Source organism: Cnephaeus nilssonii (genome assembly GCF_951640355.1).
Source record: "Cnephaeus nilssonii genome assembly, chromosome: 2".
NCBI lineage: Eukaryota > Metazoa > Chordata > Mammalia > Chiroptera > Vespertilionidae > Cnephaeus > Cnephaeus nilssonii.
In genome coordinates, this window is record NC_137073.1 from 35,755,383 (window position 1) to 35,816,354 (window position 60,972).

Genomic DNA, 60,972 nt, shown 5'->3' on the forward strand with positions numbered 1-60,972 from the left:
CTCTGTAAAGGAGCCTGGTCCCTGGCCTCCAGGGCATCCTGCCAATCTTACATGGTCTACTTCTAGGTTTCTTTTATGTAAGAAAAAAATATATTCCATTATATTTCATTCAAGCCATTATTGTTTGGGTTTCTGTATCAAATAGCTGAACTGAATCCTAACCAATGAAAAGAAGAGATGAGAATCCTTTTTGTTAGCAGGGGTGGGGCAAGGACTAATAGATATGTACACATGTAATACCTTAATAAAAAATGAAAAAAATAAATAAAATAGAAAAAAAAAAAAAGTAGGGATTCCCCTGTGTTGGCAAAAGTGAGAAACAGACATGCAAGGGATGGTGGTAGAATCAATATTAATTCCGGGATAAATAGCATGGTAAATGAAGAAATGGAAAAATCAAGGATATCCCTGCAGTGACAGCTGTGGGGGGTAGGGTCACAGAGGATGCTGGGAGGTTATTATGTTGAACTACATAGGGAAAGGTGTCATGGCTAGACAGGTGAGGTTCCTGTGTTGACTAGGGTTGTATGCATGCATATAAACATAACCAATGGACGCAAAACTCTGCGGGGGTGAGGGCATATATGGGAGTGGGGTGGGGGGGCAATGGTAAGATATGTACACATATAATACCTTAATAAAAAAAATTGGAAAAAAAACAAAACAAAACAAAAATGCTCAGCAAGTAAAAAAAATAAAAATAAAAATCAAGTGAATAAAAAATCTGATGAACAGAATAAACTGGTGAATATAATAGAATCAGGGGCACAGAAAGGGAGTGGACTGAAAATTCTCAAGGGGAAAGGGGTGGGGGTGCGGGAAGAGACTGGGCAAAAATCGTACACCTATGGATGAGGACGGGGGGGGGGGGGTAAGGGTAGAGGGTGGGGTGGGAACCGGGTGGAGGGGAGCTATGGGGGGGAAAAAAGGAACAATTTTAATAATCTGAACAAGATTTATAATAAAAAAGATTGGTAGATTTTTTTAATAGTATTATATCAATCAATGTTCATTTCCTAGTTTTTTTAAAATATATTTTATTGATTTTTTACAGAGAAGAAGGGAGAGGGATAGAGAGTTAGAAACATCGATGAGAGAGAAACATTGATCAGCTGCCTCCTACACACCCCCTACTGGGGATGTGCCCGCAACCAAGGTACATGCCCTTGACCAGAATCAAACCTGGAATCCTTCAGTCAGCAGGCTGATGCTCTATCCACTGAGCCAAACCGGTTAGGGCCATTTCCTAGTTTTGATCATTGTATCATGATGATGTAAGATGTTAATACTCAGAGAAGCTGGGTGAAGGATATACGCCTCACTATTCAAATTCCTTCCACTGTCTTTGAACCCCAGGGTCCCTATGGATGTCCGGCCCTCCTGCCCTCCTTCCCACTTTCCCCCCAAGAGTCCTCCAGCCTACAGAGAAGGAACTAGGGGAGATGTGACCTTTCCCCTTCAATCTCAATCCCTGAAAATCATGAAGCCCCAGAAAAGGGGGTGGTCTGGGTGGAGTAAAAAGGCTTCAGAAGCAGCCGCTGAGATGGGGGACAGTAAGGGAAGGGTCAGAAAGATGGGGCTGGAGGCTAAGGGACCACTGTGGTGGCCTGTGGTTTCAGGATGGGCTGGAGAGACTCAGTGGGTGCTAACTTCCTCTCACCATGGTGGAGGCTGGGCATCTCACACCCTCAGGCCCTGGCCTGGCTGAAAAGGGCTCCATCCTGCTGTCAGAAGCGCCATCTGAGTATGGTAGTGAGGTGAGGTTTGAGGTCCCAGGTGGAGAGGAGGAAAGTTCCCTGAAAACTGCAGAAACCATTACCTGCCTTTCCTCTCCCTCAGAGTTGGGTATCGTTCACTTGCCTTCCCCCTTCAGAATGCTGGAGCAATACCCAGGCACCTGTCACCCAGACCTATTTTCAGGTCCAAGATGGCTGGAAGGTCTGACAGACAGGATCCTTGACTGAGACCTGAGAGAGACAGAGAGAAAGGGAGGGAGGAATGGCAGTAGGGAAGAAAGGGAGAGTGGGAAGCAGGTAAAAAGCTGTCCCAGAAAACTCCTGTAGGTACCTGCCCCACCCCTTTTCTTTTCTTGGACTCTAGTTCATTTTCTGGAAGTCAGAGAAAAGGTGAGTGGCTCTAAGGCACACCAACCCCAGAGCAAGTCAGAATTCTCATCCAAAGTCCAGGGCCTCCACTAGTCAGCTAGTAAAAGTAAGCAAATACTTAACCTCTCTGAATGTCAGTTTCAATTTCCTGATGGTTCGATTGTAAGGATAATAGGGTGTGCCTCCTTGGAATGTTGTAATCAGGAATTATATTGTATGATTTTTTTTAGCAAAGTGTTCAGGCCAGTGCCTGGCAAACAAATCCCCAGTAAACGCAAACATGACAGTAACACTGCGTCTGAGCTACGCACCAACCCACTCTGGTGTTTCTGATGTTGTGGACATTGACCTGAGGCTCCAGCTGTCCACAGGACTGTTGGCCATGCGGCCAACCTTGCAGTCAGCTTGCACTGTCCCCAGTCAAGGTGGGAGTATCCCAGGCAAGCTCTTCCCACCTCTACACTCCTCTTGTGTGTGATGCTTGGTCTCCCTGGAATGAAAGCCAGATTCATCCAAGGAACCTCTGCTTTGCTGTTTGCTTTAGCCTCTGGCACCATTATAGCTATGGACAGATATCAACCTGAGAAAGTTCTACCAATTCAGGGAACACTCCTACTTCCCTTGCATGTCTGTCTCTCGCTTTTGCCAACACAGGGAATCCCTACTTCTATTAGTCCTTGCCCCACCTCTGTTCATTGGTTAGGATTCAGTTCAGCTACTTGATACAGAAACCCAGACAATAATGGCTTTAATGAAATTTTTTTTTTCTTACATAAAAGAAACCAGAAGTAGGCCATGTAAGATTGGCAGGATGCCCTGGAGGCCAGGGACCAGGCTCCTTTACAGAGAATTTTGTTACCTACCCATCACGTAGCTTCAACTTAATTCCTGTGAGGACCTCAAACCTCACCTCACTACCATACTCAGATGTAGGTAACAATGTCTGTAATCCATCTAGAGCACTGGATATGAAACCCACTCTACCCTACCCCCAGCTAGAAAGGAGGCAAGAATAAGCAGAAGGATGTCCAATGAACTGCATTGGGAAATACTGTAAACTAGCTAAATAGTTAACAGAATTGTGAAAGTAAAATTAGACTATCCAGAGATTTGTGTGGAATGCTCAAAACAAGCAAAAGAGCAAAAAGGTACAAACAAGATGGATGGATGGATCCAAGGAAGAATCATGTGAAATTACATAACTTGGGTTAAGTATGAATTTTATGCCAATCTTCAGAAGGGGTCACCAGAAGACGTAGGGAGAGGGGAGGAAAGTCCCCTGGCTGGCTCAGGCTCCCAACTCTGCAGGTCAACAGCCCCGTTTAATAGGGGTTGGGGCAGTGGCCTCAGACAATGGCTGCCCCCAGTATCTACTCTCTCTTCTTCCTTAGTATTAGGACAGCAAAATTTTAGAGGAGTACACAGTCATCCAGAACAAAAACTACACCTCTGAACCGCCTGCATAGCCAATTACAACCTTAGGACTAGGTTCTGTCCGGGGAGATATAACTGAGGGGTTGTGTGTATGGTTTCCAAATATGTCTTCAAAGGGAGGAGCAAGGCCCTTCTTCAGCCCTTCCTTCTTCCTGCTGGCTGAAATGCAGATGTTACGGCTGATGCTCTAGCAACTACATTACACCATTAAGTTGAAGCTACGTGATGGGTAGGTAACAAAATTCTCTGTAAAGGAGCCTGGTCCCTGGCCTCCAGGGCATCCTGCCAATCTTACATGGTCTACTTCTAGGTTTCTTTTATGTAAGAAAAAAATATATTCCATTATATTTCATTCAAGCCATTATTGTTTGGGTTTCTGTATCAAATAGCTGAACTGAATCCTAACCAATGAAAAGAAGAGATGAGAATCCTTTTTGTTAGCAGGGGTGGGGCAAGGACTAATAGATATGTACACATGTAATACCTTAATAAAAAATGAAAAAAATAAATAAAATAGAAAAAAAAAAAAAGTAGGGATTCCCCTGTGTTGGCAAAAGTGAGAAACAGACATGCAAGGGATGGTGGTAGAATCAATATTAATTCCGGGATAAATAGCATGGTAAATGAAGAAATGGAAAAATCAAGGATATCCCTGCAGTGACAGCTGTGGGGGGTAGGGTCACAGAGGATGCTGGGAGGTTATTATGTTGAACTACATAGGGAAAGGTGTCATGGCTAGACAGGTGAGGTTCCTGTGTTGACTAGGGTTGTATGCATGCATATAAACATAACCAATGGACGCAAAACTCTGCGGGGGTGAGGGCATATATGGGAGTGGGGTGGGGGGGCAATGGTAAGATATGTACACATATAATACCTTAATAAAAAAAATTGGAAAAAAAAAACAAAACAAAACAAAAATGCTCAGCAAGTAAAAAAAATAAAAATAAAAATCAAGTGAATAAAAAATCTGATGAACAGAATAAACTGGTGAATATAATAGAATCAGGGGCACAGAAAGGGAGTGGACTGAAAATTCTCGAGGGGAAAGGGGTGGGGGTGCGGGAAGAGACTGGGCAAAAATCGTACACCTATGGATGAGGACGGGGGGGGGGGGGGGGGTAAGGGTAGAGGGTGGGGTGGGAACCGGGTGGAGGGGAGCTATGGGGGGGAAAAAAGGAACAATTTTAATAATCTGAACAAGATTTATAATAAAAAAGATTGGTAGATTTTTTTAATAGTATTATATCAATCAATGTTCATTTCCTAGTTTTTTTAAAATATATTTTATTGATTTTTTACAGAGAAGAAGGGAGAGGGATAGAGAGTTAGAAACATCGATGAGAGAGAAACATTGATCAGCTGCCTCCTACACACCCCCTACTGGGGATGTGCCCGCAACCAAGGTACATGCCCTTGACCAGAATCAAACCTGGAATCCTTCAGTCAGCAGGCTGATGCTCTATCCACTGAGCCAAACCGGTTAGGGCCATTTCCTAGTTTTGATCATTGTATCATGATGATGTAAGATGTTAATACTCAGAGAAGCTGGGTGAAGGATATACGCCTCACTATTCAAATTCCTTCCACTGTCTTTGAACCCCAGGGTCCCTATGGATGTCCGGCCCTCCTGCCCTCCTTCCCACTTTCCCCCCAAGAGTCCTCCAGCCTACAGAGAAGGAACTAGGGGAGATGTGACCTTTCCCCTTCAATCTCAATCCCTGAAAATCATGAAGCCCCAGAAAAGGGGGTGGTCTGGGTGGAGTAAAAAGGCTTCAGAAGCAGCCGCTGAGATGGGGGACAGTAAGGGAAGGGTCAGAAAGATGGGGCTGGAGGCTAAGGGACCACTGTGGTGGCCTGTGGTTTCAGGATGGGCTGGAGAGACTCAGTGGGTGCTAACTTCCTCTCACCATGGTGGAGGCTGGGCATCTCACACCCTCAGGCCCTGGCCTGGCTGAAAAGGGCTCCATCCTGCTGTCAGAAGCGCCATCTGAGTATGGTAGTGAGGTGAGGTTTGAGGTCCCAGGTGGAGAGGAGGAAAGTTCCCTGAAAACTGCAGAAACCATTACCTGCCTTTCCTCTCCCTCAGAGTTGGGTATCGTTCACTTGCCTTCCCCCTTCAGAATGCTGGAGCAATACCCAGGCACCTGTCACCCAGACCTATTTTCAGGTCCAAGATGGCTGGAAGGTCTGACAGACAGGATCCTTGACTGAGACCTGAGAGAGACAGAGAGAAAGGGAGGGAGGAATGGCAGTAGGGAAGAAAGGGAGAGTGGGAAGCAGGTAAAAAGCTGTCCCAGAAAACTCCTGTAGGTACCTGCCCCACCCCTTTTCTTTTCTTGGACTCTAGTTCATTTTCTGGAAGTCAGAGAAAAGGTGAGTGGCTCTAAGGCACACCAACCCCAGAGCAAGTCAGAATTCTCATCCAAAGTCCAGGGCCTCCACTAGTCAGCTAGTAAAAGTAAGCAAATACTTAACCTCTCTGAATGTCAGTTTCAATTTCCTGATGGTTCGATTGTAAGGATAATAGGGTGTGCCTCCTTGGAATGTTGTAATCAGGAATTATATTGTATGATTTTTTTTAGCAAAGTGTTCAGGCCAGTGCCTGGCAAACAAATCCCCAGTAAACGCAAACATGACAGTAACACTGCGTCTGAGCTACGCACCAACCCACTCTGGTGTTTCTGATGTTGTGGACATTGACCTGAGGCTCCAGCTGTCCACAGGACTGTTGGCCATGCGGCCAACCTTGCAGTCAGCTTGCACTGTCCCCAGTCAAGGTGGGAGTATCCCAGGCAAGCTCTTCCCACCTCTACACTCCTCTTGTGTGTGATGCTTGGTCTCCCTGGAATGAAAGCCAGATTCATCCAAGGAACCTCTGCTTTGCTGTTTGCTTTAGCCTCTGGCACCATTATAGCTATGGACAGATATCAACCTGAGAAAGTTCTACCAATTCAGGGAACACTCCTACTTCCCTTGCATGTCTGTCTCTCGCTTTTGCCAACACAGGGAATCCCTACTTCTATTAGTCCTTGCCCCACCTCTGTTCATTGGTTAGGATTCAGTTCAGCTACTTGATACAGAAACCCAGACAATAATGGCTTTAATGAAATTTTTTTTTTCTTACATAAAAGAAACCAGAAGTAGGCCATGTAAGATTGGCAGGATGCCCTGGAGGCCAGGGACCAGGCTCCTTTACAGAGAATTTTGTTACCTACCCATCACGTAGCTTCAACTTAATTCCTGTGAGGACCTCAAACCTCACCTCACTACCATACTCAGATGTAGGTAACAATGTCTGTAATCCATCTAGAGCACTGGATATGAAACCCACTCTACCCTACCCCCAGCTAGAAAGGAGGCAAGAATAAGCAGAAGGATGTCCAATGAACTGCATTGGGAAATACTGTAAACTAGCTAAATAGTTAACAGAATTGTGAAAGTAAAATTAGACTATCCAGAGATTTGTGTGGAATGCTCAAAACAAGCAAAAGAGCAAAAAGGTACAAACAAGATGGATGGATGGATCCAAGGAAGAATCATGTGAAATTACATAACTTGGGTTAAGTATGAATTTTATGCCAATCTTCAGAAGGGGTCACCAGAAGACGTAGGGAGAGGGGAGGAAAGTCCCCTGGCTGGCTCAGGCTCCCAACTCTGCAGGTCAACAGCCCCGTTTAATAGGGGTTGGGGCAGTGGCCTCAGACAATGGCTGCCCCCAGTATCTACTCTCTCTTCTTCCTTAGTATTAGGACAGCAAAATTTTAGAGGAGTACACAGTCATCCAGAACAAAAACTACACCTCTGAACCGCCTGCATAGCCAATTACAACCTTAGGACTAGGTTCTGTCCGGGGAGATATAACTGAGGGGTTGTGTGTATGGTTTCCAAATATGTCTTCAAAGGGAGGAGCAAGGCCCTTCTTCAGCCCTTCCTTCTTCCTGCTGGCTGAAATGCAGATGTTACGGCTGATGCTCTAGCAACTACATTACACCATTAAGTTGAAGCTACGTGATGGGTAGGTAACAAAATTCTCTGTAAAGGAGCCTGGTCCCTGGCCTCCAGGGCATCCTGCCAATCTTACATGGTCTACTTCTAGGTTTCTTTTATGTAAGAAAAAAATATATTCCATTATATTTCATTCAAGCCATTATTGTTTGGGTTTCTGTATCAAATAGCTGAACTGAATCCTAACCAATGAAAAGAAGAGATGAGAATCCTTTTTGTTAGCAGGGGTGGGGCAAGGACTAATAGATATGTACACATGTAATACCTTAATAAAAAATGAAAAAAATAAATAAAATAGAAAAAAAAAAAGTAGGGATTCCCCTGTGTTGGCAAAAGTGAGAAACAGACATGCAAGGGATGGTGGTAGAATCAATATTAATTCCGGGATAAATAGCATGGTAAATGAAGAAATGGAAAAATCAAGGATATCCCTGCAGTGACAGCTGTGGGGGGTAGGGTCACAGAGGATGCTGGGAGGTTATTATGTTGAACTACATAGGGAAAGGTGTCATGGCTAGACAGGTGAGGTTCCTGTGTTGACTAGGGTTGGGGAGAGGCTCAAGGTAAAAAGAGGAATTATTCCTGGAAGTTCTATCCATTTTCAAGAACAAGCTCAAATCCTTGTCCATCTCTCTTCATGACCAGAGGTGTCCCTATTAGTTCTTGTACTCGCTGACTGTCCACAGCACTTCCTACTGACCCACACAGTCTGTCAGTCCTCAGGAGGTCAGTCTGGACTGATTGTAGGGATACCTAGTCCAGCATTTCTCCTCATGTGGTCCTCCCAGCACCCTCAGGGAACTGCCCTGATGAGTTGCTAAAAAATGCAGACTTAAGGACTCCACCCAACACCGAACGGATCAGTCCCTCTACATGGCCCCCATGATTCCGACATACACTCAAGTCCGATGCACCATTTTGCACATGGTGAAACTGAGGCCCAGACAAGTAGTGACTTCCCAGAGGTCTCACTGAGAACACTGGACGAGAGAATCCAGGAATCAGGACCTCCAGTCTAGGGCTTACTCTAGTGCCCTGACACCTGCATCCTTTATTCTGGCTCTCTGGGGTGGCCCCTGAAATTTAAAAACCCTCTGAGGGGAAGGATCACCAGTGAGATCCTGAGGCGAAGCTGAGAGCCCACCCCAGCCCTGGCCCTCAGCGCTCACCTGGCCCACCCAGCTCAGCCATCATCAAGGCAATCCTCATCTTCAACAACCACATAAAGCCACAGCTCTCCAAATTCTACCAGCCTTGCAGAGAAGACAGACAGCAGCAAATCATCAGGAAGACATTCCATTTGGTATCTAAGAGAGATGAAAAAGTTTGCAATTTCCTGGAAGGATAATTACTAATTGGAGGAGCTGACAACAAACTGATTTACAGACATTTATGCAATGTTATATTTTGTCTTCTGTGTGGATTTTTCAGACAGTGAACTTGGCGGTTGGAGATATAATTCAAGTATTTGTGGAAACACTGGACAAGTGTTTTGAAAATGTCTGTGAACTGAATTCCATTTTCCATGTAAGCAAGGCTCACAACATTCTTGCAGAGACAGTGATGGGAGAATGGTATTAGAGACTAACATGAATGAGATTGCTACATAAATTAATGCAAAAAATTAACTGGAGAAATCTGAGGCTGGCTTAAAGGGAGTTCCAGCGTATGCTGTAACAGCTGTAAAGAATATGAATCTTCCTTAGATCCCAAGAAATATTTGGTGACATCAGTATAAAAGTGCCAAACCTGTCCTCTTTTAAATAAAAAATTTGAAAGACCACTTCCAGGTAAAATCCAGGGGGAAAAATCGTTAAGTTTACCATGTAGTTGTTTATTAAAAACTAGAAGCCCGGCACACAAAATTAGTGCATGGATAGGATCTCTAGGCCTGGCCTGCGATCAGGGCTGATCCCCGGCTGCCAGCTGCCAGCAGCCGACCCCTCTGTGTGCGGGGGTGATTGGGGCCCTGCTTACTCACACCTACCTTGGTCTGGCGCCTCCACCCACCCCTGGTTCCGTGTTCCCCATCAGGCGATTGGAGCCTGCCAGCAGGGGGGCGGGGGCGGGGGCAGGGGGTTGTTGCGGGGAGAGGGACAAAGAGGTTGGCCAGCAGGCCCTGTGGGCTGGGGGCAGCTCCTGTGTTGAGCGTCTGCCCCCTGGTGGTTAGTGTGTGTCATAGCAACAGTCGTTTCACTGGTGGATTTGCATATTACACGTTTATATAGAGAGAGGAGGAGAGTCTTTTTTTTTTTTAACATTACCTTTTTAAAAATATATTTTATTGATTTTTTTTACAGAGAGGAAGGGAGAGGGATAGAGAGCCAGAAACATCGATGAGAGAGAAACATCGATCAGCTGCCTCCTGCACACCCCCCACTGGGGATGTGCCCGCAACCAAGGTACATGCCCTTGACCGGAATCAAACCTGGGACCCCCCAGTCCACAGGCGGACGCTCGATCCACTGAGCCAAACCGGTCAGGGCAAGGAGGAGAGTCTTAACTTTTGCTCTTGGATTTCAGTCAAGGTATTGTATAGAAGTTGTGTCAAATCAGTATAGTGGTTCAATGTTGCTTTTCTTACTCAGTGATTTTAGAGAAATTAAGTAGTTCCAGTGTGGGGTTTTTTCTTTCTTTTCTAAACTGCATTCCTATGCCCACCTAAGGCATGCCTTTATGTATTGGCTACAACAGAATTTCAAAGAAGTGTTTGAGACATTTCTTTAAATTATGTACAACTCAAAATGTTGGTGCTTTGTATGGATCACACGTGCAGCATTCCTTAATTCTGTTATTTGTCATGATTGTTATTTAAAGAACCAAGCATGTACTGCATGAAAACATTATGATCTTTTTCTCTTAGTTTAAATAAACTCCAAGGCAACTAGATTTCTAAAGAACCTTTCTGTTTTCCTGATATCTACTTTAGCAATAATTTTTATAACCCTCTAACTCAACAAAGTAAATAAAGGTATATTTTATCACTGTTTAAAAAATATATATATATACATTTAAAAAATTTTTTTAACTCTCTGAAATGGAAACACAATCTGCATGGTCTCCTCCATCCTCACAATCCCAGGACAAACTGCAGGCTGAGGAGACACGCGTGGCCCACGGGCACACCTCCCAGAGCTGCTTGCAGCTGTAGAGCCCTGGCCTCCTGCAACACCTACCTCACAGGCACAGGGCTGCGTGCCCTAGAACTCCATGCAGTCTTGCAGATTCATCTGACTGAACATTCAACTGACCCCTCTTTGACCCAGGGTCTGGGAAGTACCTGAGGGGCTCCAGGAGTAGGATACCCTCCTCAGATTCCAACCCACCCACACCCCCACAGCCCCCATCCCCCCTAGTGGGCCTGCCTGCCTGCCCTTCTTCCCATCTCCCCAGGCCTGGAGAGTGGATACTGAAATACATGGCTGCATCCTCTTCCTGCCCCAGATTCTCCAGCATCTTTGGAAACTCCACTTCCCCTTCCCTCTCCCACTGGCTGACCTTCTATAGTGCCCACCCCGCCCCCACCCCTGGAAGGAATAGTTCTGACTGGCTTCAGAAGGCTCCACAACCTGCCTTGCTCTTACCTCCCACGGATCCCTCACAGATATTGCCTCTCTGATGCCATCCCCCAGCAGGCAGGAACTGCCCTTGTCCTTGCTCTCCACTCCAGCCCCCGCAGACACATCGGGACACCTTTTCTGGCTAAATCCACTTACCAATGACCCACATAAACATAGGATCTGTCTCCCTGGGAGATTGCAGCCCACCGTGTGTGTCCTGTCCTTGATTCCAACGGCAGGTCCAGGCTGTGTTCAACACTGACCTCTCTGAAGCAGTCTCTGCTGGGCCAGCTCCTAGGACATGCGCTGTCCTTTCATCTTCTAAATTATCTAAGGTCCACTAGTTCATGATAACCCTGGGCTAGAAGCTGTCCCTCCTGCCTTCCCTATCTTCGTGGTATAGGCCTAGGGACTCCTGATTAGAGAAGTCAGGTGAGGCGCTCGTGTGGCACAGCCCTTTTTGGAGAGGGACAGGGAGGCAAGCCCCCATCACTGTCAGGACCTTTACAGATCAAAAATCTCCACAGCCTTGGGCCTGGAGCATGCCTCTGCTCGTTCATTAATAGTTGATTTTTATCGTTCTAATCATTCATAATTACCACGCTGGGAAACCTGTCTCAGATCCTTTTCTCCTGCAGCTACACCAACTGTCCATTTTTCTTATCCCCACCCACAGCCCTAATGACAGGGGACATGGTCTAACCTCTAGAGAGCCCTCAACCAGGATGCTGAAGGCCCAATACAGGGAACCTCGGTGTCCTTGCAAGGGATTTGGGGTGACTGAAGAAAGGAGTTCAGAAAGCCAGGCGCGGTGGGAAGAGATGATGAGAGGGGTTAATCTCCGCATCCCATCCCAGTCTCCGAGGCCCGAGCGGCTGCCTTCCGCGCCACCTGGCGGCCGCCGCCTTTAAGCGGAGAACAGACCTAGACTCCACGAGGGTCCCCGGCTGGCGGAAACCGGTTCCCTCGGGGCGCCCAAGCGGGCTGGGGGGCGCCCAGGCTGGAGAACCAGGACTGCGCAGCCCAGGGAAAGGCACGTCTCTGGATTCGGGCGGATCCCACGACACTCGCGAGACCCCGACCCAGTGCATTCGGCCCCTCACCGTGGCTGACGCGGGGCCCGGACGCTGCGGGGTTCCAGGCAGCTGAATGAGCATGCGCGCGCGCCCGCCTGCTCCACGCGGCGCCCCGCACCACCGCGCGCGCGCGCGCGCACGCACTCCAGGGCACTCGCCCGCGCCAGCCCGTTCTCAGGGCCACCGGCCGCTCGGGAGCCGGCCGCCCGGAGGGAACAGGGCAACCTCGCGCGACGCAGTCATGCGGGCGCCGCCTCACACATTTCCGCCCTCACCTCGAGCGTGAGACGCCGCCGAGGCCGCGCTTTCCCACGGGCGACCCCCTAGAGGGCGGGACGTGGTGGTCCGTGCGGCTCTGGCCTCTCACAGAACAGTCTGGGGGCGCCCGGGCCAGGCCGCTCCCACCTGCGCGCTGCGGCAGCCAATGAGAGCCTGGCCCAGTGATGTCATGCCCTTACCCGACCCTGGAGAAGAACGTCCGAGGTCACCCTCCGGGGAACCAGCGCAAACCCACCCAAGGGGTTCCCGAAGTTTCCACGGCGGCGGAGTGCGGCCTCGCACCGCACCCTTGTGCGTGCCACCACTTTGACCTTCCCTCGGCGTCCCCGAGTCACTTCCCCCCTCCTCTCCTTCATGGGGGTCCCCTTCATTTCCACTTGTCATCTGATGTCCACATTTTCATTTCCACAGTTGTGCCCAGGAATGTCCCGTGTCACCTTTTCTCCACCAGGGCCACCTGGTCCTCTGGGGGGGCCACCTGGTCCTCTGGGGGAGGCCACCTGGGCCTCTGGGGGGGCCACCTGGTCCTCTGGGGGAGGCCACCTGGTCCTCTGAGGGGGTCCTCAGCCACACTTTCACGTGCGGCCCCGCGGGCCCTCCCTGCTGTGTCGTGGCCAGGGATGCTGATTTATTCGGTCCCCAGCCCCGAACGAAGCTGTCACCCACCGTGTCCCAGAGTGTCCGTCTGTGAATGTCTGTCCCTGCGTTTGTCTGTGGCTGTCACCGCAGCAGACCGTCCGTCTGCGCGTGTCCGTCCCGCGGGCTTCCGTTCGTCTGTCCTTGGGGGTGTCGGCTCCACCACTGCCGGGGCTTTTGGTCGTGTCAGTCACCGCGTGTGTGTCCGTCTGTCGGCGGCTGTCCCCGGCGTCCGTCCGGGCCCCAGGGTCTCCGTGTCTCCGCTCCCAGGGAGGGAGGGAGGGGAGGTGGCAGCCCCGGGCGGTGGGGAGTGGCGGGGGCGGAGACAGTGGGCGGGGGCGCGGTGCGGGGCCGGAGGGGGTGTGTGCGGGGGGCCGGAGGCGGCGGCTGTCAGAGTCGGCTCAGCCTGCGCGGGGGAACGTCGGCCGCCTCCAGCTCCCGGCCCGGCTCGGCCGCCTCAGGTGAGTCTCCCGCCCCGCTCCGGACCCTCCCCCGGCCCGTGGCCCCTTCCGCGAGGGGGACGCGGTGCCTCCCCGGAGGGATCCAGGCCCCCGATCCGGACGCCCACGGGCCTGCCCAGAGACGCCCCCCCGCCCGCCCGCCGCCCCGCACTCAGCCTTAACTCTGAGCTCGCCGCCCAAGACTTACGGTTGCCGGTGCGGGAGCCGGCACCCCGAAGGGCTGGCCGCTGCCTCAGCTCCCGATTTCCTGGGGGGACCCCCCGAGCGCCCAGTACCCCGTTAGTCCTCAAGTCTGAGGCCACTGGAAGACGCCCCCTGCTTAGGGCGGAACCCAGGCCGTGCAGGTTCCCGGCGTCCGGCTGCCGTCCCCCACCCCCACCCCGCCAATCCCGCGACCCCAGCGCCCTTGCGAAGCGCCCCGCGAAGCCCCCTGCCTGGCCCAGGCATCCCCCTCCCACGGGGACTCCGGCTCTATTTTGGGGGAAGGGGAGGCTCAGCGGAAGCCCCGAGTTATAATTAGCCCCACTCGGGTTTCCTAGATAATCTCAGCCCCACCACCCCAGCTCAGGGCGGCGGGGGCTGGGTGAGGGGTGACCGCCGCGAGAAGGGGGAGTTCCGACCCGGGGAATTTTGATCCCTTGGCTGGAGATGCCGGAACCACAGCAGCTGCGGCCCCAAAATAGCGCCCCCGCCCCCTGCAGCCGGGGATCTCCGGAGCTTGGAGAACACAGGCGTCCCGGTTCGCCCTTCAGACCCCTCCGCAGTGCCCTACAGCCCTCAGACCCCCGCCCCAAGTTTTCCGCTCCTTTACTTGGGGCGGGGAGCGCCGTTATTTTATCGGTCTCTACTGCCCCCCGCCGGCGGCAGTGTGCACGGCATCATCAGACGAATGAGGGACGAGTCCTGGGGTCCAAGGCTGGCGAACCCGTTCGCGGAGGCTAGGCGACAGGGGTGCGCAACTGATGGGCACCCACGGGTACCAACACGCTGTGCCAGACAGTGGATGAGGCGGGCTGGGCGGGGCAGGGTGTGGAGAAGGCAGGATTTGGGGTGCCCCAGGACCTGCGGCTCCCACACCCTGAATGCTCAACCCACCCTCCAGGGCCCCAGCCCTGGCCAACGCAGGAGAAGCTGTGCCTTCACGCCACCGCACGCGCCCCCATTGGCACCTCCCATCATCGAGGGCTCCACCCCTGTCGGGTGGCCTGTACGTGGACTGCAGCCTCTGGTGCGGGTGCCCACAAGGCTCACACTGGGCCCAATCCAGCCCACCCAGCTGGGGGAAGGAGGTGAGGGCGGTGGGTCCTCTGTGGGCCAGGGAGGGTACGCTTGGCAGGTCTCATCTCAGTTCCTTCCATCTGTCTGTCTGGGTGTGAACGGGCCTGATCTCTGTCCCCTCCTGCTTCTCACTGTCTGCCTGTGTCCTTGTCTCTGCTTGTCTGTCTCCTTCCCTCCATTTCTCTCCTCCTCTTTGCCAACCTGCCCCACCTCCTCTGCAGCTTAGCGATAACCCCTGGGCAAGAGTGTTACCTAATCTCCTCCTGGCAGCCTCAGGCCTTCACCCTCTGCCTTTCTTTCTCCTAACAGCCGCCTGCCTGCCTTGGCAGCCATCTGCCTGCCTTGGCAGCCATGAGGCCCCCATGGTGTCCCCTGCATACTCTCTTCCCACCGTTCCCACTTCTCCTCCTCCTCCTCTTCCTCCTGGGAGGAGGGGCAGAGGCTGAGCACCCGGAGGACCCAGAGCTGCTGGTGATGGTGCGTGGGGGCCGGCTTCGGGGCACCCGCCTAATGGCCCCTGGGGGCCCTGTCTCTGCTTTTCTGGGCATCCCCTTCGCAGAGCCACCCGTGGGCCCCCGTCGCTTTCTGCCACCGGAGCCCAAGCAACCCTGGCCAGGGGTGCTAGATGCCACAGCCTTCCGAAGTGTCTGCTACCAATACGTGGACACCTTGTACCCTGGCTTTGTGGGCACCGAGATGTGGAACCCAAACCGTGAGCTGAGTGAGGACTGCCTCTACCTCAACGTGTGGACACCGTACCCTCGGCCTAAGACCCCCACTCCTGTCCTCGTCTGGATCTATGGGGGTGGCTTCTACAGCGGGGCCTCCTCGCTGGATGTGTATGATGGCCGCTTCCTGGCCCAGGCAGAGGGGACCGTGCTGGTATCCATGAACTACCGGGTGGGAGCCTTTGGCTTCCTGGCCCTACCGGGGAGCCGGGAGGCACCAGGCAATGTGGGTCTTCTGGATCAGAGGCTGGCCCTGCGATGGGTGCGGGAGAATGTGGCAGCCTTCGGGGGGGACCCACTGTCAGTGACTCTGTTTGGGGAAAGTGCAGGGGCCGCCTCTGTGGGCATGCACCTGCTGTCCCCTCCCAGCCGGGACCTGTTCCACAGGGCTGTGCTGCAAAGCGGCGCACCCAATGGGCCCTGGGCTACGGTGGGCATGGGAGAGGCCCGCCGCAGGGCCACACTACTGGCTGGACTCGTAGGCTGTCCCCCAGGTGGGGCTGGTAGCAATGACACAGAGTTGGTCGCCTGCCTGCGGACACGGCCAGCTCAGGACCTGGTGGACCACGAGTGGCATGTGCTGCCTCAGGAAAGTGTCTTCCGCTTCTCTTTTGTGCCTGTGGTAGATGGAGACTTCCTCAGTGATACCCCGGAGGCCCTCATCAACACTGGAGATTTCCACGGCCTGCAGGTGACTAGTGGCTGGAGTGGGTAGAGCTGGTTCCTCTATGCCTGTTCTCCCACCTACCCACCTACCCACCCTACCCCTGGGGACCCAGGCATGAGGGCCCCTCAAGACCCACTTCCAAAGGCTTCTCTTCCCTGAGGGTTCAATCCCAGGGTGGCCAGTGGGACAGAGAGGAAAGAAAATGTGGGTATATTTTCTCCTCTCCGTCCCCCAATCTCATACTCTCTTCCTCCGTGGTTCTGGGTCTGTAACTGTCCATCTCTCTGACTCTTTGTCCATCTGTTTCTGTCTGCCTGTCTGTCTGTGTCTGCCTCCACCCCCACCCCATTCCTTCATCCTGTTCCCCCAGGTGCTGGTGGGTGTGGTGAAGGATGAGGGCTCCTATTTTCTGGTTTACGGGGCCCCAGGCTTCAGCAAAGACAACGAGTCTCTCATCAGCCGGGCCCAGTTCCTGGCCGGGGTGCGGGTCGGGGTCCCCCAGGTGAGTGACCTGGCTGCCGAGGCTGTGGTCCTGCATTATACAGACTGGCTGCACCCTGAGGACCCAGCACGCCTGAGGGAGGCCATGAGTGATGTGGTGGGTGACCACAATGTCGTGTGCCCTGTGGTTCAACTGGCTGGGCGACTGGCCGCCCAGGGTGCTCGGGTCTATGCCTACATCTTTGAACATCGCGCATCTACGCTCTCCTGGCCCCCCTGGATGGGGGTGCCCCACGGCTACGAGATCGAGTTCATCTTTGGGCTCCCTCTGGAACCCTCGCTAAACTACACCATTGAGGAGAGAGCCTTTGCCCAGCGACTGATGAAATACTGGGCCAACTTCGCCCGCACAGGGTTAGCAGTGCCAAAGGGAGGGCGGCCTCCGGGAGCCAGGGAGGCTGGGGGGACAAAGAGAAACGGGGAGGAAGACAAGCAGAGACAGAGAGGAAGGGCCAGAAAGAAAGGGGAAAGTTCACAAAGGAAATGAGACAAAGGGCGAGAGAATGACAAAGGAGAAGGAGAAAGGAAGGAGAAAGTGGGGTGGCAGATCCTGAAGAATCAAGGCAAAGAGATGGACTAGGAGAGACAGAGTTACCATAGCAGTTAGGAGGGTGAACTGTAAAGCTGGATTTTATTATCTGGCATGCACACACTTTACCTGCCTGAAGAAGGGGACAATAAATCCAATGTCACATGGGTGTTATCAAAAGTAAATGTGATGTTTGTAGAGATAGGACTGGGCCTGGTTACATAGCAAGAGCTCAACAAATCATCAATTTTTTAAATGAGAGAAACAAAGACAACGATGGGGCAGGAAAACTGGGAAATGGAGAGGAGAGACAGAAAGAGGGCAGGAGGAAGGGGAAGACTCCAGATGATGAGGGATACTGTAGAAGAGAAAGAAGGGTTAGGGCAGCAGTGGGAGGGAAAAGGTGGGGCTCCCCTTGGGGCTAAGAGGGCATGGGGTCTGGAAGCACCTGCCTCCTCCTCCTCTCCATCTCCAACCCCCAACCTCAGGGTGGGGCAGGCTTGACTGAGGCTGAACCTTCCCTTTCTTACACAGGGACCCCAATGACCCCCGGGACCCTAAAGCCCCGCAGTGGCCACAGTACACGGGGGTAGCGCAGCAGTACGTGAGCCTAAACCTGCGGCCTCTGGAGGTGCGGCGGGGGCTGCGAGCCCAGGCCTGCGCCTTTTGGAATGGCTTCCTACCCAAATTGCTCAGCGCCACCGGTATGTAGGGCCAGTGGGCAGGGGCTGGGCAAAGGGGCAAGAAATGGGGCGTGGAGAGAGAAAGGGGAGGGGAAGCCGGCGGGGTGTAACCCCTCTCTTCTCCCCACCAGCCTCGGAGGCTCCCAGCACCTGCCCAGGCCCCGCCCACGGGGAGGCTGCCCCGAGGCCCAGGCCCGGCCTCCCCCTGCCCCTCCTTCTCCTCTTCCTCCTCCTCTCCCGGCTCCAGCGGCTGTGACCACGGCCTCTTCCCCCTCCGGCCTCTGGGGGCCCCTCTTCTAATGAGCGGTCGGACCTGGGGGAGGGCCCCACTCAGGGATCTCCGACCCAGCGCCCCCTCCCCCCTCAAACCAAGAAGCTCAAACTAGACAGGGCTTGGGGAGGGTTGACCTACGTACGATCCGTCTCAGGGACTCACACACCTTTGTTGTTTAAATGGAAATGGAAAAGTCCATTTTCTTTTTTTATAAAATTATTCCTTGGAGCCTGTGACTGGTTTGGGGGGAGAGGGAAGACTCGGGGCTAGATAGCAACTCCCAGTGGGGCTATAACCGTCAACCATTTCTGTCTCTTCTCTTTTCCCCATCAACCCATGGATGCTCCCCGCCCCTGATCCCTTCTGTCCCCTTGTCTTCCGGTCATTTTCTCCCCCCATCTCTTCCCTTCCGCCAATCCTTCTCTGGCCCCACCTCTACCCTCATCCTCCCCGGTCTTTCGTGTTTCTCATATCTACCTGATCCTCTTTCCACCATCCCACGTGCCTCCCCTTGTGTACTCCTGCGCTCACAACCCCCACCCCCGACCTTCTCCACGTCCTCCTCCCACCCACTCGCCGGGCGCCCTGGCCGCAGACACGCTGGACGAGGCGGAGCGCCAGTGGAAGGCCGAGTTCCACCGCTGGAGCTCCTACATGGTGCACTGGAAGAACCAGTTTGACCATTACAGCAAGCAGGATCGCTGCTCAGACCTGTGACCCAGGCGGGACCCCCACGTTCTGCCGCCCTACCCACCCCCTCTTGGTCCCCAAGTTGTAAATACTATTTATCTAAGGGCTGGGATATTACAGAGGAGCCCTAGACCCACCCCAACTTTTCCCCGGAGCTCCTGGTCCTCTGCATGTCTCGGCCGAGCCCCCTACCCCGTGGTGCCTTCGCCCCTCTGGGCTGCCAATAAACTGTTACAGCCAAAGGTGTGTGCGCGACTGGGAGGGGAGGGCAGAATGCCTAACCAATTGGGCTAAGGGAATGGAGGGGTGGTCGCTGGGACCGACATTCTGGCCCACTCAGAGCTGGGACACAAAGCACCACCCCGCAAAGAGAACTCGCGTCTGCGCAGTAAGAAGGGAGGGGCGGTGGGGCGGGGCAGCGGTGCATTGTGGGAACCCCACAGTCCACTCGGTCCGCAGGGCCTAGCGGTGCGCCCTCCACTGATTCCTGCTGCCCGGCGATATTGTTGCCAGAACCTGCGCGCCCGTCCTGCCCGCAGCTCACTCAAGATCCCGGCCGAGAGTAAGTGCTAGATCCTGAATTCTCTTTGGAGTTCGCTCCACGCCGCCAGACGCAACTTGCAACTTCTGCCCTAACTCGGGAACTCTGCTCCAGCCCACCGCTCTGGAGCCACTGAAGGACGTACATCTGGGCCTTGCGCCACCCGGCGGCGGCCCCGCTCGCCTAGCCATCCTCTCGGGCCACTATCTCTACTATCACTATGGCTGCGACGGCCTGGACGACCGGGGCTGGGGCTGCGGATACCGGACTCTGCAGACGCTGTGCTCGTGGCCACACGGCCGGCCCGTGGGTGTTCCCGGATTGATGGACGTGCAGGCCGCATTGGAGGACATGGGTGACAAGCCCCCTGGGTTCCGGGGCTCCAGGGACTGGATCGGCTGTGTAGAGGCCAGCCTCTGCCTCGAGTACTTCAGAGGACCCCAGGGGCGCCTCTGCCACGTTCCCCGTGGAGCTGGGCTTCAGGGGGAGCTGGAGAGACTTCACTCCCACTTCGCAGGGGGCGGAGGGCCTGTAATGGTTGGGGGGGATGCGGATGCCCAGTCTAAGGCCTTGCTGGGAGTCTGTCTGGGGCCAGGCACCAAAGCTTTCGTACTGGTATTGGACCCTCACTGCTGGGGTGCTCCCGAAAACCCCACTGAACTACAGATTGCTGGGTGGGTGGGCTGGCGAGAGGTGAGCACAACATTTGACTCCAACTCCTTCTACAACATGTGTTTGACCAGCTGTAACTCAGAAAAGCAGCTGCCTCCCCAGGACTGAGATGTTCCCAAAACAGGACTGTCTCGGGCCCCACACACTCTCAAGGGCAGAAGCTTAGAGACTGCAGCATTCCAGGCCCCCAGGAAGTCCCAGTAGAGCCTGGAAACTTTGGCATCAATAAAGTGGCAAGGCCCAGCTTAACCATTGCCCCAGCCAATGTTTTTGGGAGGGTTTGGAGAGGTATATAATATACATTTGGTCAGGAATCACTGCGGAAGTGCTTTTATTGGCAGTAGGGCTGGACGTACAAAAATTCTGAGAGCTGGATGGGACAAGGCAGTCACAAGTATAGATGATACTGAGAGTGAGGGAAAGTCGATGGCTCAAAAGAAATCCACATCATCTGGCGCATCCAGGTCACGGTATTCAACAATGGCCCGTGGATCTCCACGGGCCATCCTGTGAGATAAAAAAGAGGTAAAATGGGATGAGAGTTGAGGGTCCCAGTTTGAAGAGGGCAAGAAAACTTGGACATCTTAGCTCATTCTCACCTGTTTCGAGGTTTCCCAGGATAACCTCCCTGGCCTCGGAAGGCATCATAGTTCCCTCGGCCAGCACCATAAGGGGCATGGGGATATGGAGGCCCTCCTGTGGGGACTGCAGGGCGGACAGCACCAGCTATGAAAAAGATAAGTGTTGAGTTGAAAACCTATGCCCTCAATTATAATCTTAGCTGCTTTCTCCCTACCCCTCAAAACCACCAAGCCCTTTCAAGACCTTCCTATACTTACCTCCATACCCCAAAATAGGGGGCCGGGGCTGGCCATAGGGCATCAGGCTCTGGGGAGTCTGGTGTGGGTAGGGGAGTCCTGGAGTCAGGCCTGGGGGGAGTACAACACAGACAGGAACATGAATTACTGGGGACGGAGGTTTGGGGGGAGACAGGACACAACTAGCTGTTAGGAATATGGCCAGAAAGGGTAAGATGGGAACTTTTTCAGAGGACAACAGGATAAAGAACCAGGAGTTCTTGAAGAGTCAAGGGAGAGTGAATGTGGCAGACCCTCATGGATCGTATCTTACTCTGGGCAGGGCCAGGTGGCTGAGCTGGCTTGATCTCAGGCAGAGCTGGGCGCTTAGCATCAGTGAGAAAGTTGTTAAAAAATGCTACCTCCTTCTTCACTTCCTCAATTTTCTCCGAATGCTTATTGAAGATATGTTTGCGTACAAACTCAGGTCCCTGGATGCAAAGGAGAGAGTCAGAACTGAGCAAGCAGTTCCCTAACTCCCCAGACCCCACAATAATCACCCTTCCCTCCCACCTATCCCATAACTAATATCCCAGACCTTGAATTTCTTGCCACTGAGAGGGCACAGCCACTTATCCTTGCCCAGTTCCTGGGTGTTAGAGGTGACAAATTTTTCCACTTCCTGCTCAGGATCTTTGCGACCCATCTTCTGGGCCTCTTCCTCTGAAAGCGATTCCCGCACACTCAGCAGTGGAGTCAGCTTCTCCTCAAATGTCTTCTGCCACTCTAGAACTGTGGTTTGGGAACAGAGGCAGACAGCAGGTTGGAGAAGGAAGTCAGAGCAAGGAATAAGCAAGGAGGGGATTAGAGGAGAAAGTGACAGAGCACTGCTCCAGAGCAGAACTAAAACCAGAGGCAGCTAGGGAGAAAAGGGCACTAAAGGAGACTCGGGCGGGGAGCTCACCTTCTCCATGACTGATGCGGTTGGGTGGCATAGGTCCCCGAACATGGATAATGCCACAACGGTTGGGCATTTCATCCTCATTGGGGTACTCGCATGTGTTATAATAATCCAGGGAATGCACAATACGCAAATAGAGGAGTAGTTTGTCCAAAACCTAAGAGGAATGAAAAGCCATGAGTTCACCACACTCACCCTATATCACCCCAAGCCAAGTTCTCATCCCACTCTGCTCTCACTGGCACCTTGATCAGCTTCTCATCTCGTTCCACGTTGATCTCCGCTGGGTTTCCTTCCTTAGGAGGCTCCTCAGGGGGGGCCCCGCCACTACTCCCCAGCAGCTCTTCCTCCTCAGCACTTACTTCCTCAATCAGGTAGTCCGTGATATTCTTCAAGATTGGGTTCTGAGAGGGCAGGCTCTAGTTGGGAGGGAGGAGAAAAGCAAGTGAGGCAGAGGAAGTCCCTTAGGGCAGGTAGCCTAGGAACCTAATTTGAAAGGCAGGTGAGGCTGAAAGAATTCAAGGCTCACTTGGCCTGTTACCGCTGCCTCAGGATTTGTCTTCATGTTTGTATTTGTTCTACAAATTAGCCCACAAATAATCACTAACACCAATCTGTTCTGCTGGAAGACCAGAGATGCCCACAGATGAGGGGGTAATTGGCTGCTTTGGAAAAAGTTCTATGGAGAGTCACTGACTGTTGGCAGAGGAGGTGTCCCAGGCTCAGAGGCCCAGAGCTGGGTCCTGTCGTCCAAAGTATGGATCAGCTTGGCTGCCAGCTTGATGTCGTTGCGCACTATCTGCTTGTGTTGAGTAATGCCATTGATATTGCGGACACGACGGGTCAGGTCTCTGTTCACGCCGGGACTCAGCTCACACTCCCGGAGCTGGGAAAAACAGAAAGCTTACCAACACTTGCCCAAGAAGCAGCAACTCAAAAAACTGGCCCTACTGAGAGCACCAGTGATTAGACTGTGAGTTCCCTGAGGACAGGGATCAGGTGTGTTAACCAAAACAGTCCCACATCCTAGCCCAGAGACAAAAGTACACAATTAATGTGAGCAGACTAAATAGATGAAATAGGGGGCAGAATGAAAGAATAGAAGGCAGATAGAAAGCAATCAATGAACAAAGCATTCGGAGGTGTGCAGCATAGAGAGCCGCACTTCTTCCTCAAAACAGTCCTGCTCCCAGTACTCACTCGGATATTCTGCAGATTCCAACAGATCTCTTTGATGTTAACACTGCGGTCAAATGTCACCCAGCCACGACGGAAAAACCTAAACAAGAACAAAGATGTCAACATAATCCTGGGGTGAAGGTGATGTTGGCCATTAACCTTCCCCCTGCACCTTTTCTCCAAGGTATCCAGGGTCACACTTCTCTCCATCCCTCACCTCCTCTCAGGCTGGGGCTCTGATAATGCCACACGCATAAAGCCCGGATATCTTTTACAAAGCTGGAAAAGCAGAGGAACAGAAACCCCTTTAGTAATTTAAGGATTCACATTCCTTCAATCCCCCCTATCCTCAGGACCCTAGGGAACTGCCTTTTGTCTTTACTCGGACAAGGGAAAAACAACAAAGAGCTTCAGAGTAACAGCACTTAAAGGCAAATGGTGCAACCAGGATCAGCCCTGGAAAGGCATGGGCCCATGGGAAAGGAGTCTCCCTATTAGAGAAATAGGGATGTATATCAGAAGCAGTGTCAGATTATCTTCTCCCCACCTAGTGTACCCCCCTTGCCTCCCAAATTCTTCCCCCACCCAACCCCGGGCAAAATATGAAGCTTGGGTGTGGTCCCTGCCCCCAATGCATTTTCCCCACTCACAGAAATGATCTCAGCCCGGGAAATGTTAGGTGCGATGTTGCGCATAAAGAGAGAGCAAGTCTTATGCAGAGGCCGGGGTTTACATTCCACCCCAGGAGCATCCTTGGGCTTCTCCCTTTCTTCTTCCTTGGGCTTCTCCTTTTCCTTGAGTGCTTCTTCTATGCAGGAAATGGTGGGAGTTGGTGAGTTTATTGTTGATTTTGGAGGAGATGGAAAAGCTGTCAAACTCCCATCCCACCTCCCCCACGCCCTTCTCTCCCAAAAAGCCACCCTCCCATCAATTTCACCAACTTCTCACCTCCCCCACCATTCACAGGAAGAGAATGGACAGAAGAAAATAAAACCTACCAGCCTCCTCCTTCTCCTCCTCAGCTTGGCCACTCTCTGACTCCGACTCGGACTCCGACACACTGCCTTCGTCAAAGCTGTCATCACCACTGTGCTTCCTATTCCGCTTCTTGCTGCTCTGTGGGAGCCACAGCAAGAGGGGATGAGCCAGACAACCAGGACCCCAGTCCTGACACTGACCACATGCAAGAGATCCTCTACCTTTTTGGCTTCTTTTTCAGAGTCTTCTTTCTTCTCTTCCTTGTCCCCATCACCCTCAGATTTCTTAGTTTTGTCATCACTACAACTGCCATTTTCAACCTACAGGTAGAGACAGTCACTGGAATGTCCATTTCACCAACAACCTTTATCAAAGGACCCCTCCCACCCTCAACAACTGAGCCTAGAAGTTCACCTCTCCCCACCCCCAATACACAGCCCTCTAGCTCCAGTGGACCCCAGCACGACTGAAACAGTTCCGTTCTCTTCCCCTGGCACTCACAGGCAGCACCCAGAGGCCCCAGCACTCAGACCTGTTTGCCATCTTCTTTCTTGTCTTCCTTCTCATTGGCCTTGCGCTCTCCATCCACCAGACCTGGTCCAGCCCGCCCTTCCTCTTTCTTGCTGGGCTCCCCAGGCTTTCCTGCCTGTTCCTCCTCCTCCTCCTGCTCCAGGATGCGTAGATCATTCTCTGTACCTCCTTCCATCTTAATCACAGCTACCAACAAAGGGAACAGAAATCACAATCCAATGGTCCTAGCTTTCAGCCTCTGGCTTTGTCAACCTGCTTCTATTTCCCAACCAAGACCTTGGTCACCAGACATAGGGGGGATTGAAGGAATGTGAATCCTTAAATTACTATTTAAGGGGGGATTGAAGGAATGTGAATCCTTAAATTACTATTTTCCAACCAAGACCTTGGTCACCAGACATCCACTGCCGGAACCAGCCCACACACCTGCATCCAGCATCTTGACAATGGCATCAGCCTTGTCTATGTCCAAGAGAAGATTATCAAACCAGCCACTCTCCATGAGGGACAGGAATACCCTCAGTCGGTTTTGCAGGGCCCCTCGGGCCTCCTGCCGACGCTTCCCCACCTCATCTGGGTGGTACTTAGACCGAAACCTATGAAGGAAGTGGGGAGGGAAGACACAAAATAGTCACTGGAGGCCAGGGCCAGGACATGGGGAGGGGCCCACGAAAATCAGAACTTTGCCCCCATCCTCTCATACCCATAAAAGATCATAAAAGCAGAGATTGGGGAGAGGGGTATAATAAAAACACCCAATACCCCCAAAGAAACCAGAGGTTATTTTCTGAGAAGATTTGGGGGAGAGCCAGAAACTAAGAGCTCTAGATTTGGGAAGAATAATGATTATAGGGGGGCTGGGGTTAGAGAGGCAGATCGATTGCCTTAAGTCTCTGGGAGACACTAACTTAAAAAGTGTAGTTTCCCAAAGCTTCTGAGAGGAAGGCTAAGGAAATAATAGGCCCCAAAGAACCTCCCTCTCCTTGCCAACCCCAAACTAGAGTCATTAAGAGGACTGCTCCCACCAACTCCCTTCATCCCTAGGTGGAAGATAGGGGGAAACCTGAAATTTACCAGATAGGAAAAGCCAAAAAAGGCAGGATACCTTTATTATTCCCCCCTTGGGAAGATAAGCAGATGGTGAAGGTACAGGGAAAGACCAAAGGGAAAAACTGAAGTGCCCTTTTAACCTCAGGTACTGCCCACAGGGAGAGCGAGAAAAGAAGGGTAGAGGGTTAGGGTAGAGCATGAATACATATAAAATAAGACTTTGGGGTAAAAAACAGGAAATGAAGTATGAGAAAAAGAAGAAAGTATAAGAAAGTCCCAGATATCAAAAACAAAGGGAAAAACTGAAGATCAGACAGAGAAACCAGCGGGGGGGGGGGGGGGGGGGGGGGTGCGCAGGTGTGTTAGGCTGGGAGCAAGAACAGAGACAGGGAGAGAAAAGTACATGAGAGTGAGACAGAGAAAGAAGACAGTGAGTGAAAGACATAACAGAACCACAAGTTGAGCATAAGAGGAAAGAAAAGCTGCAGGCATCACCTCCAGGATCTTTACCTTGGCCGCTTGGTCAAACAGAGCTCAAGATTTAACTAGCGCGCCCAGGGCCCATGCTGCAGGTGGGCCACCGGCTGGCTCCTGGCTGGGGTGTCCCGGCCCGGATGCCGCACCCCCGCGGGACTCCGCGGTGGGGGCCCTGTCTGACTAACTGCCTGAGCAATCACATTCAGCTAAACTGCTGCATTGTGCACAGCAGTGCCCTGCCTGTCTGCCTGGCCGGGGCAGTGCGGCTCAGCCCAGGGGCTCATGTATGGGCTGGGTATGGTGGGGGTGGAGGTGGGTTTGCTCCGAGCTCCGTCGATGAGCGGGTGTAGTTCCCAGTTCTGGCTCTTTTCAAGGAGGAGGAGCAGAAAGAGGATGAGGAGGAGGAGGAGCAGGAAGGGGGGAAAAGATGGTTGATTAAAATTAAAACATCCACAAAAAGAAAAAAATTAAAATTCTTTTCTGTCAAATGACCCTGAGATCTTTGCTTTTCTTGTCTGGATTCACTCGTTGCTTTTAGGAGGACACCACAGCCACACAGGGTCCCGGCGATCAGGAATGACAAGGACCCAAATCCAGCAAGTGGGGAAGCAGTCTGTCTGCTGCCCCAAGGGAACAGGTGGCTCTGCAGCTGCCTGGAGGTGTCCCACTGACTGAGGACAGTGGGGAAGGGAGATGGATAGGGGGCTGTGGCAGACACTGAAGTGAGGAGAACCCATCAGCCAATGCTGTTGTAATTCCCATCCCCCACCCCACCCCCAGGAAGTTCTGGATTGGGGAAAATGGGAAAAGGACAGGGCTGCAAGCTCCACTGGCAGGGCCAGGGGAAACATGCCAGGGAAAAGACCACAAGAAAGTGGGGGCACTCACCATTCCTCATCCTTATGAGCCAGGAAGAAATCCTGCATCTGCTGCCTCCGAAAATCCAGCTTGTAGTCATTATAGCGCTTAACTGCCTCTGTTTCATCCACAGAGTCATCCAACGATAGGAGAAACTCCTTGAAGGTTTTCATCACCGGTGGTGGCACACCCAAGTCAATCTCTGCAATGCTACCCAGCCTGGAGGATGGGGAGATGGTCAGGAAGTCTTGGTTTTAGGGGAAAAGGTGGGAGGCTGGAGAGGCCAAGGTAGCCAGCTGCCCCCCTTCCTTTGCCCATATGGACCTCACCCCAGCACCAACTGCTACTACCCCCACAGGCACTCTGTGTATCTAACCCACTTCCTAACACAGTCTTCAGCAACCCAAATCATTCCCCAAGCCCAACAATTCCCTTCTCCCAAGAACCCTAGAACCGCAGGTCTTTACCTGGCCTGGATAGGCAGAACATGATGCTGCATGATGTGGACATCTGGATGGCCCCAGGGCTGAGGGGGGCCATAAGTTGGGCCCCCACCCCCCCCAGCATAGGGCATCTCATAGCCACTGTGGTATGGGTCAGAGCTGTGCTCATCCCTGAGGGTGGGGGACACAAAAGTCAGACAGAGGAGAAAATCATCTCTCCGGAACATAAAGGAGGATGGGACAGAGGGAGAGACATGGAATGTGGTCTCTCACCCAAGGGTTTAAAAGGGACAAAAAAAAAAAGGGGGGGGGGGCGGTTTATAAGAAGTTTGAGAAAAGGAAATGACAAAATTCTCAGCAGAAGTGAGGAAAGATAGAGAAACTGTGCCATCTTACCAGTCTCGCCTCATGCGCTTCTGTGGGGGGCTGAGCTCATGGCGGGGAGGAGAGAAGCGTTCTCGCCGATTCCTGTCATAGTCACGATATTCACCCCGACTGCGGCGCTCCCGGCCACGGTCCCACTCTCTGGAGATAAGAACAAGTAACAGTAAGTAAGACACAGTTGGATATCCCAAGGTCACACTCCTGAACAGGCCATTCCAATCCTGAGACACCAGACTAAAAGCCAAAAATTATAAAACTACTTTCTAAACAGAAAAAGTCTCTTGCCTACGTCCATCACTTCAGCCATTACCCACAAACTAATGGCTCTCAATTCTCTTTCTTCCAGCCTGGCCTTCTTCCTGAATGCCAGACCAATATTAATAATCCCCTACTAGATGGCCATTGTCACCTTAAATTCAACATGTCAGAATTCAGCCTATTATTTCCACCATTATGGGACCAAACTTATTTCCCTCCTCCTGTTTCCCATGCTCGGCATTATCAATATACTAGAGGCCTGATGCACGAAATTTATGCACTGCGGGGGGGGGGGGGGCCTTAGCCCAGCCTGCATCCTCTTGCAATCCAGGAGCACTTGGGGGATGTCTGACTGACAGCTTAGGCTGGCTCCCCAGGGGGAATGGGCATAAGCCGTCAGTCGGACTCCTTAGCACTGCCACAGAGGTGGGAGAGGCTCCCGCCACTGCCGCTGCACTTGCCAGCCGTGAGCCCGGCTTCTGGCTGAGCAGCGCTGCCCCTGTGGGAGCACACTGACCACCAGGGGGCAGCTCCTGCATTGAGCGTCTGCCCCTGGTGGTCAGTGTACGCCATAGCAACCAGTCATTCCACCGTTCGGTTGATTGGCATGTTAGCCTTTTATTACATAGGATTACCATGTATCAGTTATCAAGTATCACCCTCCCCATGACTTTATTGGTTTGTTAATCCTATGCCTCAAAGCCTATCAAAGCTGCCCTCTTCCTTGTCATCCCCTAGGTCATTTCTCTTCTGAGTGCAGCATGGGTTCTGCTTACCTGCCTCTGGTCTCTCCCCACTTCTCTACAGTCAGTGATCTTTCTCAAACACAAATCTGATCATGCCATGCCCTTGCTTAAATGCCAGTACATAACACTGTTCAAAACCTTGGTTCCTGGCTGTCATCCTAGACTCTCCACCAGTCACTAGTACCCCATCCCCATCACAACAAAATGTCCTTTGCTTTAACCCAGGTTTTTCAAACTTCTTGGTCTTAGGACACCCTTATACTCTTAAAAATTATTGAATATTAAAGAATTTTTGCTTATGTGGATTATATCTATCAATACTTACTGTATTCAAAATAAGAACAGAAAAATACCTATTTAATTTGAAGTTGTGTATTAACATAAATTACAGCTTTTTATTAAACTAGAGGCCCGGTGCACGAGATTCATGCACTGGGGGGAGGAGGGGGTCCCTCAGCCTGGCCTGTGCCCTCTCGCAGTCCAGGACCCCTCGGCGGACATCCCTCTTGCAGTCCAGAGCTCTCACAGTCCAGAACCCCTTGCTCCTTACTACCTGCCTGCCTCGGCAGTGCGCAGCGCTCGCCAGCCTTGAGCCGGACTTCTGACTGAGTGGCGCTCCCCCTGTGGGAGTGCACTGACCACCAGGGGGAAGCTCCTGCGTTGAGTGTCTGCCCCCTGGTGGTCAGTGCACATCATAGCGACTGGTCGTTCTGCCGTCAACTTGCATATTATGCTTTTATTAAATAGGACTAGAGGCCTGGTGCACGAAATTCATGCATGGGGTTGTGTCCCTCAGCCCAGCCTGCACCCTCTCCAATCTGGGACCCCTCAGGGGGTGTCTGACTGCCGGTTTAGGCCCGGTCCCTATGGGATCGGGCCTAAACCAGCAGTCGGACATCCCTCTCACAATCCAGGACTGCTGGCTCCTAACCGCTTGCCTGCCTGCCAACCATTTTCACCCCCTAACCACTCCCCTGCCAGCCTGATCAATGCCTAACTGCTCCCCTGCCAGCCCAATCACCCCCAACTGCCCTCTGCTGCTGGCCTGGTAACCCCCAACTGCCCTCCCCTGCCAGCCCAGTCGCCCCTAACTGCCCTCCCCTGCAGGCCTGGTCACCACCAACTGCCCTCCCCTGCTGGCCCAGTCACCCCTAACTGCCCTCCCCGGCTGGCCTGATCACCCACAACTACCCTCCCCTGCTGGCCATCTTGTGGCAGCCATCTTTGACCACCTGGGGGCAGCCATCTTGTGCAAGGGTGTGAAGGTCAATTTGCATATTACCCTTTTATTAGTATAGATGGCTATTTTACCAAAAAAATATCGGTGAGAAAAGTGTCATAGTTTTTACATTTATAAATCTTTTCAAGGCCTGCTTTAACAGAGACAGCTAGATTCTCACATTTGCTTCTATATTTAATCTTTTGTGATATGTTGTTTGCTTGAAAAATATGAAGAAACCCTGGTCAGGTGGCTCAGCTAAATGGAATATCGTTCCCATATGCCAAATGGCTGTGGGTTCGATCCCCAGTCAGGGTATATATGGCAGGCAACTGATCCATGTTTCTCTCTCATTTCCTCTCCCCCTCTTTAAAAAAAAAAAAAAATCAATAAAAACATTTTTTTTTTAATAAAAAAGAAAAGGGAATACTTTAATAGCCTTTTCAGATAACTGGGAATATTATTTGGTTCCACTCAAAACTTGACAAGAGGCTGAAACCGGTTTGGCTCAGTGGATAGAGCATCGGCCTGCAGACTCAAGGGTCCCAGGTTCAATTCCGGTCAAGGGCACGTACCTTGGTTGCGGGCACATCCCCAGTAGGGGGTGTGCAGGAGGCAGCTGATCGATGTTTCTCTCTCATCGATGTTTCTAACTATCCCTTTCCCTTCCTCTCTGTAAAAAATCAATAAAATATATTTAAAAAAAACAAAAACTTGACGAGAGGTAGTTTGCTACATTAAAATCCATTTTTCTACCTTGATCTTTAAATGGATCTTGACACATCTCTCCTTAGATAATATAAAAATATTAATTCATTAGTATCACTACCTATCTCCTCAGAAAACACTTTAAATAGTGGGAAGCTGTCAAGTTCACATGGGTAGATACAAGTTTTCCAAAACTTCAGTTTTCACTGGAAAGTTCCACTTCCTCATTGTCAACAAAAGTGACAATTTTCCTTGAAGTAACAGATTCTCTTTGTTTTCAATAAAACTTCTGCCAAACACCCAAATATGATAACCAATTTTGACACTCTTTCATTCAGATTTTTTTAAAATATATTTTTATTGATTTCAGAGAGGAAGGGAGAGGAAGAGAGAGAGAAACATCAATGATGAGAGAGAATCATTGACCGGCTGCCTTCTGCACACCCCCTACTGGGGATTAAGCCTGCAACCCACACATGTGCCCTGACCGGGAATCAAACTGGAATCTCCTGGTTCATAGGTTGATGCTCAACCACTGAGCCACACCGACTGGGCTCATTCAGATTTTTAAAAAAACTAAAAAACAAAACAAAAACAAGCCCTAGCCCATTTGGCTCAGTGGATAGAGCTTCGGCCTGTGGACTGAAGGGTCCCAGGTTCGATTCCAGTCAAGGGCACATGCCTAGGTTGTGGATTCAATCCCTGGTTGGGGGCGTGCAGGAGGCAGCCAAACAATGATTCTCATCATTGATGTTTCTCTCTCTCTTCCTCTCTGAAATAAATACCTATTTAAAAAAAACAACAACCTGTTATTCAGCTCAGTTTAATCCCACAATGCTTTTCCTCAAGATAACCACTTTACTCCTATATGCATACTTCCCATTTGTCATGAGTATTAAAAAATGTATATGCAAGAATCCAATTTAATATAAGTTTAAGGACATTAAGTGAAAGTGGTTTGGTTTGTTTATTTGTTTGTTTTTATGTTTGGTGCCACTGCCTTGATTTGTGCTAAGGCACCAGCAGTTTTACCTACCATTGCTATAGCACCAACAGTGCAGCGACAATACTTACTTAGTATTACAGTACTATAATAGTTGTATTTAATCTCACACACACCCTACAGTCTGTGGACCACATTTTGAGAACCACGACTCTAAAAAAACTAGAATATCTGCTCTTTTCTGCACCCATTATATCCACAACTCAAAGCTGTTCACACCACATATGTCTGGGGAATTCCCACTCATCTTCCCAAGTCTTGCTATAAGCATTACTTTCCTGTAGCTCTCTCCCCAGTGCACCACCTCCACCACTGTTCCCCTCCCTTACAAGATGTTCCTTCAACAGTTGCCATCTTTATGATGATTTCTCATACATACTCATTTGTAGCATACACCCCAGAACATTTTGCACCCCAAGACTAAGTTCCGTAAGGGCAATAAAGATCAGTATGGCTCTGCAGTTGAGCATTGACCCAGGAACCAAGAAGACACCGGGTTGGATCCCCAGTAAGGGTGTGTGCAGGAGGCAGCCATGATGTTCCTCTCTCATAAATGTTCCTATCTTTCTATTCCTCTCTCTCTAAAAAAATCAACCTTTTAAAAACCGTATTTAAAATAAATAAAAAACTACATCTTATTCATCTTCAAAATCCAGAACACCTTTCCTCTTTCTTAGAAAATACCAAAGAAAACGAAGTGTCAGAGTCTCTACAGTGAAGAGATACACTCTGCCTTACGGACTGAATGATTTATCACAATAAGTCAGCAAAAACTTTTTTTCCTGGTAATGTTTCCAAATGGAGCCACTGCCATCAGCTGATGAGATATTGGTGACACCTCTTATATTAAAAAACAAATCTTCCACAGTTTCTCTTAATCTTGATTTTGTTTTTGAAATCACATCACATGTTTCTTAATGAAAGCACCCCAACTATAATTAACTCAAGAATATCCCAGAGAGCTAATCACTCTCGAGTCAGACCTAATCCCATCACAGCCAAACTCAACCATCACTGTCCAAAGACCTTTCTGATTTTAGGCAAGACAACCACAAGAAATTTAATCATATTCTGCCAGGGAACTGGTCTGAGAACCTCTCCACTCAAATCAATTCTATACTACTTTGTTTGAATCAACCTTTTTGAAGTACATTTATAAATATTGCTTTTCCATACCCAAACTCTCTTAGTTCTATTGCTTTGATCTTCTGGATATTTCAATCATCTTTGGCCAATAGCAAATGGGTTTAACGAACCACATGAAACAAGTATGAACGATTTCATAGATTGCCCTTATAAAATTAAAAAGGAAATGCAATGAGGGTGGAGTGCAACAGAATGAGACGGAGGACAAAACTGAGGAAAAGTGTCTTACCGGTCATTCCAGTCGTCCCCTCGACGTCTCTCATCTCTTTCCCGTGAACGGTCATAGTCGCTGCGCTCTCTCCTAAACTTGTCCCTGCGTCTTCGATCGTACTCGTCATCACTGTCACCCATGGCGCGGTCTAAGGAGGCCTGGGGCCCAGAGAGGGGTGCTCAGGGTGTTGGACAATGACGAGAAGAGGAAAAGTTCGCCCCTCTGGAGCAGCACACCCGCCTCTCCCCGCAAATGCCAGCCTTCCGCGGGCCCCGCCATCCTGTCTTCTTCCCCGGCGGGTGGACCGCCCGCCCCCCCCTCCCCCGCCGCCGCCGCCGGGATTTCCCGCCCATCCCCATCGGCTCCGGGCGCCCGTCCCTCCCTCCGGCCTCAGCCCCGGCTCCCAGGCCCCTCCCATCCCCCCACCTGGGAGGGTCGCGACCGTTAGTCTCGCACTCCGACGTACTGGTTCTCTGGGAGACCTGGGCCCGCCCCTTGCCTCGGGCGCGCGGTGAGGACCGGGAAGAGGGTGAGAGGGAGATTCGGGCTCTCAGCTACGGGGCCGAGGAGACGCGATGAGAGCGGGGCAGTCGAAGATGAGCGGTCGGCGCGCGCCGCTCGCGCAGCGCCTGCGTCACTCGCGGAACTGCACCTCGAACTACAAACTACTACCTGAGCGGCCCTAACTGGAACTAAACCAAAGAGGGAAAGGCCAGGAGCACAGGGGGATGATGGGAAAGTACGGGAAACTCGGAAAGCTCGCGATATTTCTGGGGCGAGATCTGCGCGACTGTGAGGAACTACGGAGGGTGGGCTGGGCCAAGCGTAGCCTGGGGAGGGCGGTAGAGTCCTTTGGGCGTGAAGGAGCGCTTCCTTAGGCCGAGGTCGAAGGTCGCACTCACCCGGAAGTGCCTGGTTCTGGACCGTAGGCATTAGCCGCCTCCACTTTGCTCGGAGTATTTCAAGACATCAGAGTAGTTCACCACTCTCCTCGCGTGGGGCAGGGGCTTGAGGAGTGCGGGTGTTTAGCGGGATAGGGCAACCATTTTAAGCATTTCCCACCATTTTGTGCTCCCACCTGAGAACCAGCTTTTATTGGTGCCTAGTATGCGCTACCTGCAAAACCCATTATTCCTACTCTTCTTCGGCAAAGGTGCCCCTTTTGTAAGTAATACTGTCAAATCTCAGTCTCATCCCCAACCAGTACTTTGATGACAGAGTTTGTAGGTTGAGAACTTTTTAAAAAATATATATTTTATTGATTTTTTACAGAGAGGAAGGGAGAGGGATAGAGAGCTAGAAACATCGATGCGAGAGAAACATCGACCAGCTGCCTCCTGCACACCCCCTACTGGGGATGTGCCCGCAACCAACGTACAAGCCCCTGACCAGAATTGAACCTGGGACCCCTCAGTCCGCAGACCGACGCTCCACCGAGCCAAACCGGTTTCGGCTGTAGGTTGAGATCTTGATCAACAGGCATTATCTAGCTTGCCCCAGAGTAAATGCACTATCACCCCAGGAGTAACATCTAGTCAGTGGGTTGTTTGGTGAGTGTGAAGATTTCATAGGAAATGCTGCCTCCCTGGAGCATACTGCTGCCTTACTCCCAGCACTGAGAGGAGGAGTGTCTTTACAGCAAACTACATTAAAAAGAGTGTATACAGCCCAGCCTGCATGGCTCGATGCTTGAGCGTCGACCTATGAACCAGAAGGTCACAGTTCGATTGCCGGTTAGGGTACATGCCTGGGTTGCTGTTTCTCTCTCTCTTCCTCTCTTTGAAATCAATAAAGAAAATACATGTGTGTGTGTATGTGTGTGTGTATGTGTGTGTGTGTGTAGTCATCCTTTGGTGTACTTTGGTATCTGCAGGGAATCGATTTCAGGACCCCCAGGGTACCAAAATCTTCAGATGCTTAAGTCCCTTATATGAAATGGCATAGTGTTTGCATATAACCTGTACACATCCTCCTATGTACTTTTAAGTCATCTCTAGATTATGTATAATGCCTAATACAATGTAAATGCTATGTATATGGTTTTTATACTATACTATTTAGGGAATAATGTCAAGGGAAAAAACTCTACATGTTCAGTACCAGATGCAACCATGGTAGCCCTAACCACATAGTACACGTTAGCTAAATGTAACTGTTTTTAAAAATATATTTTATTGATTTCAGAGAGAAAGGGAGAGGGAAAGAGAGATAGAAACATCAATGATGAGAGAGAATCATTGATTGGTTGCCTCCTGTATACCCCCACTGGGGATCGAGCCTGAAACCTGGGCATGTACCCTGAACAGGAATCGAACCATGACCTCCTGATTCATAGGTTGATGCTCAACCACTGAGCCACGCCAACCAGGCTAAATGTAACTTTTTTTCTGAATAGTTTCTATCCTCAGTAGATTGAACCCAGTGATATAGAGGGCCGACTGTAGCGGAGTTGCAAAAAATTGGACCAGGGTCCAGCTGGTGTGGCTCAGTGGTTGAGTGTCAACCCATGAACCAAGAGGTGACTGGCTGGATTCCTGGTCAGGGCACATGCCCAGGTTTCAGGCTCAATCCCCAGTAGGTGGCATGCAAGAGGCAGCCCATCGATGTTTCTCTCTCTCCATACCTATCCCTTCCTCGCTAAAATCAATAGAAACATTTTTTTTAAAACAGAGCTAAGAAGACCTAGATTCTGCCACTTGGGAACCATGCAGTCTAGGGAAGTCACTTCTCAGCTAAAAATGCAGACAGTCACAACAGTTATGCCTCGTTGGGCTGCTGTGAGAATCAGATGAGACAATAGACTTGAAAGTGTCTTGTAAACTCTTGAGAGATGATTATTTCATGATTGGAGGAAGAGGAGACAGTATTTGGTGGCAGAGTTGTAAAAGTAGATGTCAAGGAAGGTGGTAGATGGGAAGGGAGAATGCAGCAGGTGCTTCTGGGAAGACTCAGCAGTCAGTGGTGACGGTGGCTGAGAGCTCCTGGATGCGCCAGGCACTGCAGGCCTTGCACAAGATGTGCCCATCAAGGGGGTAGCAGCCCTGACATTCACCCTCAGAGGAGAGCAGCAACCCACACTCCTGTTAAGAAAGAAGCAACAGCTTTCCACCAGGCCAAGACCTCTGGGTCCTACTATACCCAGTGAGCCCAGAACCCAAGAACTCCTTTTCCCCTGGCCCAGGCCCCCTCACCTCACACTTGTAACAGCCAATGTGAAAACTGCGATCCAGAGCAACAATTCGCACAGTCTCCTCCTGACCTGGCTCAGGCATGATGGCCCCACCACACACTGAACATCGTGGAGCAAACTTCCTGGGGTACACAAGAGAACCAAGGGGGGTTGTCAAGCCCCAGGGTTGGAGGAGACTAACAATGGAGCCCAGAGAAGGTGGGGCGCAGGAGAGAAGAGGACAGGCCAGGGAAGAAAGCGATGTTAACCAGAACAAGGCATGGCGAGGGTGGGAAGCAGGAGGGGCTGGTTCTGGGACATGAAGAGATGAGAAAGATAGGAAAGGCAGACATCCTGAGACAAAGGTGGGGAATCTAGCCTGACCTGTGGAAGTCCTCAATGCAGTGGATCTGGCTGGTGGCATCCACCGTGAAAGGAATGCCATCCAGTCCGCGGTGGCACACCACACAGGTGAAGCAGCCAGGGTGGTAGGCCTTCCCCATAGCCCGAAGGATCCGGTCCAGGATGGGTTGAGAGCACGTGGAGCACTTCTCCAAGGTGGCCTGTTGGGAAGGAGGTCAGGAAGGTTGGAGTCTGGGGAGGACCACGGCAGCCCCACAGGCATCCTGCCAGCCCACCCATCTGTTTAGCCCCTGCATGTGATTTAGTGAAAGTTGGCTTTGAACAGATCTGAGTTCAAACCTCATCACTGCAACTTCTGGGACAAGTTATGTAGCCTCTCTGAGCTTCAGTTCCCTTCAATATATGCCTTACAGTGTGCTGTGGTTCACACACTCCCTTAACTCTAAAATAAATGCCTCACATTTGTAAGGGGCTGTTGTCCTTCCCCTTTAGGAGCCAGTATTTAGCTGCCTAATTTCTCCCTTCTTGTATATCAGTTTCAGTCCCCCACTGTGAACCCTGTTCCTCATGGACATCTAGTTTCCACCTTGGATGGAAGCCCCTGCCTCTTCTGCTGACCCTGCCCCCAGTCCCAACCACTCACCACGTAGCAGCTCTCACAATACGCCCTCCTCTCCACGGCATAGAAATGTTGGCCCCGAAGCTGGGCACGGCACGTAGAACACACAAAGCAGCCAACGTGGAAGACGCGGTCCAGGGCGACAACCCCGGCCCCATCCCCAACCACGTCTTCTCCACAGCCCCCACATCGGCCTGGGGACAGGGAGGGACAGGGTCAACCTGCACAGGCCAGGAAGCCAGATCGGGTGTCCCTCTGACTCTCCAGTCCCCCACCCTTTTCACCCACCCTCAGACTCAGCTCACCGAAGTACTCCCCACTGGGCAGGTGGCTCATGTCATGCACCAGCTTCTTGGTCAGTCTCTCGAGCTCCTCCTCAGGAGGCTGGCTCAGGGGACCCTGGGAGGTGAGAACCAGGAGTTTGGCACTGCCTCTAGCTCTCAATGCTGTCAAAATACTCGAGGGGGACCAGGAAATTCCTCCCAGAAAGCTCATTGGAGAACATCTCAGGGTCCAAGGGCATGACTTGAAAAGCTAGTGTGTGACTCCAGTCCCCTCCCTCCTACACTTCCTGACCTGCCCCACACCCCTGGGGGGAGGAGGGGAAGTGCGGAGCTCTGACACTCCAGGTCCCTGACAACCAGGACTTAGAACACCACCCCTGCCCCTCCAATCAGTGTCCAGTTGTCTGAGGGCTCCAAATCCCGTTCCCCTGGGCTTACCTGGTGCCCGTACCCACTTCCTCTTCCTCCTCCTAGAGGACTGGAGCTCCCAGCAACCTCCTCTTTACTCCCAAGCCCTGGCTCTCGGTGGCTCCTGTAGCCAGCCCCCCAGACGTCACCTCGGCCTGGGAGAGGAAAGTGGGGGCCCAGCAGGGGCCCGGAGGCCTGAGAGGGTCCCCCCCTTGGAGGGCCACAGCCTCTCACTGGCTGCGCCACCTTCACTTGCACAGGAAAGGCAGGGCCAGCAGGAGTGCTGGCTGTGGCGTAGGAGGCTGGAGTGGGGCCCCCATAGGGGGATGCTGGGAGCAGCGGGGGAGGAACACCCCCTCCATTCGGCTTCAGGGAGCCGGAGCCAGGGCGGTAGGCAGGGGGCTGAGGGGGCTCATAAACCTGGGGAGAAATGCAGACCAAAAGGAGTGAGCAGGCCATTATAGGGCACACATCTGTGGAAACCCACCCCCACCCATGTGTGTGTCACCCAGGGAAGGGCTGGTTTCTGACAAGAGCCCACCCTTGAGTGGCTGACAACCCATAAGCTCTGGTGGCCCAACTCCTGAGCTGGTGTGTGCATCACTTACCTAGGGAGAGAGGGCGGGAGGTGGGGGTGTGCAGGGTGTACAGGGAAGAGATTGGGCTGAGGGAAGGGGGACCAGGGAGAAGGGACAGGGGAAGAATGGGAGGGTCACCTGCCGGTCAGGCCGCCGTGGGGCATGACCTCGACCCCCATCCAGCTCAGCCAACATGTTAGTGAGGGAATCTATCTCAGCATCCAGACTTCCTGGGTGCAGCCGCCCCCTGTCTGGGGGGAGTCCCTGGGGATAGAGCAAAAGCAGGGAGAATGCAAATCACATGGCCTCCTCTCCTGCCCAGGGTGCTATGCACCCCCCCAAATCTGGTTCTTACCTGCGAGCGCTGGGGTGCTCCACGGCACCCCACCCAGGCCGGCCCCCGATCCTCCAATCCCCCGGGGGCCTGGTAACACTGCTCAGATGGGACAGGGCAAAAACTGACCCTGGGGTGGGGCTGGAGTGCTGGGACGAGTTAAAACAGAGTGAAGATGGAGATGGGGAAGGGGACAAGGGTGACACTTGTGGAGGCTGCCCTCTCGGGTCCCTCTTCTCCTCCCACTCCCTCCCACCCACACCCACACCCACACCCACACCCACACCTGGGATCGGAGAATGAGGCCGGAGGGCCGCCGAGGGCAGGGTCCCTAGCTCCAGCCCAGCTTAGGGAAGGGACGGCAGGAGCCGGCTCAGCGGGATGCACTCGGGCTGCCTTACCCGCTCCGTGGGCTGGCGGCGGCCCCGGCGCGCCTCGGGGGAGAGCTCGCCCCGGAGAGGCTCGGGCGGGCTCTGGCTGCCTGGGGGGGAGCCAAGTGGGCCCCGACATGGCCTGGAACCGGGGCTGCACACAGCGGTCAGGGTCCCACGGAGCCCCAGGCCTCTGGCCTGTATCCCTCCTCCCGTCACACACCTCGTCTGGGACTCCAGCAAAGAAACTTTTTCTGGTTTTTTAACGCCCCCTTCCTCCCTAATTTGAGGGAAGGCCACGCCCCCGGTGACGTAAGCGCATTCCTGGGGGAGGGTCACGTGGCCCCCCTAGGCTCTAAACGGCGTCCCTTCCCCCTTACCCCCCTCTCCCCCTCCCCGAGTTGGCCCCCTGCTGTCCAGAAGGGCGGGCTTTCCGCGGGAGCCCCAGTCTGGGGGCTGCGGGCAGCCTGCATCTCCACAAGCCTCCCCCAGGCTGCCACCGCAAGCCCTGCACGTGGCCTCCTCGCCCCTGGGACACTCCAGTGCTCCTCTTTCCCACATGCCCGCCATACAGACCTCTCCCTCTTCCTGTCCCACCTACCCAACCCCCACCCCCCACCAGCAGTGCTTAGCCACAGTAGTGTTTTGGTCTTTTATTCAGTTCAGCAGTTAGAAAAATAAAACAGAACAAAAAACATCACAACCTCAGGGGTCGGTGAGTCTGTCAGGTGAGGGAGAGACTGAGGTAGCCTAGAGTCTCCAGCAGAGACCTAGCCCCCATCAAGGCACCGGTGAGGGGAAGGAGGGGGCAGAGCTGACTCCCTCCCCTGGCTTGGCAGGGACGGCTGCCCTGCAGGAATTAGTGCATCAGGGCCCCTCTCCTAGAGATCCAGAGCTGCCCTAGCCCAGGATCCCCTAATACCTCCACCTGGCCATGTGTCCCATGTTCAGGGCAGGCAGGAGGCAGCCCTTGCCCTCCTCATCTGCTACGAAGGTGGGCTGCCAGACGGGCCACTCTACTTCGGGAACGAGGCATCAGAGATCAGTGCAAGTGACAGGAGTGACACCATGAATGAGCAGCGTGGGGCCCAGATCTCGGCTCAGAATCTCCAGCAGTGCCAGGTAGTGGGGGTATCGGGCGGGATCAGCAGGTGGCCGTGGCAAGTACAGGAAGGTGAGAGCCGTGGTGGGCCCCTCCTCACCATCCCCACCCTCAGGCCCACCAGGCCCTCCTCCTCTGCCACGCCCTTGCTGGGCCCGAACCAGGCAATTGGCGCTGCATGCCAGGGCCTCTGCCTCAGAGTCTCCCCGCCTGCTGTTCACAAAGTCCCCTTCCTCCTCCTCCTCAGGCTCTCCGGACCCAGCCCCATCACCCCACACCACCTCCTGCACCTCAGCCCGGATCCTCAGCTGGCTCAGCAGTGCCCGAAGACGCCCCTCAGCAGCCCCGGGGGCCTCTTGAGGCCCAAGGCACAAGAAGATCCGGAGCCGGGCACTGTGCCAAGCAGGTACCATGCCCAAGATGGTTGCCATCTGCAGCAGGAAGAGGCCACAGACGTCCACGTAGCCAGGGCCACCCCGAGGCCGCAGCAGGTTGAGGGGCCACACATCCACATGATGCTGCTGAGAGGTACTGCCGGACCCCCGGCTCAGCCGCTCAGGGGGCAGGGCCCCGCAGGCCCTTGCCAGAACCACATTCTTGTTCATCTTGAGGGCGTCTACCACTGTGGCCACGTAGTCCTGAGGACTTAGAGCTCGGGGGCTCCCAGGAGCCCGGGGTGGAGGGAACAGGGTACTCAGGGCTAGGGACCCGCCCTCCTGGGTACCATTAGCAGGCTCAGAGAAAGCCGGGTCTGTCAGGAAGTGATCCTGGGGTACAGCATCATCGTAGAAACCCAAGACCAACGTGTTGGGCTTCATGCCACCTGGGGGTAGAGAGGGGGAGGCAGGAAGAAACCAACAGGGATCAGACTCATCAGCTGAGTGTATACCACGCCATACCATCCACTCATACATGCTGATGGCAACATCAGGTGTGACATTTGTTTGTGCTGTGCTTGGGTTCTTAGGGCAACATTATGCAGGTTTGCATAATGAGTTTTAGTTTTCCCAAACACTTTCTCATGCGTTTATTTGATTCCTCTCCATGACTAATCCCCCCCCACTTAAATAGGCTAAGTTTCACCTTAGGATTCTCTTAACTAATGAGCACTTTCAGTGGCAGTAAGATGTATTCACTCCAAGCTTCTAGCAACACACATTTTTCATGATGGGCAATGAGAGTGTGACTCCACTGGGCAGACCGGACCCCTGATTAGTCAAGCTGATGGCCTCGCTGTCCAGGGAAACGGCTTGCAGACTCTGCTGGGGGAGGATGAGCACTGGGTGCTGCACAATCTGTTTCCCTAACGATGGCATGTCCAAAGCGTGATCCCTGGGAAAGGGACAGCTGCCTTCTGCATGCTAACCAGGGGCCATAGCCTGTTGAAAGCACGTGGTGTCTTATTGAACTCATTAATCCTTGAAGCAGTGCTATTTCATAGGGGCTATTTACTCAGTCCCTTTTACAGATAAGGAAACTGAGGCGCAGAGCAGTGAAGTCACCTGCCCGAAGATTCGTGGCTGGTAGAGACACAACGCACTCAGCACCAGAGCCCATTCTCTGAGCCACTGGGCTGGTGTGTGAACCAACCACGCTGCCCGAGTCCCTGCCAACAGCTCCTGGGTTTTCATTTTTGAACAACCCATGTGGAATCAGATAACTCCCCCCTTTAAGAGGGCTGACTCTGAGACCTCTTCTAAGATCCTTTCTCTTGAAACAAATGGGTTGCCAGGAGAATTTGTTTAAAGGAAATTTAAAGGAAATCATTTTGCTTTTATTTGAATCATTTTCTGCAGGATGAATTTCCTAAAAGGTAGGTCTCTTGCTTGGCACAGGTTTCCCCACAAAAGAGATCGGGCCCTCAGATGCTCCAGGATCTATCTCATAATGCTTGATAGCATCCCAAAACACCTCAACACCTGAACTCTAGCTGATCTTACAAATTAAACTAGTCACACCCCCTCTTGAGCATTTGCCAGGGTTCTGATTTACACCCAACAGGGCAATGTCCAACACTTGATCTTTAGCCAGATTCTAAGGGGAGAAGGAATCATGCACTCAGAGAGGGCACAGATGCCAGTGCCAAGATTAAGAAAAAAGGAGGCAGCTGAGCACAGATTTGGAGGAGGCTGGGGTGCAAGGCTAGAGGCCTCAGCTCTACAACAATCACAAGCTGGGAATCTCCCACTCCACCCAAAAGCATCAGCCCCACACACCCTCCGAATCTTTGTGGAGGCCATGGGACAGACCCCCCTACTTTTCCACCCCTTTCAAGGCCCAGCTGAGATACTATCTCATTAAAAACCCTTTGCCGAAACCGGTTTGGCTCAGTGGATAGAGCGTCGGCCTGCGGACTCAAGGGTCCCGGGTTCGATTCCGGTCAAGGGCATGTACCTTGGTTGCGGGCACATCCCCAGTAGGGGGTGTGCAAGAGGCAGCTGATCGATGTTTCTCTCTCATCGATGTTTCTAACTCTCTATCCCTCTCTCTTCCTCTCTGTAAAAAATCAATAAAATATATTAAAAAAAAAAACCCTTTGCTGGCCACATAAGTGCACACTGGTCTTCCTTTCTCTGAACTCGGGTGGTTAGAAACCAGCTGTCACAGATTTGATGGGGCAGCCCCAGCTTCAAATAATACTCCCTTTGTCCCCAGAAATACAAATACAGGCTCTTTGTCTGCAGAGCCTGTGCCCCAATTTTTGGATCAGAAAAAAATAATGTGTCACCCATCTCTAGTCCTTAAGCATCTCTTCCAAGACCCGATCACATACTGTCGTATTATCTTTGCGTGCCACATCTTATCTGCATTCGATTGTGGGTTCATTTTGGGGTTTGCAGTCTGTAGTTTACTCTCTTGGGTGGTGGAGGGGAGGGAAGCAGAGACTGAAAAGGGCCACAGAGGGGTCAGAGGGGATCCAGGGAGGAGAAGCTCACCAAGGCCTGAGATCCGCAGCAGATGCTGAGCCCCCTGGCGCACAGAGGGTGAGAGGGTGAGGTCCACAAAGGCTTTCACTTGGGCCCGGTCCACAAGGCTCAGCCACGCCCCATACTGTGGCTGCACAGGGTCCGAGGGCAGGCAGTCTACGAAGAAGGAAGGCAGCAAATGTGGGCCAAACTCAGGTTCTTTCTCCTAGAGTCCAAACCCCAAGTACGCAGAAGAAAAAGTTTGGGCAGGGCTGTGTGCTGGATGGAGGGGTCATCTGGGAAGAAGCACGAGGCCTCTGGGACTCAAAGAATAACAAGAACGTCTGAGACGAGAAGCAAAGGAGAAGTGGAGGGCAGCTCACCCAGGTCTCCCAGAATGACATGGCCCAGCACATAGAGGCCTCCCTTCTTGAGCTGGTTGGCCAACCGAAGCAGAGGCAGGGCGCCCCGGGGGTTCCCCACCAGGAGCAGCAGCTGGGGTCTCCAGAATTTCACATGATCCTTCCGCACGTCCAGTCGAAGCAGATATTTACGCACCTGGGGACAGGGTGAGGTGGTGGGGAGGAAGGGCTCAACTGGGCAACCTCCACTCAACACCCACCAGACGGGAACCCCAACTCTAGCCGAGGGAAGACGAAGCCTCTTTGTAGGGTGGGCTTTCCCAGACTGCCTCCTCCCCTTCCCACCCTCCTCTGAGATCCCCCAACCTGGTGAAAAAGCAAGGCCTGGCTGACGTAGCCCCAGCTGCTGGGGCCGCCTCGAGCTGTGAGCAGGGCACAAAGCAGGCCCATGAGCAGCAGGGAGCCGCCTGCGGCCCCAGGGCTGATGAGAAACATCATGAGTAGGCAGGAGGCTACCCCCAGCAAGCAGGTGTGCCAGGAGAACAGGCTGAAGGTGGGGCTGCAGGTGGACAGAGAAAAGGAAGTTCACTCAGGGCCAGCCCTGAACACCAGGCCACTCCATTCCATTCCCAGGTTTACCCCCCTTGGTCTGAGTCCTTCCTATTCTTCCTCTTTTTCAGGGGACACAGGCATTCTCTCACCGGAAGTTGGGGGCCGAGGCCCACTCCAGGCTCAGGCAGGACAGGTCCACTGCAGCATAGGCCACCAAGTAGAAGACAGTAACCACGGCAGCCAGTGTGTTCAGCTTCCCAGCTAGGAGCACCAGCTGGACAAGGACCAAGAGGCTGGGCATTTGAGCTACTCCCCACCAAATGCCAATGCATCCTGCCTTGTCATTTACATCTCCCAGCCCACACCTTAGCTCCTCCTGATCCTGCAAGCATACCCAGAGAGGGCTTAGGGTGAGGGGAAGGGCAGGTTAAAGAGAAAGGCTTACCTGTACCAGGCCCCATGAATACAGCACGGCCCCCCAGGGGTTCCCCCCTTGGGATACCACCTTGGCTGGTGCCAAAATCATTCCTGTGCAAACAGAAATGCAGCAGCACATTAGCCTGGGCCAAGCCAAGCACACACTGAGACAGACGCAGAGGGCATGCTCAGAGCTGGGCAAGGAGGCCAGGGACAGCGCACCAAAGAGGTCGTCCTGGGCCAGGGCGTGGAGGATGCGGGAGGCACCAATAAGGGAGCTCATGGAGGCTGAGATGGATGTGGCATAGATGCCGATCAACACCAGTGGGGGCCACAGGCTGATGGCACGAAAGAACCCATAATCCTCCTGCAGCAGGATCCTTCAGGAAGGGAAAGAGGAAGACATGCAAAAGAAATGTGCAGCCCTCTGGGGTCCTTGTGAGAAAAGCACTCACCACATTGTGTGAGGTTAAGAGGTCAGTGTTCTCAACTGATCCAGCTCCTATCTCAAGGACCACAGTAATAGATCAAGTGTGCCCGGCGATAGACTTGACATTCATTGGTTATTGTTGGGCTGCGGTACATGAACAAGGAGCCAACTGTTCATGGAATTTGACTAGAAAGGCATTCCCCACCCTCAAACCAAGTGCTTATAACAGTACCAGCCACATGGCAAATGCTGGCTGCGGGTTTTCTATCAGCACTTAGCCAACCCTCCCATTGGCAGCAGCAGCAGCTCTCTCTCTCTCTCCCTTGGGAGAAACAGTTCCCGTTTTCCCATTTACCCCAACAGCTTGGGTATCTGTCCCCCAGCCTGTGCTCTCTTTGGTGATCCAGGTGCATCAACCTTGTCCCAACAACCCCCTCACTCCCTAGAGGGCCAGGCTCACCCCCTCCCCAGGCACCTGTCACAGGTAAAGCTGGAGAGGAAGAAAAGCAGGATGTAGATGAAAAAGGTGTAGGCAACAGCTACAATGGTGCCCAGAGGAATCGCCCGGCTGGGGTCCTTCAGCTCTCCTGGAGGGAGGGGAGCAGAGGGAGAGAGATCAGCCTTTCACCATCCCCTACATCCCTGAGTCCTCAGCACCCAGGTAGGGGCACAGGGTGGTAGCCCCACACCCCCAAGAGGCTGTAGGCAGGGTCTCACCAGACATGTTGGCCCCAGCCATGATGCCTGTGCAGCCATTAAAAAGGACGGCAAAAACGCTGGCAAAGGTCATCATGGCCCCGGTGGTGTAGTCCTTTGCGTAGCCAGCTGAGGAAGGATTGTTCCCAGGGAGGAGGTGTTACCATCCCTCCGTGATCCAGGGGTCTTGGCCATGCCACCCATTCCTCACATTCCACAACCCCATTTCCCCCACCAAACTCACCAAGACCCCACCCCTGACCCATCATGGCCTGGCTCAGCTCCTCATCACCTCCTACTCCTGTATACACGGTTCCTCCCTCCAGGCCTCATCTATGCTCTTTCTTGAGACACCTTCCTTCCGGGACCTACTTGAATTCCCCAGCCTACCTCGGGCCACCTCCAGTTCCTCCTGCTCCCACCTCCCCAGCCCATACTCCCATCTGGCTCCTCTTGACTCCTCTGTGATTCTTGTCTACTTGAATCACATGCAGTCTATTATGCTACTTAATTGTTTCCTGAATGTACATCTTATCTCTCCAACTAAACAAGTTCCTCTAAGGCAGTGACTGTCTTGCGGTCAACTCTTGCGGCTTGCTGGGCCAAACAGCAGCCAACACACACCGACCAGATCTTATTTAAACTGCTCTGCTCCGAGGCCCAATCTCCTGCCCCCAATTCTCTATGACATCTGTTCTCATGCAGGGATTCCCACACATGCCTGCCCCAGCACCCATGAGCCCAGCTTACCGCCCAAGTTGGCCTTTAGGGTGCTGCTATTGAAGCCGGTGAAGTGGCCAACCTGGGGTGGCAGGGAGGAGCCATTGGGGCCAGGCCGAGGAGTCAACTGGATGACCCTGGGCCCCACAGCCACAAAGCTGACCAGCACTGAGGCCAGGGAACCAGAGACCAGCAGGAATGTGAGGAAGGAGGCACGGGCATAAAGGCCAGCCCCCAGCGTGCAGACCCCACCCACCAGGCCCAGAAGCAGGGAGCCATAAAGCAAACTCCAGCCGTAGCCCTGGGGCAGGACTCGGAGCCCACTGGACCCGGTGGCATCTGCAGAGGAAGAAACAGAGTTAGAAGGCCAGGCCCCTTGGAGGGACCCTAACCATGACACAAAGCAGGAACAGTCCCCCTCTTTGGCCCACCTACCCTCAGGCCATCTTCCCTATTCCCTCACTAAACTTCATCCCAGCATCCAAGCCCTGCCTGGTGTGGCCCACTAATCTTGCAGTCGATTTTAGGGGTATGAGCTGGCCTCTGAGACTAGATGGTAAGCTCCCTGTGGGCCAGCACAGTCTCTTGGACATCTACACATGGCTGGGCACATGGTAAAACCTCAAGAAAGACAAGCTAATGGGGCACTTTGCCCCTCTCCTGGAAAGGGCCTCTTTCCTTCAGGATTCCAGCATCCCAGACCCTGCAAACCCACAGAGCTTCCATGACAAGGGTGGGGAGAACAGACCAGCCCCGAAGACATCAAGCATGGACTCCACCAGCCCCAACAGGGAGACAGCACAGCCACAGACATTAGCCAGGTAGAACATGAGGCCGATGCTGCCTCCAACCTCAGGTCCCAGGGTGCGGCTGATCATGACTACAAGTGGAAACGGGGTGAGCGTTAAGGGAAAAGGAGCATGCGGAAGGGCCCTGGCACAGAGCATTCTGCAGCTGACCCTACAGGTCTGGTCTTCCTGCCTGTGTTCCCAGGGGGCAGCCACTCCCTAGCCTGTGGCTTCACACAAGGTCCTGGTGCTCTTGAATTCCAGTTTCCTCCCCTGTAAAATGAATGCGATCTAATCAACAGGACTGTTAGGAGGACCAAAATGACAGCTGGAAGATACCTGGTGGACTTGAAAGTGGCACTAACATGTAAAGCCATGTGGGTCACCTTCCCCATATCAGCCTGCCTCCAGAACATTCATTAGAACTTGCTTCCTCCTGCTCTGCCCGCCAAGGGATGGAGAGAGTGACCCCTTCGTCCTCCCTACAAGATGGAAGAGCCCAGACCCCAAATCCATCAATATTGGAGGATACAGTAGGCTCCACCGCCCCGAACAGCTCCGTTGGTGGCAATGGCACAGACAGAGAGGACAGTGAGCGCCAGGATGAAGTAGGCAACCAAGAGCATGGCCAAAGCCTGCAGCAGCCCAGCATGGCCCACCACGAACCCTGGAACATGAGTGGCAAAGCAGGTCAGAGGGTGACTTACTCCCACCACTCCCCACCCCTCACCCACTGGTCTTCAATAACCTCCATCCCTTCCACAACCTCATCCCAGACCCCCTGCTCCCCACTTCACCCCCTATAAGCCCCTCCCCACATCCACTCACCAATCCTCAGGAAGACAACTATACTGAACATGGACAGGACGGTGGGCACCACCACGCCCAGGAAGGTGGAGAGCTTCCGGGCAGATTCACCTCCAAGTCCTCCAGCCCCATTAGCAGGGAAGGCAACCCCCTCCTCCCCCAGGAGCCGGTAGGCCAGCAAAGGAGAGTTTTCACTGGCCATGGCTGAGAGCAGGTAGAGGAGCCAGCGATGGATTATGAGACCTGCACAAGAGAGTGTGCTGAATGGAAAGCAGCTCCACTGAGCTCCCCCTGCCCCCCAAAATACACCTCTAAGCAAACACCCAGATGCCTTACACCCAAAGGGAGAGCTGCAAGGAAACATACATACATAAAGAATTAGTGGGGGGGCTGACTGGCCCTGGCCACTGCCCCAACAATGGCAGGATTTGAGTATCAAGGCCCATTTCAGCTTTTGAGGACCACACCTTCCCCCACAGCCCTGAGACGAGGGATGACAGTGGTTCTGGGAAGGGGCAAAGATTCTCTTCCTCCTTAACTAGCCGTAGAAGAGGAAGCAAATCCCCCAAAAGGGAAGTGAGTTAAGGGCAGGAAGCCCTGCTCACCCCCTCCTCCGCAGTAACGAGACGACCCCCTCCCATGCAGTCGCCTAACGTCAATAAGAAACTTCCAAACCATCCCACACCCCACCCTCCGTCAACCCTCTTCCTCAACCCATCTTAAACAAGCTCCTCTTTTCCTTGGCCCATCAGATGCTTCTCACCACATGAGGCACCCCCCCCCCCCCCCCCAAATACACTCATCGACTACCAAAACAGAAAACACAGGCAGGCAACACAAGGTGGATCCTCCTTCCCCCACTGGTTCCTGCCCACTTTCTCCCGGGGCGGGTAGGAGGGGGCCGCGATCCCCTTCTCCCCTGCCATGAGCACCCCCACAGCCCGGGTGCGGCAGAGCGCTCACTCACCCACCCAGAGGACGCAGCTGCTCGGGGGTGACCCCCGAGAGCCAGAGGGGTCCGCTGCGGGCGGAGGGGGAACGAGCGCCGGAAAAGACAGCTGCGGCTACCGGGATGCCAGGCCGGGAGCCTGCCCCCCCCCCCCCCGCACACGCGCCCATTGGTCCCGGGGTCCGGCCCCGCCCCGTGGGCGCGTCCTGAAAAGCCCCGCCCCTCCTAGGCTCCATTGGCCGGCGCGTCTCCCTCTCCACGTGCACCCGGGATGTTACCTGGGTTGCCCCTCAGGCGCGCGTCTCCTGGTGGGTGTAGGCCTGGGTTCCCACAGCACCCATCACCCTGATGCAAACAAGCGCCCGCTGCCCGAGCAGGACCCCACTCCGAGCTCGGAGGCGTCCGGGAGAGCCACCGCTGAAAGGGGCGTGTGGTTACGGCTGCCGACAACCTGCATGTGGGCGGGGTCGCGACACCTGGCCTAGGTTTGTCGCCAGGACCGCGGGGTCTCGTGGGTCCATGCCTTCGGGGGACCTAATCCAGCCTCTTGAATCTCCGGAATGCCCGTGGGGTCCTGGCCTCATTCCTCACTCCCGGTGTCCTTCCCTAGCGCCCGATCCAGCCCACCAGCTGCGCTTTTTCCTTCCGCCACCGGAGGGAGCCATTGCCGCGCAGGCCATGATCGGTCCTCTCCGTCTGCCGCCTGCTTTTGTGCCTTCTTTCATGGGGATGTGGTGTTCCCCTCTAGCAGAAATTAGAGGATTTGTGAACCTCCTGGAGTTAGGACCCCCTTTTCATTCTCTTCAGGTACCAGCAACATCACCACATGGCAACGTTTTTCATCTGTAAACTGGGGATTAACTAAAATCTCCCACATAAGGTTACTATGAGAATTAAACAAACTAATAGGCACTTGAGAACAATGCTGACATGTTCAATGTTATCATTTGCATGCAGTACCTCATTAAATATACATCACCACTCTGTGAGGTAAGTAGGTACTGCTATTATTTCCATTTTTCATTAGGAAATTGAAGCTTAGAGAGCTTCAGTAATAAATTCCTAACTTTCCTTTATGGTTACACTGTCATTTGAGCCTCAGAAAATGACCACTTTTCCTCCCACTCATCTTTGGCTGTATATTATCTGCAACATTTACTTAGGAGAGGAAGGGGCTCAAACCAGCCGAAATGTGACCAGGAAGAGGTCTCATGAGTAGTTAAACTGCGGCATTTTCAGTGGTCATCTCTGCTGCCCACGACACGGAGTGTGACTCCTGGATCTCACCAACACCACCCCTGCCACAGTGTTTGCTGATTTCAACATCCACATTGATGAGACTTCCAACACCCTGGCCTGGCGGTTACTTAAATTCCACTTCCACCCTGGCCGGTTTGGATCAGTGGATATAGCATCGGCCTGCGATTGAAGGGTCCCAGGTTCAATTGTGGCCAAGGGCACATACCTGGGTTGTGGGCTCATTCCCCAGTGTGGGGCATGCAGGAGGCAGCAAATCAATGATTCTCTCTCATCGTTGATCCTTCTATCTCTCCCTCCCTCTCCCTCTCTGAAATCAATAAAAATATTTTTTAAAAAAAATAAATTCCACTTCCTCATAGATCTTACCCTCACCCTACCCAATGGTCATACCTAGACTTTGTCCTTATCAATAACTGCAGTCATTCTTTTTTTCTTTTCCTCCCTCGCTCCCTTCTTTCCTTCCTTCCTTCCTTCCTTCCTTCCTCCCTCCCTCCCTCCCTCCCTTCCTTTCCAACTTAGAGCATGACAATCAGCACACAGTCTCTGTCCACCCCTCAATAAGTTCATCATCTGTGGTTTCTGGAAACTCTAGAGGCCTAAGGAGTTGTCCCCAAACGACCCAGACATTTCAGAATGAGGACTCAACAATCCACCAAAAGTCTCCCCTCCTGCCTACTGCTTTAATTTCTGCATCTCCCATTTTGGCAAGAATTATAGTGCCAAGCTCCCCCACTCAAGGTCCTCATGGCCCAAGTACTCCTGGACTCCAATCTAGATTAGCACTAAACCCAGAAATAATTCATGGCTTGAAAATTGTCAGGCCCGCCCCCCACTCCCCCAGCCCAGCTTCCACCCCAATGCCACTCACCAGCCGACAGGTTGGCTCAAGGCCAACCACAGGCCTCTGTGTTTCCCAAAAATATGCCTAATTTTCAGAACCCACTGTGTCCCTGTACTCCCAGAACAGGTCTTCCCTCTTTCTGTTCACCTTATCTAGTAGACCTGTTGAGTAAAAATTAACTGGCTGTTTGTTAAAATGATAAGAAAGACTTTATTTAGAACTATTGCAATAGGTGTCAAGACTACCATAATAGGGGAGTGAAGTAAGCTCAACCCCCAAATACAGCAAATTTTATACCTAACAAGCAGGATGAGGGGGCCAGTAAATGGAAAATTACTGCAAGGAAATACCATGAATAGGGGGAGTCTAACTAAAAACACTAAATAGGATTCTTGCTGAAAACAGGCCAGGGTGACCAGATATCAAAACATCAGTTATCACCTGGCTGGTGTAGCTCAGTGGTTGAGCATCTACCTATGAACCAGGAAGTTGAGGTTTGATTCCCAGTTGTGGGGCACGATCACCAGTGGGGGGCCTGTGGGAGGCAGCCCATCGATGATTCTCTCATCATTGATGTTTCTATCTCTCTCCCTCTTCCTTCCTCTCTGAAATTAATACAAATATACAATATATTTTTTAATTAAAAAAATGATATCAGATATCTCTCTAAATTGGGCTGGGCAGGCCCAGCAAGGATGGGGGAAGGGGGGAGCAGTCAAGGTCAAGACCTAGTCCAGAAGAGGGTTCAGAGGAACCTGACTGAAATTTGGTTAAGGAGAGGTCAATCCTCGACTTCACTGAATTCCCAATCCATTGATCCTGCCCTCTTTCCACTCTCCCACTCACTTCCTTTTTTACCCAGCTTAAAGGTCAGAGTCAGTGAAAAGCACTCCCTTGCCTCTCTCTCACTTAGTTACACCTCCTGGCAAAACCACAGCCCTGGTAAACAGTTTTTCGTCTACCCTGATCCTGCCCAAGCAGCTGAATGTAGCTGGTGAAAACACCCAACTATGGCAGCCAGTCTCATTTCAAATTCATGACCATGAAACATAACTGGGTCCTTAATGCTGCCCAGCACTCAGACAGGATTTCCCTAGTCCATTTACTCTCCCACACTCCTACATGGCTATTAAATTTTCACCTCTCTCCTCAACCATCCAGTGCTTCCCTCACTGTTCTCACTCTCAGCTCACTGCCTTCTTTCCCAATTGAGAGAATAGAAGCCATCAGATGATACTCTAAGAGCTCCTATCTCCCCTCCCTCCTGTTACTAAGGATGAATTCATCATACTCCCAGTTAAGGATAACCAGCCACTAGGTCCCATGTCATCATTTTGTTTCCCCTTTCCATTTAGTCATTCCCACTAGTATAAATATGCTTTTATTTATCTTGTCTTAAAAGAAAACAAATTTTCTTGAATCTACTACACTCCCCCATCATCACTCTATTTCTTTGTTGTTAATTCCTTATAGCAAAACTTCTTATGAGCTGTCTATACTAGTCACTTCCAATCCCCTCCTCTGTTTCTTCTTAAAATCACTACACTTAGGCTTTTGCCCCCCGCACCCCCCAGCAAAAGGGAAACTGCTCATCAAGTCAACAGTGACTTCCAGTTGGCCAGTCCTCATTTTACTAAACTACCAGCATCATTTGACATACTTCATTACTACCTTCTCCAACACCTTCTCATGTGGCTCATAGATTTCCTCCTGTTCTCTCTCTCATGCTGGTTCTTCCTCAACTCTCCTCCTTTTTAAAAATAAAATAAAATAAGATTTAAAATATATATATATATTATTTCAGATGAAGGGAAAGGGAGAGAGAAAATAGAAACATCAATGAGGAGAGAGAATCATTGATTGGCTGCCTCCTGCATGCCCTCTACTGGGGATCTAGCAGCAACCCAGGCATGTGCCCTTGACCGGAATTGAACCTGGGACCCTTTAGTCCCCAGGCTGAGCCACTGAGCCAAACCAGCCAGGGTAAAAAGCTGAAAGCTTTTCTTCTAAGACCAGGAACAAGACAAGGATGTCCAGTCTCACTACTCTTATTCAACATAGTGCTGGAAGTCCTAGCCAGAAGAATGAGGCAAGAGAAATAAATAAAAGGCATCCCAGTAGGAAATGAAGAAGTAAAACTCACTTTTTGCAGACAAATGATCCTGTATATAGAAAACCCTAAAGACTACACCAAAATAACTATTAGAAACAATAAACAAATCAAGTTGCAGGATACAAAATCAATGTGCAAAAATCCATTGCCTTTCTGTATACTAACAACAAAACTTCAGAAGAAGAAATGGGAGAAATAATTCCTTTTGCAACTGCAACCAAAAGAATAAAATACCTAGGAATAAATTTAACAAGGAACATGAAAAACCTATACACTGAAAATTATAAAGCATTATTAAAAGAGATTGAAAAAGACACAACAAAATGGAAAAATATCCCATCTTCATGGATTGGAAGAATCAACATAGTTAAAATGGCCATATTACCCAAAGCAATATATAGATGTAATGCAATCCCCATCAAAATCCCAATATCATCTTTTAAAGAAATAGAATGAGAAATCATCAGATTTGGCCTGGGCCAGTGTGGCTCAGTTGGTTGGAGCGTCAACCTGTACACCAAAAGGTGGCAGGTTTGATTCCCAGTCAAGGCATGTGCAGGAGGCAACCGATCAATGTTTCTCTCTTACATTGATGTTTCTTTCTCACACTTCCTCTCTCTAAAAACCAATAAAAAATAAATAAAAAAAAAAGAGGAGCTTGTTTTGCCCTAGCTGGTTTGACTCAGTGGCTGTAGCCTGAAGGGTCCCGGGTTGAATTCCGGTCAACGGCACATGCCCAGGTTGCAGGCTCAATCCCCAGTAGGGGGTGTGCAGGAGGCAGCTGATCAATGATTCTCTATCGTTGATGTTTCTCTCTCTCTCCCTCTCCATTCCTCTCTGAAATCAATAAAAATACATTTTTTAAAAAAAGAAAGAAAAGAGAAATCATCAGATTTCTTCACAAAAGACCCCAAATAGCCAAAGCAATGCTGAGAAAAAAAGAACAAAGCTGGAGGTAACATGCTACCTGATTTCAAATTATACTACAGAGCTACGATAATCAAATCAGTGTGGTATTGGCAGAGAAACAGACACACAGATCAATGGAACAGAACAGCGAGCCCAGACATAAAACCACATGTATAGGGACAGATAGTGTTCGACAAAGGAGCCGGAAACACGCCAAGGAGTAGACAGTCTCTTCAATAAATGATGCTGGAGCCCTAGCTGGTTTGGCGCAGTGGATAGAGAGTCGGTCTCTGAACTGAAGGATCCTTGGTTCGATTTTGGTTAAGGGCACATGCCCCGGTTGCGGACTTGATCCCCAGTGGGGGGCGCGCAGGAGGCAGCCAATCAATGATTATCACTCATCATTGATGTTTCTATCTCTCCCTCTCCCTTCCTCTCTGAAATCAATAAAAATATATATTTTAAAAATAAATATAATAATAAATGGTGCTGGGAAAACTGGAAAGCCACATGCAAGTGAATGAAATTGGACTGCAGTTTGTTCCCATGTACAAAAATTAATTCAAAATGGATCAAAAACCTAAATATAAGACCCAAAATAATAAATTACATAGAAGAAAATATAGATACCAAATTTATGGACCTTGGTCATAGAGAACATTTTATGAATTTGGCCCCAAAGGCAGGGGAAGTAAAGGCAAAAATCAATGAGTGGGCTATAACAAACTAAAAAACTTCTGCACAGCAAAAGAAATTGTCAACAAAACAAAGAGGCAGCCAACCAGATGGGAGATGATATTTTCAAGCAGTAGTAGCTCTGACAAAAGTTTTCAATTTCCAAAATATATAAAGAATTCATAAAACTCAACACCAAACAAACAACCCATTCAAAAAGTGGACAGAGGACCTGAAAATACACCTCTCCCAAGAAGACATACAGCCAATAGGTATATGGAAAGATGTTCAGCAATCAGGGAAATGCAAATCAAAACTACAATGAGCTACAACCTCACACCTGTTAGAGTGCCCATTATCAACAAGACAAGCAACAACAAGTGTTGGAGAGGTACAACCACTATGGAAAGCAGTCTAGCGATTCCTCAAAAAATTAAGAATAGAGCATAAAACCCAGCAATTCCTCTTCTGGTTATAAATCCAAAAACCTCGAAACATCGTATTTGCAAAGATATATACACCCCTATGTTCACTGCAGCATTATTCACGGTGGCCAAGGCATGCAAACAACCAAAGTGTCCTGAGATAGAGGACTGGATAAAGAAGTGGTAGCCCTAGCCAGTTTGGCTCAGTGGATAGAGCGTCAGCCTGCAAACTGAAGGGTCCCAGGTTGTGGGCTCCATCCCCAGTAGGGGGCGTGCAGGAGGCAGCTGATCAATGATTCTCTCTCATCATTGATGTTTCTATCTATGTTTCTATCCTTCCTCTCTGAAATCAATAAAAAAATATTTTTAAAAAAGAGAGAAGAAGCTAAGAACCATATGATTTCACTCATATACTGGATATAAAACTGAAAGTCATGAACACAAACCTCAGTGTGGTGGCTGCCAGAGGGAAGGGGTGGGGGGAGAAGTGGGTCATAATATATGGTTACAGGAGAAGATCTCACCTTGGGTGGTGGGCACACAGTGCAATATACTGGTACAGATCTTACATCATAGAAACCCACACCTGAAACCTATATGTTCATGTTGACCAATGTCACCCCAATAAATTTAATTTTTTAAAAAAGCACAACCTTGATCTGCTGCCTCCTGCATGCTCCCTACTGGGGATCAAGCTCACAATCCCAGCATGTGCCCTGACCGGGAACTGAACCGATAACCTTTTAGGTGCATGGGATAATGCACAACCAATTGGCTCACACAGGCCAGGGCCCATCTCTCCTCTTTAACTCAGGAGCACCCCAAGGTGTTGGAGAAACAGTTAAGAGGTCACTGTAGACTGGCAGCTCTATTTAGGACTGAAGCTCAATCCTCAGATTTCTTTTCACCATTTATGCCAAGCATGTCAAACTCAAAGGCTAACACAGGCCAAATAAAAAAGATTTAAGTTTATGTGGGCCGCAAAAAAACAAAAGCTTCAATTTTCATATAAACATAGTTTTATTTCGATAGAGACATGCTGAATACAAAGGGCTGAAATAAATGAGTAATCATTAACATAAAATAATAGAACATTTTACTAATAAAAATTAATTTTTCTTGAACATTAATTTGCCAGACACTGAATAACTGCACAAATTAATAAGCATAATGCAAATAAACCTATTTTTTATTGTTCTCTGAAAGCAAATATTTCCTGTTGCACACATCAAACAAGTCAGTCCAAGACTAATCGTTTGCTGCTAGTATTAGTGGAGAGAAATAGTGTGCCTGCACATAAGGCGTGTAAGGGAAATGAATGCAACACAATTACTAGTATAGTAATCAGTCATTAGTGAACATTGTAGTTCGTTATTAATAATTATGTATAACAGGATATTGTAAAAATTAAGTTACAAATTTTTTATTAAAACATTTCTTACAGCTGAAACCGGTTTGGCTCAGTGGATAGAGCGTCGGCCTGCGGACTGAAAGGTCCCAGGTTCGATTCGGTCAAGGGCATGTACCTTGGTTGCGGGCACATCCCCAGTAGGGGTTGTGCAAGAGGCAGCTGATCGATGATTCTCTCTCATCGATGTTTCTAACTCTCTATCCCTCTCTCTTCCTCTCTGTAAAAAATCAATAAAATATATTTTTTTAAAAAAATTTCTTACATACCATTATATTGGCTGAGCCACAAAAATATTCGTTGTGGGCCACATGTGGCCCAAGGGCACGAGTTTGACATGCTTGATTTACATCACTTCTGATGATCTCATTCAATCTTATAGTTTTAAATGCTATCTATCTAAATATATAAAAGCCTAAGCGACCATCGCAACCGAACGGATGACTGAACAGGCTGCGTGAGGCGACCAGGCCCACAGGGGGGCAGTTGGGGGCGACCAGGCTGGCAGAGGGGGGCAGTGAGGGGCGACCAGGCCAGCAGGGTGGGGCAATAAGGGGTGAACAGGCCGGCGGGGGGCTGTTAGGGGTGACCAGGCCGGTGGGGGGAGCAGTTGGGGGCGCCCAGGCTGGCAGGGGGGCAGTTTGGGGTGACCAGGCCAGCAGGGGGGGCCAGTTAGGGGTGATCAGGCAGGCAGGCAGGTGAGCAGTTAGGAGCCAGTGGTCCTGGATTGTGAGAGGGATGTCCCGGATTGGAAAGGGTGCAGGCTGGGCTGAGGGCCCGCCCCCCCCCCCCCATGCACAAATTTCATGCACTGGGCCTCTAGTCTATATATAGAAAAGCCTAATATGCAAAGTGTCCCCTTGGGAGTTAGACTGGCCTGAAGTTTGATGGTTCACTATGACATGCGCTGACCACCAGGGGGCAGCGTGGAATGAAGGAAGGCCCCAGACGGCAGCTGGGGAAAGGAGGCCCCGGCCAGTAGCCGCTAGGGACTCTACCCATGCACGAATTTTGTGCACTGGGCCTCTAGTCTCTATAATAATGTCCCCAAGAGTATAACTCCAGCCCAGATCTCTACTTTGAATTTCAGACTCTATGTCCAACTACATACTAACTTCTCTGCTTGGACATCAAACAGGCAACTCAAACTCGGTATGTCCAAAATCAAATGCTTAAACTTATCCCCACAACCTGCTCCTTTTCTGATCCTCCCACCCTGGTTGTGGTTGAATGTTCTTTCTCATGCCCAACATCCAACTCATTAGCAATTCCTTTGCCTCTACTTTTAAAATATAAGCAGTATCCAATATCAAACCACATCCTACCACCCTACTACAAGCCACCATCATCTCTTTTTTTAATATATATTTTTATTGATTTCAGAGAGGAAGGGAGAGGGAGAGAGAGATGGAAACATCAATGATGAGAGAGAATCATTGATAGGCTGCCTCCTGCACGTCCCCCACCAGGGGGATCGAGTCCGCAACCCGGGCATGTGGCCCTGACTGGAATCGAACCCGGGACCCTTCAGTCCACAGGCCCACGCTCTATCCACTGAGCCAAACCAGCCAGGGCCCACTATCAACTCTTAACCTGCATTACTGCACTAGTCCCCTAACTGGTTTCCTACTCTACCCTTGCCCCTACAGTCTATTCTCAATAGAGCAATTAGAGTGATGTTATTAAAGCAAATATTAGTCATGACGCTTCTCTTTTCAAAACTCTCCAATGGTTTCCCATTTTCCTCAAAGGAGCAGCCAAAGGCCCTTATGCATAGGGTATCCGTACTCACCTCCTGATTCACTGACCTCAGTCCTACTGTAAGTTTGTGCCTGTTGCCTTGTCACATGTATTGGCAGCGTTTCCTTTGCTCAGTCATGACCCAGAGTGGTCTATGCATTCCATTATACGGCCAACCTGCCCATGAAGCCCTCCCCGAGTCAGCTCCTTCCCCACCCGCTCTGCTCACCGGCTCCCGCCCACGGTGGCCTCGGGCCTGTGCCTAGAACGTGCTGTGGCTCCCAGGGCGTGGGCCTCCTTTGTCTTTTTTTTTTTTTTTTTTTATAGAGAAGAAGGGAGAGGGATAGAGAGATAGAAACATCGATCAGCTGCCTCCTGCACACCTCCCACTGGGGATGTGCCCGCAACCAAGGTACATGCCCTTGACCGGAATCAAACCTGGGACCCTTCCGTCCGCAGGCCGACGCTCTATCCACTGAGCCACACCGGTCAGGGCCTCCTTTGTCTTCTGAACTCAAATGTTACCTTTAGTGAAATCTTTGCCGCCAACCCCATTTAAAATGGAGCCATGCTTTCCTTCCTATCCCTTTTCCTACTTTTTTTTTTTTCCTTGTAGCCCTGGCTTAACACCATCTAATCTATGTCGTTTACTTGTTCATCTTGTTCGTTGACTGCCTCCTCTCGAGGTAGAGTTAAGCCCCACGAAAAAGTAACTTTTGCTTTCCTCGCGGCTGCACTTGGAACAGCCCCTGGCTCTCGGGTGCACCCCGAATCGCCCTCCTTCCCGGGCTGCAGGGACCCTGCAGGGCCGGGGGCTCCTCCTCACGTGAGGGGTGAGGGCAGCGGCCCCGCCCCGCCTGCGGGGGAGGGAAGATGGCGGCGCCCAGAGGGAGGGCCGCGAACGAGAGGCCGCCGGCCCGCTAGAGCGTCCACGCCGCGCCCTCTCTGCGGTGGCGTCCTGGGAAGGCGCGAATTCCGGGCTTCCGTGCCGGTCCTCGTCGTCACCATTGTTCCAGGGCGCTGCGGGGAGCGGAGCTACTCCTCCGCGGTGGCTCGGTCAGACCTGCCTGGCGCCTCCCACCGGAGGGGATCCCCGGGGTCTGAGGCGTGTAGGGCGAGCGGGTCAGATTTAGTACCATGGTTTTTCTCCCCTGGTGTTGGCTCCCGGCTCAGACTTGGTGACTTCCGAGTTTCGGTCCAGTCACCGGTTCTAAGGGTCCCCCGACACAGACCCCGTCCGCCCCCCAGGGGCGAGGACGTCCAATGCGCCCACCCCCGGAGAGCCCCACTCCGAGTGCAGGCTCTAAACGCTCATTCCTGGGGGCCCACCCTCCGTGCCCCAGCCGTGAGCTCCCCAGGGTTCCATCTAAGGAGTCCGGACCCCCTCCCGCCGGCCCCTGGGGCAGATGAGCCCTCGGCCACCGCCCCTATAATTTCCTGCAGACCCAGCAAACAAAAGGCTCGGGAAGAGAGGCGAGGCTGCGCGGGGCGCCCTTCCTGCAGGAACAGCTGATGGAGCACACGGGCCCTGGAGGGAGCGCAGGGGAGGGATGGAATTCTAGGGTTCCTGTGGGACCGCAGTGGGAGGCCAGACTCTAGATCTCGGGGAGGTAGGGAGTCCAGGGATGTGGATGTGGAGGGCCCAGGCATGTCACCTGAGTTTGCTGGGCTCTCCTAGGTGCCCACTGCCTTGTGGGAGTGATGTCAACCTTAGGGAATGGAGGGGGTGGAGGAACGCGGGTTCAGGTGAGTTCTCGGGGCCCCGCGGAGGCTGGAAGGGTGGGGGCTGGGAGAAGCCCGAAGCCCTGCGTCATCTCCTCTGGGGCCCAGCCTACAGCCCCCTGGCCTGACCTGCTACCCTCGGTGCTGGCCCCACCCAAGCGTGATTTCCTGCTCCTCCCCAGGCACAGAGCTTTCCCTTGCCAAGCTCCATGAACCAGCCCAGGAGCTTCTTGTCCCTTCAGGACCCTGATAGCCTATCCCCCAGCCACAAATAGTCCTTCTTAAATTCCCTCCGACAGCCAATGTCCCTGCCCCATTCCTGTCAAGGACACAATGGTAAGGGAAGGGCCACATCCAGTGGGTGGGGGGATGTTGGCATGGAGGGGGGGCTTGGCCTCATATCCTGTCAGGCTGCCAAGGGAAGAGAGGAAACAAAAGACTTCCCCCTGCTGGGACAATGAGCCTCCCACTACCTCTCCCCCTTTCTACTCCAGCCCGCCCCCCCCTCCCCCCCCCCCAACAACAGCCTCTCCCTTTTAGCTCTGACCTCCAGCCTCTTTGCCTCCTTCTAACCACCACCTCCTTGCCCTCAGGTAGCCTTGGCCTCTGCTGTGAGCTCTGCCCTTCCCCTTCCCTCCTTCTTATCAGGCCCCTCTAATGCTCATTCCCAGTCCTAGCTGTTTCAGTCCCCTGCTATCCCATTAGTGCTCAGGGGCCCTTCTTCTATCCCCAGCACCAAGATTAGAGGCTGGATGGGCAAGACTCTGGTGAATGCGGGGTGGGGGGGGGGGGGGAGGTCACACCCCTTTCAAGGCTAGTGCAAAGTAGAAGCTCTGCCGGAGAAAGGCTTCAAGTCTGAGGGAGGGACATGCCCTCGGCCTGGCCTGGGTGAGAGGAAGAAGGAACGGGCCTGGGAAGTGGGGCTGGAAGGCTGTCCTGGGTGCAGTGGGAGA

At 52.0% G+C, this 60,972-nt stretch overlaps 5 protein-coding genes and 1 pseudogene across 14 annotated transcripts; 3 read left to right on the forward strand and 3 right to left on the reverse strand.

Moving 5' to 3' along the window:
- The first annotated feature begins 6,174 nt into the window (after window positions 1–6,174).
- LOC307110564 (AP-3 complex subunit sigma-1-like) lies at window positions 6,175–9,314 on the forward strand (annotated as a pseudogene). The gene is made up of 3 exons: window positions 6,175–6,293; window positions 8,730–9,074; window positions 9,182–9,314. The product of its transcript is annotated as an AP-3 complex subunit sigma-1-like (transcript).
- Window positions 9,315–13,474: 4,160 nt separating this feature from the next.
- Window positions 13,475–19,099, forward strand: ACHE (acetylcholinesterase (Yt blood group)). 4 transcript variants are annotated; one of them, XM_079799919.1, is made up of 6 exons: window positions 13,475–13,559; window positions 14,662–14,848; window positions 15,147–16,256; window positions 16,603–17,087; window positions 17,797–17,966; window positions 18,815–19,099. In XM_079799919.1, exons 3-6 carry the CDS (start codon window positions 15,189–15,191, stop codon window positions 18,934–18,936), a joined length of 1,845 nt encoding a protein of 614 aa, XP_079656045.1. In that variant the 5' UTR covers window positions 13,475–13,559; window positions 14,662–14,848; window positions 15,147–15,188; the 3' UTR covers window positions 18,937–19,099. The 4 variants fall into 4 exon arrangements, with proteins under 4 accessions (XP_079656045.1, XP_079656044.1, XP_079656043.1 ...); XM_079799918.1 differs by having other exon boundaries at window positions 18,077–18,946; XM_079799917.1 differs by lacking the exon at window positions 13,475–13,559 and adding an exon at window positions 14,450–14,510 and having other exon boundaries at window positions 18,077–18,946.
- Window positions 19,100–19,638: 539 nt separating this feature from the next.
- UFSP1 (UFM1 specific peptidase 1) lies at window positions 19,639–20,440 on the forward strand. Its single transcript, XM_079793961.1, has one exon. The coding sequence runs from the start codon at window positions 19,775–19,777 to the stop codon at window positions 20,228–20,230; it is 456 nt and encodes a 151-aa protein (XP_079650087.1). The 5' UTR covers window positions 19,639–19,774; the 3' UTR covers window positions 20,231–20,440.
- SRRT (serrate, RNA effector molecule) lies at window positions 20,437–33,794 on the reverse strand. 3 transcript variants are annotated; one of them, XM_079793937.1, is made up of 20 exons: window positions 33,538–33,794; window positions 33,090–33,229; window positions 27,793–27,921; window positions 27,421–27,567; window positions 26,984–27,172; window positions 24,995–25,164; window positions 24,570–24,754; window positions 24,259–24,357; window positions 24,058–24,175; window positions 23,710–23,867; window positions 23,277–23,338; window positions 23,081–23,159; window positions 22,578–22,766; window positions 22,126–22,299; window positions 21,884–22,037; window positions 21,518–21,711; window positions 21,254–21,410; window positions 20,962–21,063; window positions 20,722–20,848; window positions 20,437–20,629 (listed from the first exon to the last, which is right to left on the reverse strand). In XM_079793937.1, the coding sequence occupies exons 2-20, from the start codon at window positions 33,209–33,211 to the stop codon at window positions 20,554–20,556; spliced, it is 2,631 nt and encodes an 876-aa protein (XP_079650063.1). In that variant the 5' UTR covers window positions 33,212–33,229; window positions 33,538–33,794; the 3' UTR covers window positions 20,437–20,553. The 3 variants fall into 3 exon arrangements, with proteins under 3 accessions (XP_079650063.1, XP_079650064.1, XP_079650062.1); XM_079793938.1 differs by having other exon boundaries at window positions 20,962–21,051; window positions 33,498–33,794; XM_079793936.1 differs by having other exon boundaries at window positions 33,498–33,794.
- A 1,426-nt stretch (window positions 33,795–35,220) lies between these two features.
- Window positions 35,221–39,514, reverse strand: TRIP6 (thyroid hormone receptor interactor 6). Of its 2 annotated transcripts, none has more exons than XM_079786233.1 (9): window positions 39,228–39,514; window positions 38,848–38,975; window positions 38,631–38,756; window positions 37,945–38,334; window positions 37,528–37,621; window positions 37,247–37,416; window positions 36,625–36,803; window positions 36,263–36,383; window positions 35,221–36,151 (listed from the first exon to the last, which is right to left on the reverse strand). In XM_079786233.1, the coding sequence occupies exons 1-9, from the start codon at window positions 39,334–39,336 to the stop codon at window positions 36,020–36,022; spliced, it is 1,449 nt and encodes a 482-aa protein (XP_079642359.1). In that variant the 5' UTR covers window positions 39,337–39,514; the 3' UTR covers window positions 35,221–36,019. The 2 variants fall into 2 exon arrangements, with proteins under 2 accessions (XP_079642359.1, XP_079642360.1); XM_079786234.1 differs by having other exon boundaries at window positions 39,113–39,514.
- Window positions 39,515–39,843: 329 nt separating this feature from the next.
- Window positions 39,844–49,055, reverse strand: SLC12A9 (solute carrier family 12 member 9). 3 transcript variants are annotated; one of them, XM_079786165.1, is made up of 15 exons: window positions 48,945–49,055; window positions 47,999–48,220; window positions 47,703–47,837; window positions 47,131–47,262; window positions 46,639–46,721; window positions 46,413–46,464; window positions 45,684–45,791; window positions 45,442–45,553; window positions 44,759–44,916; window positions 44,565–44,647; window positions 44,269–44,393; window positions 43,934–44,126; window positions 43,589–43,763; window positions 43,236–43,382; window positions 39,844–41,122 (listed from the first exon to the last, which is right to left on the reverse strand). In XM_079786165.1, exons 2-15 carry the CDS (start codon window positions 48,177–48,179, stop codon window positions 40,233–40,235), a joined length of 2,574 nt encoding a protein of 857 aa, XP_079642291.1. In that variant the 5' UTR covers window positions 48,180–48,220; window positions 48,945–49,055; the 3' UTR covers window positions 39,844–40,232. The 3 variants fall into 3 exon arrangements, with proteins under 3 accessions (XP_079642291.1, XP_079642290.1, XP_079642289.1); XM_079786164.1 differs by having other exon boundaries at window positions 46,413–46,721; window positions 48,949–49,055; XM_079786163.1 differs by having other exon boundaries at window positions 46,413–46,721.
- Window positions 49,056–60,972: the final 11,917 nt, after the last annotated feature.

What these genes read in the sequence shown, in the direction of transcription:
- ACHE (XM_079799918.1), top strand. Translation starts at nt 15,189, where the DNA reads ATGAGGCCCCCATGGTGTCCCCTGCATACTCTCTTCCCACCGTTCCCA. An exon ending in GAGATTTCCACGGCCTGCAG is followed by an intron (nt 16,257 to 16,602) that starts GTGACTAGTGGC and finishes CTGTTCCCCCAG; the next exon opens with GTGCTGGTGGGTGTGGTGAA. An exon ending in CAAATTGCTCAGCGCCACCG is followed by an intron (nt 17,967 to 18,076) that starts GTATGTAGGGCC and finishes TCTCCCCACCAG; the next exon opens with CCTCGGAGGCTCCCAGCACC.
- UFSP1 (XM_079793961.1), top strand. Translation starts at nt 19,775, where the DNA reads ATGGACGTGCAGGCCGCATTGGAGGACATGGGTGACAAGCCCCCTGGG.
- SRRT (XM_079793937.1), bottom strand. Translation starts at nt 33,211, where the DNA reads ATGGGTGACAGTGATGACGAGTACGATCGAAGACGCAGGGACAAGTTT. An exon ending in TGTCAAGATGCTGGATGCAG is followed by an intron (nt 24,755 to 24,994) that starts GTGTGTGGGCTG and finishes CTTTGTTGGTAG; the next exon opens with CTGTGATTAAGATGGAAGGA. An exon ending in TCAGTGGCAAGAAATTCAAG is followed by an intron (nt 21,411 to 21,517) that starts GTCTGGGATATT and finishes CTTTGCATCCAG; the next exon opens with GGACCTGAGTTTGTACGCAA.
- TRIP6 (XM_079786233.1), bottom strand. Translation starts at nt 39,336, where the DNA reads ATGTCGGGGCCCACTTGGCTCCCCCCCAGGCAGCCAGAGCCCGCCCGA. An exon ending in GCCGCCAGCCCACGGAGCGG is followed by an intron (nt 38,976 to 39,227) that starts GTAAGGCAGCCC and finishes AACTCGTCCCAG; the next exon opens with CACTCCAGCCCCACCCCAGG. An exon ending in GAGCACCCCAGCGCTCGCAG is followed by an intron (nt 38,757 to 38,847) that starts GTAAGAACCAGA and finishes CTCTATCCCCAG; the next exon opens with GGACTCCCCCCAGACAGGGG.
- SLC12A9 (XM_079786164.1), bottom strand. Translation starts at nt 48,179, where the DNA reads ATGGCCAGTGAAAACTCTCCTTTGCTGGCCTACCGGCTCCTGGGGGAG. An exon ending in AGGCCTTGCTTTTTCACCAG is followed by an intron (nt 43,764 to 43,933) that starts GTTGGGGGATCT and finishes CCCTGTCCCCAG; the next exon opens with GTGCGTAAATATCTGCTTCG. An exon ending in GCTGCGGATCTCAGGCCTTG is followed by an intron (nt 41,123 to 43,235) that starts GTGAGCTTCTCC and finishes CTCTACCCCCAG; the next exon opens with GTGGCATGAAGCCCAACACG.